The sequence below is a fragment of the Phyllobates terribilis genome, unplaced genomic scaffold (assembly GCF_046119375.1).
Source record: "Phyllobates terribilis strain yellow unplaced genomic scaffold, ASM4611937v1 Scaffold_9__5_contigs__length_417890890, whole genome shotgun sequence".
Lineage (NCBI taxonomy): Eukaryota > Metazoa > Chordata > Amphibia > Anura > Dendrobatidae > Phyllobates > Phyllobates terribilis.
In genome coordinates this window covers 399226884-399298972 of record NW_027362769.1, presented here as the reverse complement: position 1 = coordinate 399298972, position 72089 = coordinate 399226884, and the positions used below count along the sequence as shown (strand labels likewise).

Below are 72089 nucleotides of genomic sequence, written 5' to 3'. Positions count from 1 at the left end.
AGGGCTGACAGGGAGCTGTGGCTCAGTCCGGGCCCAGCTCCAGAGCCAGGCCTGAAGTGGAGGCCTGAAGCAGAGAGAGAGAGAGAAGTAAGAGGAAGAAGGAACATAAACACCAGGAAAGGCCCAGAGACGCAAGAAAAGAGGGAACCCTAAGATCCCACGGAATAACGGGTGAAGGGTTGGCAGAACAGGGTACCGGATCCCAAACTGGTGGAGGCCAATTATCCTTAGCCAGGAACCGGAGGTCGTGGTCAAGTCTTGGCGCGACCCCTCACCATATCCACCAGGAAGGCATACCGTATAGGGTCAGGGAAACCGGGAAAGGCTTCGCCACCAGAAGGCCCGAGGGAGCCGGACAAAGGTGGGTCCCTGGTGGGGACGGCCAGTAGGAAGGAAGAGAGGGGAGCCCTGGACCACGCTCTGGAATTGCCTGGGAGTTGGCCGAGTCCCTGACCTGGTGGACGCAGCATGACTCGGGCGATCTTGACTGCGCACAAGGGACCTGATAAAGAACTGTGAGTAAAGCATTGAAAACTGCAGCTGTACGTCTCACTGATTCCTTGTCGCATTAGCACTATTAGGACGGGGACTACTATAACATCACTACCATCATCCCCTCTTCGCCTGCTGCCCTGGGGCCATACCCCTCCCGTTGGGGGTTATACTATCCACGCTGCACACCCGTACCACCGGCCTCAGCGGTCTGCCCTGCAGCGGCGGCTTCATAGCCGCAATCAACGGGTGGCGTAGTCGAACAATATAACATCTTATTCTAAGTTCTGCCACTTGGTTTGACACCCTGGGCACGGACCGGGTCACCGCTACGAGGACTACTACCCCTATCAGATCCGGTTCCGGGTATTCCCCGCATGCGCAACGCTGCACAACATGGCCCAGGGGGTGCGTCAGATCCATGATTGAGGGCTGTATAAATGAGGTGAGCGCCCCCTAGTGATTAATAAAATGACCGCCTCTGCACATACATACCTATGATGTCTTTGCATTAAGCCTTCTTCTCAGACTCTGGTGCACCCACATAAGGAGAATGAGTAGTGCCCCAAAGCAGAGTCAGGAATGGGCCCTTTTCTTTATTTTTGCTTTACATTCATTAAACTGTAGTAAACAGAAACAAAAATGCATTTGCTTGAGCAGCTGCCACACGATGTACAGTACAGACCAAAAGTTTGGACACACCTTCTCATTTAAAGATTTTTCTGTATTTTCATGACTATGAAAATTGTACATTCACACTGAAGGCATCAAAACTATGAATTATCACATGTGGAATTATATACTTAACAAAAAAGTGTGAAACAACTGAAAATATGTCTTATATTCTAGGTTCTTCAAAGTAGCCACCTTTTGCTTTGATGACTGCTTTGCACACTCTTGGCATTCTCTTGATGAGCTTCAAGAGGTAGTCACCGGAAATGGTCTTCACTTCACAGGTGTGCCCTGCCAGGTTTAATAAGTGGGATTTCTTGCCTTATAAATGGGGTTGGGACCATCAGTTGTGTTGTGCAGAAGTCTGGTGGATACACAGCTGATAGTCTTACTGAATAGACTGTTAGAATTTGTATTATGGAAGAAAAAAGCCGCTAAGTAAAGAAAAACGAATGGCCGTCATTACTTTAAGAAATGAAGGTCAGTCAGTGCGAAAAATTGGGAAAACTTTGAAAGTGTCCCAAAGTGCAGTTGCAAAAGCCATCAAGCGCTACAAAGAAACTGACTCACATGAGGACCGCCCCAGGAAAGGAAGACCAAGAGTCACCTCTGCTTCTGAGGATAAGTTTATCCGAGTCACCAGCCTCAGAAATCGCAGGTTAACAGCTGCTCAGATTAGAGACCAGGTCAATCCCACACAGAGTTCTAGCAGCAGACACATCTCTTCAACAACTGTTAAGAGGAGACTTTGTGCAGCAGGCCTTCATGGTAAAATAGATGCTAGGAAACCACTGCTAAGGACAAGCAACAAGCAGAAGAGACTTGTTTGGGCTAAAGAACACAAGGAATGGACATTAGACCAGTGGAAATCTGTGCTTTGGTCTGATGAGTCCAAATTTGAGATCTTTGGTTCCAACCACCGTGTCTTTGTGCGACGCAGAAAAGGTGAACGGATGGACTCTACATGCCTGGTTCCCACCGTGAAGCATGGAGGAGGAGGTGTGATGGTGTGGGGGGGGCTTTGCTGGTGACACTGTTGGGGATGTATTCAAAATTGAAGGCATACTGAACCAGCATGGCTACCACAGCATCTTGCAGCGGCATGCTATTCCATCCGGTTTGCGTTTAGTTGGACCATCTTTTATTTTTCAACAGGACAATGACCCCAAACTCACCTCCAGGCTGTGTAAGGGCTATTTGACCAAGAAGGAGAGTGATGGGGGGCTACGCAAGATGACCTGGCCTCCACAGTCACCAGACCTGAACCCAATCGAGATGGTTTGGGGTGAGCTGGACCGCAGAGTGAAGGCAAAAGGGCCAACAAGTGCTAAGCATCTCTGGGAACTCCTTCAAGATTGTTGGAAGACCATTTCCGGTGACTACCTCTTGAAGATCATCAAGAGAATGCCAAGAGTGTGCAAAGCCGTCATCAAAGCAAAAGGTGGCCACTGTGAAGAACCTAGAATATAAGACATATGTTCAGTTGTTTCACACTTTTTTGTTAAGTATATAATTCCACATGTGTTAATTCATAGTTTTGATGCCTTCAGTGTGAATGTACAATTTTCATAGTCATGAAAATACAGAAAAATCTTTAAATGAGAAGGTGTGTCCAAACTTTTGGTCTGTACTGTAGTTTCATATATCCGAAAGCATAGCAGCAGGACCACCACCTGTTTTTTTTTTTCAACCCAAGTAGCCCAGCTGCTTCTGTTGTTGCTCTGCTCATGTGGATCACACATTCCGAACACATTCTGCTGTAGTCTGAAGTTTTTATAACCACCTAGTCAAATCAGACTGCTCACATTGCACTGGTGAGGGGCAAAGAACCCGAAACATGTGTCTTCAAATTCAGTGTCTGATTTGGCTTCTTATCCTAGGACTCGTTACAGGGTTTATATTGATTTTTAGGATTTTTACATCCAATGGATGGCACTAGAGTTCCAGTCCTCTTACTTTCTAAGGGGGACGTCCAAGAGTCAAGCTTGAGAAAGGCTCACACTTGGAGCCGAAACGTTGCCTTATGGGCTATTAAATAGCATTTTTTTTCCACATAATATGGAGTGTTGCTTCCAATTTTTTTTTTTTGCTATAATCGACCACTGGTATGTACCTGGGAGGTTTTGCACCCAAATCTGCTGGCGCTCCTTTTTTCTTTTGATGTGCAATGGTGCATTCTTGACAGTGACCACTAGAGGTCAGCAAAGGAAGGAACTAATGTCCTTCACAAGGATACAAAAACTTTGTGATAGGTTCTAAAGTTATTCATTTCTAGAATTGAATTACTAAAGTGTCTTAGAAAATTGAACAATTTGTCATTTACTTTCTTACACTTTTTGCAAACAACGTTGAAAACTATTAAGAAAATATATATGCCGTTTTAAAATTGAAACACGCGCCAAATGTATTAATGATGCAGAGAAACAGGTTTTTGGTAGAAAGAATATTGGTGTGAAGTGCAAATGTCATTACAAGATCTAAGAGAGAGGGTCTGCTAAAACAATGCATCTTATGACACCAATGATAAGCCTCCCCTCCTGCAGATCAGCCCAACCACCGCTGCTGCTAATCCAGATGTGCCCCCCCTTCAATCAGTATATTATAACGTACCTCAGCTCATGTCCAACGTCGCAGGAGGAATCCTAATGTCCTGCCGGATGAGGGACCCCCAGGCCTGGATCTTTCTTTGGGGGGGGAGGGGATATTCCTTCAAGATGTGATGATCAACTTGATTGTCTGACTATCGGTGTACAAGATAGAAGGATCTGCCTCCCCCTCCTCAGAGCCGCACATCATCATCATCGTCGTTATCATATTGCTCATCATTCTTGTCGCTTATGGAAATGAACGGCCTGTGGTGATAGCGTGTCCTGTGTCTGAACATGTCAGAAGGGAGGTGAGCTGGTCTGATGTGCTCAGAGGATCAGGAGGCAGAAATAAGAGAAGGAGACGCAATAATAAATCTGTATGTAAGTGAGCTCCCTCTAGTGATGGCTGTATAAATCTGTATGTAGTGAGCTCCCCCTAGTGGTGGCTGTATAAATCTGTATGTAGTGAGCTCCCCCTAGTGGTGGCTGTATAAATCTGTATGTAGTGAGCTCCCTCTAGTGGTGGCTGTATAAATCTGTATGTAGTGAGCTTCCTCTAGTGGTGGCTGTATAAATCTGTATGTAGTGAGCTTCCTCTAGTGGTGGATGTATAAATCTGTATGTAGTGAGCTCCCCCTGGTGGTGGCTGTATAAATCTATGTAGTAAGCTCCCTCTAGTGGTGGCTGTATAAACCTGTATGTAGTGAGCTCCCTCTAGTGGTGGCTGTATACATCTGTATGTAGTGAGCTCCCCCTAGTGATGGCTGTATAAATCTGTATGTAGTGAGCACCCTCTAGTAGTGGCTGTATAAATCTGTATGTAGTGAGCTCCCCCTAGTGATGGCTGTATAAATCTGTATGTAGTGAGCACCCTCTAGTAGTGGCTGTATAAATCTGTATGTTGTGAGCTCCCCCTAGTGGTGGCTGTATAAATCTGTATGTAGTGAGCTCCCTCTAGTGGTGGCTGTATAAATCTGTATGTAGTGAGCTCCCCCTGGTGGTGGCTGTATAAATCTATGTAGTAAGCTCCCTCTAGTGGTGGCTGTATAAACCTGTATGTAGTGAGCTCCCTCTAGTGGTGGCTGTATACATCTGTATGTAGTGAGCTCCCCCTAGTGATGGCTGTATAAATCTGTATGTAGTGAGCACCCTCTAGTAGTGGCTGTATAAATCTGTATGTTGTGAGCTCCCCCTAGTGGTGGCTGTATAAATCTGTATGTAGTGAGCTCCCTCTAGTGGTGGCTGTATAAATCTGTATGTAGTGAGCTCCCCCTAGTGGTGGCTGTATACATCTGTATGTAGTGAACTTCTCCAGTGGTGGCTGTATAAATCTGTATGTAGTGAGCTCCCTGTAGTGGTGGCTGTATAAGTCTGTATGTAGTGAGCTCCCTCTAGTGGTGGATGTATAAATCTGTATGTAGTGAGCTCCCCGCAGAGACCAGGGGAGGCACAGAGAGCAGGGGCCATGCTTGGTGCAGGGGAGGCACAGAGAGCAGGGGAGGCACAGAGAGCAGGGGAGGCACAGAGATCAGAGGAGGCACAGAGAGCAGGGGAGGCACAGGGAGCAGGGAGGGCGCAGAGAGCAGGGGAGGCACAGAGAGCAGGGAAGCACAGAGCAGGGGAGGTACAGAGAGCAGGGGCCATGCTTGGAGCAGGGGAGGCACAGAGAGCAGGGGCCATGCTTGAAGCAGGGGAAGCACAAAGAGCAGGGGCCATGCTTGGAGCAGGGGGGGGCACAGAGAGCAGGGGAGGCATAGAGACCAGGGGAGGAACAGAGACCAGGGGAGGCACAGAGAGCAGGGGTCATGCTTGAAGCAGGGGAGGCACAAAGAGCAGGGGAGGCACAGAGAGCAGGGGAGGCACAGGGAGCAGGGAAGGCACAGGGAGCAGGGGAGGCACAAAGAGCAGGGGAGGTACAGAGAGCAGTGGAGGCACAGAGAGCAGGGGAGGCACAGGGAGCAGGGAAGGCACAGGGAGCAGGGAAGGCACAGAGAGCAGGGAAGGCACAGAGAGCAGGGGAGGCACAGAGAGCAGGGGAGGCACAGAGAGTGGGGAGGCACAGAGAGAAGGGGAGGTACAGAGAGCAGGGGAGACACAGAGAGCGGGGAGGCACAGAGAGCAGGGGAGGCACAGAGAGTAGGGGAGGCACAGAGAGCAGGGGAGGCACAGAGAGCAGGGGAGGTACAGAGAGCAGGGGAGGCACAGCGAGCAGGGGAGGCACAGAGAGCAGGGGAGGTACAGAGAGCAGGGGAGGCACAGAGAGCAGGGGAGGCACAGAAAACGGGGAGGCACAGAGAGCTGGGGAGGCACAGAGAGCAGGGGCCATGCTGGGAGCAGCCGCTCTGCTGGAGCTACAGGCCGGAGCTGGTGGGAGCCTCATCTCCTGCACTTACAGACACTGAGGCATCCTCTGCGCAGCCGGATAGGACACAGTGCAGCCAGAAGAGCAGATGTGGGTCCTGACTCCGGCCCATTGAACCTCTGGAGGTTCTGAACAAGCCTGTTTGTTTTCAATGGTTTCTGCATCCTTAGGATGCAGATACTGTTGAGATTGTGATGCGGGATGGAAGGGCCCCCCTGTCTCACGGAGCCCCATAGCAGCTGCGTGGGCTGCCTCTATGTACGGTACGCCCCTGCTATGGGGAACTTGAGCATTTTTCTGGCGGCACCCCCTGGAGGTCTGCAGGGGGCCTAGAAATTGCCGAAATCAATGGGAACAGTGCTGAAATTACATGGTATCAGCATGGGGAAGACCCCTGAAAGCATCTCTGACTCCCAGGTCACTGCTGTCAACAATGTTGTCAGAGTATTACACCACTTTTACGGACTCACAATAAAACATACAAAAATAAAACCAAAATGGATAAGGAACATCCTTTCCAGGGTAATGACTTGTATACAGTACAGACCAAAAGTTTGGACACACCTTCTCATTTAAAGATTTTTCTGTATTTTCATGACTATGAAAATTGTCCATTCGCACTGAAGGCATCAAAACTATGAATTACCACATGTGGAATTATATACTTAACAAAAAAGTGTGAAACAACTGAAAATATGGGGGGACTTTAGGCAAAAGCTTTGTCTGATGGTGTCTATCTTTTGCTTGAAGAATGAGTCAAAGTCTTCGGCTGAGATGAGAGGAGAGGGAGGAGGAACTAGGGGACGGAGGAGAGAATTGAAGGTTTTGAATAGTTGTTTGGGGTTGTGTGACAGGGAGGAGATGAGAGATGAGAAGTATGTTTGTTTTGCAGCAGTGAGTGTGGACTTGAAAGTAGTGAGGGACTGTTTGAATGCCATGAAGTGCTCATTGGAGTGGGACCTTTTCCATCTACGCTCAGCAACCCTGGAGGCGTGTCACAGTTCTTTGGTATATACACATATATGCACACACACACATTAAACATGGACTTACCCTCTCTGCAGATGATTCCACATGATGCATTTTTCTGGTGCAACCTCCCATCTCCCAGGGCCCGACTGCAGAGTGTTCTTGTAAATTGCAGGGCTGAAGGCAGGAGGGGGAGAGTGGAGCAATAAGATACCTACAAAGCAGGGGAGGCAGGGAGAGCAGGGGAGGCACAGAGAGCAGGGGAGGCACAGAGAGCAGGGGAGGCATAGAGACCAGGGGAGGCACAGGGAGCAAGGGAGGCAGAGAGAGCAGGGGATGAACAGAGAGCAGGGGAGGCACAGGGAGCAGAGGATGCACAGAGAGCAGGCGAGGCACAGAGAGAAGGGGAGGCACAGAGAGCAGGTGAGGCACAGAGAGCAGGGGAGGCAGAAAGTGCAGGGGAGGCACAGAGAGCAGGGGAGGCATAGAGACCAGGGGAGGCACAGAGAGCAAGGGAGGCACAGAGAGCAGGGGAAGCACAGAGAGCAGGGAAGGCACAGAGAGCAGGGGAGGCACAGCGAGCAGGGGAGGCATAGAGACCAGGGGAGGCACAGAGAGCAAGGGAGGCACAGAGAGCTGGGGACGAACAGAGAGCAGGGGAGGCACAGGGAGCAGAGGATGCACAGAGAGCAGGCGAGGCACAGAGAGAAGGGGAGGCACAGAGAGCAGGGGAGGCACAGAGAGCAGGGGAGGCACAGAGAGCAGGGGAGGCACAGAGAGCAGGGGAGGCAGAAAGTGCAGGGGAGGCACAGAGTGCAGGGGAGGCATAGAGACCAGGGGAGGCACAGAGAGCAAGGGAGGCACAGAGAGCAGGGGAGGCACAGAGAGCAGGGGAGGCACAGGGAGCAGGGGAGGTACAGAGAGAAAGAGAGGCACAGAGAGCAGGGGAGGCACATAGAGCAAGAGAGGCACAGAGAGCAGGGGAGGCACATAGAGCAGGGGAGACACAGAGAGCGGGGAGGCACAGAGAGCAGGTGAGGCACAGAGAGCAGGGGAGGCAGAAAGTGCAGGGGAGGCACAGAGTGCAGGGGAGGCACAGAGAGCAGGCGAGGCACAGAGAGGAGGGAAGGAACTGAGAGCAGGGGAGGCACAGAGAGCAGGGGAGGCACAGGGAGCAGGGGAGGTACAGAGAGAAAGAGAGGCACAGAGAGCAGGGGAGGCACAGAGAGCAAGAGAGGCACAGAGAGCAGGGGAGGCACAGAGAGCAGGGGAGACACAGAGAGCGGGGAGGCACAGAGAGCAGAGGAGGCACAGGGAGCAGGGGAGGTACCCAGAGAAAGAGAGGCACAGGGAGCAGGGGAGGCACAGAGAGCAGAGGAGGCATGGATAGCAGGGGAGGCACGGAGAGCAGGGGAGGCACAGAGAGCAGGGGATGAACAGAGAGAAGGGGAGGCACAGGGAGCAGAGGATGCACAGAGAGCAGGCGAGGCACAGAGAGAAGGGGAGGCACAGAGAGCAGGTGAGGCACAAAGTGCAGGGGAGGCACAGAGAGCAGGGGAGGCATAGAGACCAGGGGAGACACAGAGAGCAAGGGAGGCACAGAGAGCAAGGGAGGCACAGAGAGCAAGGGAGGCACAGAGAGCAGGGGACGAACAGAGAGCAGGGGAGGCACAGAGAGCAGGGGAGGCACAGAGAGAAGGGGAGGCACAGAGAGCAGGGGAGGCACAGGGAGCAGGGGAGGTACAGAGAGCAGGTGAGGCACAGAGAGCAGGGGAGGCAGAAAGTGCAGGGGAGGCACAGAGTGCAGGGGAGGCATAGAGACCAGGGGAGGCACAGAGAGCAAGGGAGGCACAGAGAGCAGGGGAGGCACAGGGAGCAGGGGAGGTACGGAGAGAAAGAGAGGCACAGAGAGCAGGGGAGGCACAGAGAGCAAGAGAGGCAGAGAGAGCAGGGGAGGCACATAGAGCAGGGGAGGCACAGAGAGCGGGGAGGCACAGAGAGCAGGGGAGGCACAGAGAGCAGGTGAGGCACAGAGAGCAGGGGAGGCACAGAGTGCAGGGGAGGCACAGAGAGCAGGCGAGGCACAGAGAGGAGGGAAGGAACTGAGAGCAGGGGAGGCACAGAGAGCAGGGGAGGCACAGGGAGCAGGGGAGGTACAGAGAGAAAGAGAGGCACAGGGAGCAGGGGAGGCACAGAGAGCAAGAGAGGCACAGAGAGCAGGGGAGGCACATAGAGCAGGGGAGGCACAGAGAGCGGGGAGGCACAGAGAGCAGAGGAGGCACAGGGAGCAGAGGAGGTACCCAGAGAAAGAGAGGCACAGAGAGCAGGGGAGGCACAGAGAGCAGAGGAGGCATGGATAGCAGGGGAGGCACGGAGAGCAGGGGAGGCACAGAAAGCAGGGGAGGCATGGAGAGCAGAGGCCATGCGGGGAGCAGCTACTCTGCTGGAGCTACAGGCCGAGCTGGTGGGAGCCTCACCTCCTGCACTTACAGACACTGAGGCATCCTCTGCGCAGCCGGACAGGACACAGTGCAGCCTTACAGTACAGACCAAAAGTTTGGACACACCTTCTCATTTAAAGATTTTTCTGTATTTTCATGACTGTGAAAATTGTACATTCACACTGAAGGCATCAAAACTATGAATTAACACATGTGGAATTATATACTTAACAAAAAAAAGTGTGAAACAACTGAAAATATGTCTTATATTCTAGGTTCTTCAAAGTAGCCACCTTATGCTTTGATGACTGCTTTGCACACTCTTGGCATTCTCTTGATGAGCTTCAAGAGGTAGTCACCGGAAATGGTCTTCACTTCACAGGTGTGCCCTGTCAGGTTTAATAAGTGGGATTTCTTGCCTTATAAATGGGGTTGGGACCATCAGTTGTGTTGTGCAGAAGTCTGGTGGATACACAGCTGATAGTCCTACTGAATAGACTATTAGAATTTGTATTATGGCAAGAAAAAAGCAGCTAAGTAAAGAAAAACAAGTGGCCATCATTACTTTAAGAAATGAAGGTCAGTCAGTGCAAGAAATTGGGCAAACTTTGAAAGTGTCCCCAAGTGCAGTTGCAAAAACCATCAAGCGCTACAAAGAAACTGGCTCACATGAGGACCGCCCCTGGAAAGGAAGACCAAGAGTCACCTCTGCTTCTGAGGATAAGTTTATCCGAGTCACCAGCCTTAGAAATCACAGGTTAACAGCAGCTCAGATTAGAGACCAGGTCAATGCCACACAGAGTTCTAGCAGCAGACACATCTCTACAACAACTGTTAAGAGGAGACTTTGTGCAGCAGGCCTTCATGGTAAAATAGCTGCTAGGAAACCACTGCTAAGGACAGGCAACAAGCAGAAGAGACTTGTTTGGGCTAAAGAACACAAGGAATGGACAGTGGAAATCTGTGCTTTGGTCTGATGAGTCCAAATTTGAGATCTTTGGTTCCAACCACCGTGTCTTTGTGCGACGCAGAAAAGGTGAACGGATGGACTCTACATGCCTGGTTCCCACCGTGAAGCATGGAGGAGGAGGTGTGATGGTGTGGGGGGGCTTTGCTGGTGACACTTTTGGGGATTTCTTCAAAATTTTAAGGCATACTCAACCAGTATGGCTACCACAGCATCTTGCAGCGGCATGCTATTCCATCCGGTTTGCGTTTAGTTGGACCATCATTTATTGTTCAACAGGACAATGACCCCAAACACACCTCCAGGCTGTGTAAGGGCTATCTGACCAAGAAGGAGAGTGATGGGGGGCTACGCCAGATGACCTGGCCTCCACAGTCACCAGACCTGAACCCAATCGAGATGGTTTGGGGTGAGCTGGACTGCAGAGTGAAGGCAAAAGGGCCAACAAGTGCTAAGCATCTCTGGGAACTCCTTCAAGATTGTTGGAAGACCATTTCCGGTGACTACCTCTTGAAGCTCATCAAGAGAATGCCAAGAGTGTGCAAAGCAGTCATCAAAGCAAAAGGTGGCTACTGTGAAGAACCTAGAATATAAGACATATTTTCAGTTGTTTCACACTTTTTTGTTAAGTATATAATTCCACATGTGGTAATTCATAGTTTTGATGCCTTCAGTGTGAATGTACAATTTTCAAAGTCACGAAAATACAGAAAAATCTTTAAATGAGAAGGTGTGTCCAAACTTTTGGTCTGTACTGTATATATATGTGTGCATATATGCAGTGATGTACCGCCAATGGCGGCAGGCCATGACACTGCTATGGGACTGGTGAACCGCACCGGGCCCCCGCTTCCGCCCGTTAGCGGAGGGGGGCCCAGTGCGAGCAATGATGATGGAGGAGGGAGCGTCAGAAGACATTTCCATTCCCATCATTCTTACTCGACGTATGATGTCATTACAGGGCGCTCGCTGCTCTGAGTTGTCCAGCGCTTCGCACCACACGGTGAGGGGACTGGAGCATCGGCTGGAACCAGGAGAGGTGAGTACTGTATTTATTTTTTTTTAATCAGTGACCGGTGGCCATAATACAGTATGAAGAGTGCATTATACTGTGTGGAGGACCATGGGGAATGCAGTATACTCTATGGAGGACCACAAGGGTGCATTATACTACATGGAGGACTATGGGGAGTTCATTATACTGCATGTAGGACCATGGGCATGCATTATACTGCATGGAGGACCATGGGGAGTGCCGTATACTGTTTGGAGGACCATGGGGAATACAGTATACTGTATGGAGGACCATGGGGGTGCATTCTACTGTATGGAGGACCACAGGGGTGCATTATACTGCATGGAGGAACACAGGGGTGCATTATACTGTATGGAGGACCACTGGGGTGTATTATACTGTATGGAGAACCATGGGGGTGCAGTATACTGTATGGAGGACTATGGGGAGTGCAGTATACTGTATGGAAGACTATAGGGAGTGCAGTATACTTTATGGAGGACTATGGGAGTGCAGTATATTGTATTGAGGACTGTGGGGAGTACAGTATACTGTATGGAGGACTATGGGGGTGAATTATACTGTATGGAGGACCATGAGGGTGCATTATACTGTATGGAGGACCATGGGGGTGCAGTATACTGTATGGAGGACTATAGGGAGTGCAGTATACTGTATGGGGTACCATGGGGGTGCATTATACTGTATGGAGGACCATGGGGGTGCAGTATACTGTATGGAGGACTATGGGGAGTGCAGTATACTGCATGGAGGACTATGGGGGGTGCAGTATACTGTATGGAGGACCACGGGGGTGTATTATACTGTATGGAGGACCATGGGGGTGCATTATACTGTATGGAGGACCATGGGGGTGCATTATACTGTATGGAGGACCATGGAGGTGCAGTATACTGTATGGAGGACTATGGGGAGTGCAGTATACTGTATGGAGAGCTATGGGGAGTGCATTATATTGTATGGAGGACTATGGGGAGTGCAGCATACTGTATGGAGGACTATGGGGGGTGCAGTATACTGCATGGAGGACCATGGGGTGCATTATACTGTATGGAGGACCATGGGGGTGCATTATACTGTATGGAGGACTATGGGGAGAGCATTATACTGTATGGAGGATAATGGTGGGCACATTATACTGTGTGAAGGACTATGGGGAGTGCATTATACTGTATGGAGGATCATGGTGCGCGCATTATATTGCGGGGAGGACCATGGGGAGTGCATTAGATTCTCTGGAGGACCATGGGGAATGCATTATACTATATGGAGGATTATGGGGGTGCATTATACTATATGGAAGGCTATGTGGAGCCATTATAATATGTGGGGGTCCACTGTACTGTATGCAAGCAATTATACAGTGTAAAGGTTTGTGTGGGGTCCTTCATACCGTATGGGGGCCATTATACTGTTAAAGATGGCCCCCACACAGCCCTCCACTGATTGGAGGAATAGTTAATGGGGGCCATTATACTGTATGTAGGCCCAATATACTGCATGGAGGGCTGTGTGGGGGTCACAGTTGGTGGATCATACTGTGAGTTGAGGTGGGGTACAGTAGGGTCATCATATTGTGCATGTGGAGGAATTCACCATGGGGGTATCATACTGTGTTTGGGGGACACTTGTTGGCATCATACTTTATGGGGCAATGAAAGAGGAATCTAGGACTTCAGCAGGAGGAAAATTACTATGTAAAGGCTGGAAAGTTGTGAGATCTGCTCTTCTGTGACCCCGACAATTATTTAATTTTTTTTGGAGGGTGGGGGGTCCCAATTAGAACTTCTGCTATGGGGCCCCATGATTTCTATGTACACCCTTGCCCCATAGACTTACATTGGGCTCATTGCTCGACTTGAGAAACGAGTACTCGAGCATTTTAATGCTCGCTCATCACTAGTGACTACCCATCGCCTCCATCATCAGTATCTGGTGACTGCCCATTGCCTCCATCTCTTCTTCTCATCACTTGTACACATGTTATGGAGGATCTTGGCAGGAGATTGTTGCAAACATCTTGGAGACCTGACCCCAGATCTTCTGTGTCTGAAGCTTGTGCGGATCCTTCTGTCTCTTCATGTGATCCCAGACAGACGAGGTGATGTGAGATCAGGGCTCCGGGGCTGGATCATCTCCCCCAGGACTCCTCGTTATTAATGACTTTGGCTGGATGATGGCGGTCATTGTCTGGCTGCAGAATAAATTTGGAGCCAATTAGATGCCTCTCTGGTGGTATTACATGATGTATATGTATATACTTATAATTATCAGCACTGAAGACTCCAAAAACGGTCAACTTTGAGGACTGTAGAAGCAATGGTTGTCCAAGGAAACTTGGAAAGTGCAGCAGATGAAATGTACGTCATGCTTACATCCCTTCCAAATCAGATGTACAGCAGTGCCATCAGGTCAGAATGAGCAACAATCAAGGGGTCCAGCTTCACCCATATACTGTTTGGAGAAGTCTGGCCAGAAGTGATCTGTATGGAAGAATTTTTGCTCCCCAAAAAACTGATCTTCTACATAGAAACACGGCAGAGAGACTCAGATAAGCATGAGAAAAAGGAACCGGGGTGCACAAAGCTGGCAGCAGCTGCGCTGGACTGAGGAGTTAAAATATGAAATATGTGAAGATCTGTGGTTGATTCCTCAAGATATTTGGAAAAAACCTCCCTAAGTGCAAGTGCACCTAGATGATTTGATGCAGCTTTGATGGCAGAATGTGGTCACGTCATATACTGATTTGATTTAGATTTTTTATTTTTGCTCATTCATTCTGCATTTTATTGATTGCTAAAAATTAACTATTGCATTCTCAATTTGCAGCAGTTTTTCCCGCTGCTGCCTAAGACTTTTGCACAGACATTGTAGGCATGAGATGCCTTCAGAGATGATGAGACAATTTAACTCTGGTGAGGGGCGACATGCCAGAACTTGCAGAGCAGAGGACTGTTATGTTCTGCAAGTGCAGACATCTCCTGCTGGGTCAGCAGATCCCCGAGACTCCAGATAACTATCAGCAATAAGGGCAGATACTGACTGTGGGAAATAGCTCTCATGCATCCTCATTCCACAGGAACAAAGAAGCCACCAAGATGTAATAAAGCTAAACACGCACCATCTACCAGAGCCTTCTTCTACTCACACAGCAGTTAGTCTGAAACAAATAATGATAAAACCCAATAAACAGAAGTTCTAGCTGTAATCCGGATGGTTTGTCCTAAAACTAAGGAATAACTCATGTTCGCTGTAGATCCAACACTCTGCCCCAATACATTCCATAATATAACTTGAAATTGGTAAGAACTTTGTTTCTCTGTTTCTGAGCTCCAAATTTTATGTCCTCAGCCACCACTAGGGGGAGCTCCATGTATGGATAGAGGCAGCACTGTGACTTAGTGGTTAGTGCTGCTATCCTGGCTTCAAATCTTACCAAGTACAACATCTGTAAGGAGTTTGTATTTTTTACTCATGTTTACGTTGCATACCTATACGCTCACTGGTTTCCTACCACACTCCAAGGACATGATACATGAAAAGATTCTGTCTGCAGCCACCACTAGGGGGAGCTCCCTGTATACAGGGATACATGATAAGATTCTGTCTGCAGTCACCACTAGGGGGAGCTCACTGTATACAGAGATACATGATAAGATCCTGTCTGCAGCCACCACTAGGGGGAGCTCCCTGTATACAGGGATACATGATAAGAACCTGTCTGCAGTCACCACTAGGGGGAGCTCCCTGTATACAGAGATACATGATAAGATCCTGTCTGCAGCCACCACTAGGGGGAGCTCCCTGTATACAGAGATACATGATAAGATTCTGTCTGCAGCCACCACTAGGGGGAGCTCCCTGTATACAGAGATACATGATAAATTTCTGTCTGCAGCCATCACTAGCGGGAGCTCCCTGTATACAGAGATACATGATAAGATTCTGTCTGCAGCCACCACTAGGGGGAGCTCCCTGTATACAGAGATACATGATTAGATTCTGTCTGTGGCCACAACTAGGGGGAGCTCCCTGTATATAGAGATACATGATAAGATTCTGTCTGCAGTCACCACTAGGAGGAGCTCCCTGTATACAGAGATACATGATAAGATTCTGTCTGCAGCCACCACTAGGGGGAGCTCCCTGTATACAGAGATACATGATAAGATCCTGTCTGCATCCACCACTAGGGGGAGCTCCCTGTATACAGAGATACATGATAAGATTCTGTCTGCAGCCACCACTAGGGGGAGCTCCCTGTATACAGAGATACATGATAAGATTCTGTCTGCAGCCACCACTAGGGGGAGCTCCCTGTATACAGAGATACGTGATAAGATTCTGTCTGCAGTCACCACTAAGGGGAGATCCTTGTATACAGAAATAGATAAGATCATGTCTGCAGTCACCACTAGGTGGAGCACCCTGTATACAGAGACACATGATAAGATCCTGTCTGCAGCCACCACTAGGGGGAGCTCCCTGTATACAGAGATACATAATAAGATTCTGTCTGCAGCCACCACTAGGGGGAGCTCTCTGTATACAGAGATACATGATAAGATCCTGTCTGCAGACACCACTAGGGGGAGCTCCCTGTATACAGAGATACATGATAAGATTCGGTCTGCAGTCAACACTAGAGGGAGCTCCCTGTATACAGAGATACATGATAATATTCTGTCTGCAGCCACCACTAGGGGGAGCTCCGTGTATACAGAGATACATGATAAGATCCTGTCTGCAGCCACCACTAGGGGGAGCTCCCTGTATACAGAGATACATGATAAGATTCTTTCTGCAGACACCACTAGGGGGAGCTCCCTGTATGCAGAGATACATGTTAATATTCTGTCTGCAGCCATCACTAGGGGGAGCTCCCTGTATACAGAGATACATGATAAGATTCTGTCTGCAGCCACCACTAGAGGGAGCTCCCTGTATACAGAGATACATGATTAGATTCTGTCTGCGGCCACAACTAGGGGGAGCTCCCTGTATACAGAGATACATGATAAGATTCTGTCTGCAGTCACCACTAGGAGGAGCTCCCTGTATACAGAGATACATGATAAGATTCTGTCTGCAGCCACCACTAGGGGGAGCTCCCTGTATACAGAGATACATGATAAATTTCTGTCTGCAGCCATCACTAGCGGGAGCTCCCTGTATACAGAGATACATGATAAGATTCTGTTTGCAGCCACCACTAGGGGGAGCTCCCTGTATACAGAGATACATGATTAGATTCTGTCTGCGGCCACAACTAGGGGGAGCTCCCTGTATATAGAGATACATGATAAGATTCTGTCTGCAGTCACCACTAGGAGGAGCTCCCTGTATACAGAGATACATGATAAGATTCTGTCTGCAGCCACCACTAGGGGGAGCTCCCTGTATACAGAGATACATGATAAGATCCTGTCTGCATCCACCACTAGGGGGAGCTCCCTGTATACAGAGATACATGATAAGTTTCTGTCTGCAGCCAACACTAGGGGGAGCTCCCTGTATATAGAGATACATGATAAGATTCTGTCTGCAGCCACCACTAGCGGGAGCTCCCTGTATACAGAGATACATGATAAGATTCTGTCTGCAGCCACCACTAGGGGGAGCTCCCTGTATACAGAGATACATGATTAGATTCTGTCTGCAGTCACCACTAAGGGGAGATCCTTGTATACAGAAATAGATAAGATCATGTCTGCAGTCACCACTAGGGGGAGCACCCTGTATACAGAGACACATGATAAGATCCTGTCTGCAGCCACCACTAGGGGGAGCTCCCTGTATACAGAGATACATAATAAGATTCTGTCTGCAGCCACCACTAGGGGGAGCTCTCTGTATACAGAGATACATGATAAGATCCTGTCTGCAGACACCACTAGGGGGAGCTCCCTGTATACAGAGATACATGATAAGATTCTGTCTGCAGCCACCACTAGCGGGAGCTCCCTGTATACAGAGATACATGATAAGATTCTGTCTGCAGCCACCACTAGGGGGAGCTCCCTGTATACAGAGATACATGATTAGATTCTGTCTGCAGTCACCACTAAGGGGAGATCCTTGTATACAGAAATAGATAAGATCATGTCTGCAGTCACCACTAGGGGGAGCACCCTGTATACAGAGATACATGATAAGATTCGGTCTGCAGTCAACACTAGAGGGAGCTCCCTGTATACAGAGATATATGATAATATTCTGTCTGCAGCCACCACTAGGGGGAGCTCCGTGTATACAGAGATACATGATAAGATCCTGTCTGCAGCCACCACTAGGGGGAGCTCCCTGTATACAGAGATACATGATAAGATTCTTTCTGCAGACACCACTAGCGGGAGATCCCTGTATACAGAGATACATGATGAGATTGTCTGCAGCCACTATTATGGGGAGCTCCCTGTATACAGAGATACATGATAATATCCTGTCTGCAGACACCACTAGGGGGAGCTCCCTGTATACAGAGATACATGATAATATTCTGTCTGCAGCCACCACTAGGGGGAGCTCCCTGTATACAGAGATACATGATAAGATCCTGTCTGCAGCCACCACTAGGGGGAGCTCCCTGTATACAGAGATACATGATAAGATTCTTTCTGCAGACACCACTAGCGGGAGCTCCCTGTATACAGAGATACATGATGAGATTGTCTGCAGCCACTACTATGGGGAGCTCCCTGTATACAGAGATACATGATAAGATCCTGTCTGCAGCCAAAACTAGCGGGAGCTCCCTGTATACAGAGATACATGATAAGATCCTGTCTGCAGCCACCACTAGGGGGAGCTCCCTGTATACAGAGATACATGATAAGATACTGTCTGCAGCCAAAACTAGGGGGAGCTCCCTGTATACAGAGATATATGATAAGATTCTGTCTGCAGCCACCACTAGGGGGAGCTCCTAGTATACAGAGATACATGATAAGATTCTGTCTGCAGCCACAACTAGGGGGAGCTTCCTGTATACAGAGATACATGATAAGATTCTTTCTGCAGACACCACTAGCGGGAGCTCCGTGTATACAGAGATACATGATAACATCCTGTCTGCAGCCACCACTAGTGGGAGCTCCCTGTATACAGAGATACATGATAAGATTCTGTCTGCAGCCACGACTAGGGGGAGCTCCCTGTATACAGAGATACATGATAAGATTGTCTGCAGCCACTATTATGGGGAGCTCCCTTTATACAGAGAAACATGATAAGATTCTGTCTGCAGCCAAAACTAGGGGGAGCTCCCTGTATACAGAGATATATGATAACATTCTGTCTGCAGCCACCACTAGGGGCAGCTCCTAGTATACAGAGATACATGATAAGATTCTGTCTGCAGCCACCACTACGGGGAGCTCCCTGTATACAGAGATACATGATAAGATTCTGTCTGCAGCCACCACTAGGGGGAGATCCTTGTATATAGAGATAGATAAGATCATGTCTGCAGCCACCACTAGGGGGAGATCCCTGTCTACAGAGATACATGATAAGATCCTGTCTGCAGCCACCACTAGGGGGAGCTACCTGTATACAGAGATACATAATAAGATTCTGTCTGCAGCCACCACTAGGGGGAGCACCCTGTATACAGAGATACATGATAAGATTCGGTCTGCAGCCACCACTAGCGGGAGCTCTCTGTATACAGAGATACATGATAAGATCCTGTCTGCAGCCACCACTAGGGGGAGCTCCCTGTATATAGAGATACATGATAAGATTCTGTCTGTAGCCACCACTAGGGGGAGCTCCCTGTATACAGAGATACATGATAAGATTCTGTCTGCAGCCACCACTAGCGGGAGCTCCCTGTATACAGGGATACATGATAATATTCTGTCTGCAGCCACCACTAGGGGGAGGTCCCTGTATATAGAGATACATGATAAGATTTTGTCTGCAGCCACCACTAGGGGGAGCTCCCTGTATACAGAGATACATGATAAGATTCTGTCTCCAGCCACCACTAGGGGGAGCTCCCTGTATACAGAGATACATGATAAGATTCTGTCTGCAGCCACCACTAGGGGGAGCTCCCTGTATACAGAGATACATGATAAGATTCTGTCTGCAGCCACCACTAAGGGGAACTCCCTGTATACAGAGATACATGTTAAGATTCTGTCTGCAGCCACAACTAGCGGGAGCTCCCTCTCTACAGAGATACATGATAAGATCCTGTCTGCAGCCACCACTAGGTGGAGCTCCCTGTATACAGAGATACATGATAAGATTCTGTCTGCAGCCACCACTAGGGGGAGCTCCCTGTATACAGAGATACATGATAAGATTCTTTCTGCAGCCACCACTAAGGGGAGCTCCCTGTATACAGAGATACATGATAAGATTCTGTCTGCAGCTACCACTAGGGGGAGCTCCCTGTATACAGAGATACATGATAAGATTCTGTCTGCAGCAACCACTAGGGGGTGCTCCCTGTATACAGAGATACATGGTAAGATTCTGTATGCAGCAACCACTAGGGGGTGCTCCCTGTATACAGAGATACATGGTAAGATTCTGTATGCAGCCACCACTAGGGGGAGCTCCCTATATACAAAGATACATGATAAGATTCTGTCTGCAGCCACCACTAGATGGAGCTCCCTGTAAACAGAAAAACATGATAAGATCCTGTCTGCATTCACCACTAGGGGGAGCTCCCTGTATACAGAGATACATGATAAGATTCTGTCTGCAGCCACCACTAGGGGGGTGCTCCCAGTATACAGAGATACATGATGAGATCCTGTCTGCAGTCACCACTAGGGGAAGCTCCCTGTATACAGAGATACATGATAAGATTCTGTCTGCAATCACCACTAGGGGGAGCTCCCTGTATACAGAGATATATGATAAGATTCTGTCTGCAGCCACAACTAGTGGGAGCTTCCTGTATACAGAGATACATGATAAGATTCTGTCTGCAGCCACCACTAGGGGGAGCTCCATGTATACAGAGATACATGATAAGATCTTGCCTGCAGCCACCACTAGATGGAGCTCCCTGTATACAGAAATTCATGACAAGATCCTGTCTGCATTCACCACTATGGGGATCTCCCTGTATACAGAGATACAGGATAAGATTCTGTCTGCAGCCACCACTAGCGGGAGCTCCCTGTATACAGGGATACATGATAAGATTCTGTCTGCAGCAACCACTAGGGGGAGGTCCCTGTATATAGAGATACAGAATAAGATTTTGTCTGCAGCCACCACTAGGGGGAGCTCCCTGTATACAGAGATACATGATAAGATTCTGTCTGGAGTCACCACTAAGGGGAGATCCTTGTATAAAGAAATAGATAAGATCATGTCTGCAGCCACCACTAGGGGGAGCTCCCTGTATACAGAGATACATGATAAGATCCTGTCTGAAGCCACCACTAGGGGGAGCTCCCTGTATACAGAGATACATGATAAGATTCTGTCTGCAGCCACCACAAGGGGGAACTCCCTGTATACAGAGATACATGATAAGATCCTGCCTGCAGCCACCACTAGCGGGAGCTCCCTGTATACAGAGATACATGATAAGATTCTGTCTGCAGCCACCACTAGGGGGAGCTCCTTGTATACAGAGATACATGATAAGATTCTGTCTGCAGCCAACACTAGGGGGAGGTCCCTGTATACAGAGATACATGATGAGATTCTGTCTGCAGCCACCACTAGGGGGAGCTCCCTGCATACAGAGATACATGATAAGATCATGTCTGCAGCCACCACTAGGGGGAGCTCCCTGTATACAGAGATACATGATAAGATTCTGTCTGCAGCCACCATTAGGGAGAGCTCCCTGTATACAGAGATACATGATAAGATTCTGTCTGCAGCCACCACTAGGGGGAGCTCCCTGTATACAGAGATACATGAAAAGATTCTGTCTGCAGCCACCACTAGGGAGAGTTCCCTGTATACAGAGATACATGATAAGATTCTGTCTGCAGCCACCACTAGGGGGAGCTCCCTGTATACAGAGATACATGATAATATTCTCTCTGCAGCCACAATTAGCGCGAGCTGCCTGTATACAGAGATACATGATAAGATTCTGTCTGCAGCAACTACTAGCGGGAGCTCCCTGTATACAGAGATACATGATAAGATTCTGTCTGCAGCCACCACTAGGGGGAGCTCCCTGTATATAGAGATACATGATAAGATTCTGTTTGCAGCAACCACTAGGGGGAGCTCCCTGTAGACAGAGATACATGATAAGATCCTGTCTGCAGCCACCACTAGGGGGAGCTCCCTGTATACAGAGATACATGATAAGATCCTGTCTGCAGCCACCACTAGGGGTAGCTCCCTGTATATAGAGATACATGATAAGATTCTGTCTGTAGCCACCACTAGGGGGAGCTACCTGTATACAGAGATACAAGATAAGATTCTGTCTGCAGCCACCACTAGCGGGAGCTCCCTGTATACAGGGATACATGATAAGATTCTGTCTGCAGCCACCACTAGGGGGAGCTCCCTGTATATAGAGATACATGATAAGATTTTGTCTGCAGCCACCACTAGGGGGAGCTCCCTGTATACAAAGACACATGATGAGATCCTGTCTGCAGTCACCACTAGGGGAAGCTCCCTGTATACAGAGATACATGATAAGATTCTGTCTGCAATCACCACTAGGGGGAGCTCCCTGTATACAGAGATATATGATAAGATTCTGTCTGCAGCCACAACTAGTGGGAGCTTCCTGTATACAGAGATACATGATAAGATTCTGTCTGCAGCCACCACTAGGGGGAGCTCCATGTATACAGAGATACATGATAAGATCTTGCCTGCAGCCACCACTAGATGGAGCTCCCTGTATACAGAAATTCATGACAAGATCCTGTCTGCATTCACCACTATGGGGATCTCCCTGTATACAGAGATACAGGATAAGATTCTGTCTGCAGCCACCACTAGCGGGAGCTCCCTGTATACAGGGATACATGATAAGATTCTGTCTGCAGCCACCACTAGGGGGAGGTCCCTGTATATAGAGATACATAATAAGATTTTGTCTGCAGCCACCACTAGGTGGAGCTCCCTGTATGCAGAGATACATGATAAGATTCTGTCTGGAGTCACCACTAAGGGGAGATCCTTGTATAAAGAAATAGATAAGATCATGTCTGCAGCCACCACTAGGGGGAGCTCCCTGTATACAGAGATGCATGATAAGATCCTGTCTGAAGCCACCACTAGGGGGAGCTCCCTGTATACAGAGATACATGATAAGATTCTGTCTGCAGCCACCACAAGGGGGAGCTCCCTGTATACAGAGATACATGATAAGATCCTGTCTGCAGCCACCACTAGCGGGAGCTCCCTGTATACAGAGATACATGATAAGATTCTGTCTGCAGCCACCACTAGGGGGAGCTCCTTGTATACAGAGATACATGATAAGATTCTGTCTGCAGCCACCACTAGGGGGAGCTCCCTGTATACAGAGATACATGATGAGATTCTGTCTGCAGCCACCACTAGGGGGAGCTCCCTGTATACAGAGATACATGATAAGATCATGTCTGCAGCCACCACTAGGGGGAGCTCCCTGTATACAGAGATACATGATAAGATTCTGTCTGCAGCCACCATTAGGGAGAGCTCCCTGTATACAGAGATACATGACAAGATTCTGTCTGCAGCCACCACTAGGGGGAGCTCCCTGTATACAGAGATACATGAAAAGATTCTGTCTGCAGCCACCACTAGGGGGAGCTCCCTGTATACAGAGATACATGATAAGATTCTCTCTGCAGCCACAACTAGCGCGAGCTGCCTGTATACAGAGATACATGATAAGATTCTGTTTGCAGCCACCACTAGGGGGAGCTCCCTGTATACAGAGATACATGATAAGATCATGTCTGCAGCCACCCCTAAGGGGAGCTCCCTGTATACAGAGATAGATGATAAGATCCTGTCTGCAGCCACCACTAGGGGGAGCTCTCTGTATACAGAGATACATGATAAGATTCTGTCTGCAGCAACTACTAGCGGGAGCTCCCTGTATACAGAGATACATGATAAGATTCTGTCTGCAGCCACCACTAGGGGGAGCGCCCTGTATACAGAGATACATGATAAGATCCTGTTTGCAGCAACTATTATGGGGAGCTCCCTGTATACAGAGAAACATGATAAGATTCTGTCTGCAACCACCACTAGGGGGAGAACCCTGTATACAGAGATACATGATAAGATTCTGTCTGCAGCCACCACTAGAGGGAGCTCCCTGTATACAGAGATATATGATAAGATTCTGTCTGCAGCCAACACTAGGGGGAGCTCCCTGTATACAGAGATACATGATCAGATCCTGTCTGCAGTCACCACTAGGGGGAGCTCCCTGTATACAGAGATACATGATAAGATCCTGTCTGCAGCCACCACTTGGGTGAGCTCCCTATATACAGAGATACATGATAAGATCCTGTCTGCAGTCACCACTAGGGGAAGCTCCCGGTATTTAGAGATGCATGATAAGATTCTGTCTGCAGTCACCACTAGGGGGAGCTCTCTGTATGCAGAGATATATGATAAGATTCTGTCTGCAGCCACAACTAGGGGGAGCTTCCTGTATACAGAGATACATGATAAGATCTTGTCTGCAGCCACCACTAGATGGAGCTCCCTGTATACAGAAATACATAGAATCATAGAATCATAGAATGGTAGAGTTGGAAGGGACCTCCTGGGTCATTTGGTCCAACCCCCTGCTCAAAGCAGGATTCACTAGATCATCTCAGACAGATGTCTGTCCAGCCTCTGTTTGAAGACGTCCATTGAAGGGGAACTCACCACCTCTCGTGGCAGCCTGTTCCACTCATTAATCACCCTAACTGTCAAAAAGTTTTTTCTAATATCTAATCTGTGTCTCCTCCCATTTAGTTTCATCCCATTGCTTCTAGTCTTTCCTTGTGCAAATGAGAATAAAGATGATCCTTCTACAACGTGACAGCCCTTGACATATTTGTAGACAGCTATTAAGTCTCCTCTCAGTCTTCTTTTTTGCAAGCTAAACATTCCCAAATCCTGCAACCGTTCCTCATAGGACATGGTTTGCAGACCAGTCACCATTCTGGTCGCTCTTCTCTGAACTTGCTCCAGTTTGTCTATGTCTTTTTTAAAATGTGGCGCCCAGAACTGTACACAGTATTCCAGATGAGGTCTGACCAAAGAGGAGTAAAGACCGATAATGACTTCACGTGATCTAGACTGTATGCTTCTGTTAATACATCCCAGAATTGTATTTGCCTTTTTTGCTGCTGCATCACACTGTTGACTCATGTTCAGTCTATGATCTATTAGTATACCTAAGTCTTTTTCACATGTACTGTTGCTTAGCTCTTTTCCTCCCATTCTGTATATGCTTTTTTCATTTTTATTGCCCAGATGTAGTACTTTGCATTTTTCCCTGTTAAAAACCATTCTGTTGGTTGCTGCCCACTGCTCCAGTTTATTTAGGTCTTTTTGAATCCTCTCTCTCTCTTCTCTAGTATTAGCTATCCCTCCTAGCTTTGTGTCATCAGCAAATTTAATCAGTTTACCCTCAATTCCTTCATCTAAATCATTGATAAAGATGTTGAACAATACAGGTCCCAGGACGGAGCCCTGTGGTACCCCACTTGAGACATTCATCCAGCTGGATGTGAAGCCATTTACAACCACCCTTTGAGTCCGATCACTAAGCCAGTTATGAATCCACCTAACAGTTGCCTTGTCCATTGCATACTTGGTCATTTTTTCAATAAGGATGGTGTGAGATACGTTGTCAAATGCTTTGCTGAAGTCAAGATATACTATATCTACAGCATTTCCCTGATCCACCCTGTCAGTGATTCTGTCATAGAAGGAAATTAAGTTAGTCTGACATGACTTGTTAGTTACAAACCCATGCTGACTCTGGTTAATCACTTCATTCTTATCCATGTACTTACATACATGTTGTTTAATAATTTGTTCAAAGATCTTTCCTGGTATAGAAGTCAGACTCACCGGCCTATAGTTCCCTGGGTCCACCTTCTTCCCCTTTTTGAAGATAGGAACAACATTTGCTCTTCTCCAGTCTTCTGGGACTTCTCCTGTTCTCCAAGAATTTTCAAAGATTATGGAGAGTGGTTCTAAAATTTCTTCTACGATCTCCTTCAGTACTCTGGGGTGTAATTCATCTGGACCTGGAGACTTGAACTCATTTATGTTAGCTAAAAATTCCCTCACAATCTTTCTGTTTACAGATAACTTGGATTCCTCTATTCCTTTAAAAGGACAGTGAAGATCAGTTGATGTTACATTTTGTTTCTGAGAGAAAACAGATGCAAAATAGGAATTAAAAAGTTCGGCCTTCTCAACATCCTCTCTTACCATTTCTCCATTTTCATCCTGTAAAAATCCTATAGCATCTTTGACTTTTCTTTTACTTTTGACATACCCCCAAAATCCTTTTTTATTGCTTTTGACATCTCTTGCAAGCCTTAATTCATTGTCAGCTTTAGCTAACCTGATACGTGCCCTGCAGGATCTGCAGACTGCATTATAATCTTCTTTAGATATGCCTCCCTCTTTCCATTTAATAAACATTTCTTTCTTTCTTTTTAGCATGTGTTTAAGTTCTGTGTTCATCCATCCTGGTTTCCTTAAATGCTTCCCATTCTTCCTACTTTTCGGGATTGTTAACGATTGTGCTTTGAGAATCTCATTTTTAAAAATTTCCCATCCTTCCTGGACATTTTTGTCCTTAAGGACATCCAGCCATTGGATCCCTCCTATTCTCTTTCTGAGTCTCTTAAAATCTGCCTTTCTAAAATCTAACCTTGAAGTTTGAGTCTTCACATGTCTTCCTCCTCTAGTTATCCAAAATTCTATAATAGCATGATCGCTGCCTCCTAGGGTCCCAGCCACCTTTACCTCCTCAACCATTTCCTCCCTGTTTATAAGGATTAGATCCAAAGTAGCAGATCCCCTTGTTTTCTCCCCTACCTTTTGGAAGATAAAGTTGTCAGCAAGAGAGGATAAGAATTTGCTTGACCTGTTAGTTTTACTTGAGAGAGATTCCCAACAAATGTCTGGATAGTTGAAATCTCCCATGACCACTACGTCATATTTTTTGGAGAACTTGGTCATTTGATACATAAAGAGTTCATCCATATCTTCAGCTTGCCCAGGTGGCCTGTAGTAAATGCCTACAATGGTGTCCTTTCCGTTGTTCTCTCCTTGTATTCTTACTCAAACAGTTTCCACAGAACTCCCAGTCTCTGAAGCTTCAATCTCTGTGCAGATATACGCTTTTCTAACATACAATGCAACACCTCCTCCTCGTTTATCAAGTCTGTTTCTTGCAAATAAGTTGTATCCTTTTAGCCTTGTATTCCAATCATGTGTATTGTCCCACCAAGTTTCAGTGATTCCAATGACATCATATTCCTTTTCCTGCGTTAGTAGTTCCAATTCTCCTTGTTTGTTGCCCATGCTTTGTGCATTTGTATAAAAACATTTTAGTTTGTGATTGGTTTCTCTTCCTCCCATATTTTTATTATTTAAATTGTTTTGTCTTTGTTCTTCCTTTCCACTTCCAGTAGCAGAGATCTCAATAGTATTTGTCAGTTATATGGCTTTTTCTGACCTTTTGCTTCCCTTCCCACATTGTTCTAGTTTAAAGCTCTTCTGATGAGTGTAGCAAGGCGACTTCCAAATACATGGTAAGATTCTGTCTGCAGCCACCACTAGTTGGAGATCCTTGTTTACAGAGATAGATAATATCCTGTCTGCAGCCACCACTAGGGGGAGTTCCCTGTATACAGGAATACATGAAAAGATCCTGTCTGCAGCCACCACTAGGGGGAGCTCCCTGTATACAGAGATATATGATAAGATTCTGTCTGCAGCTACCACTAGCTGGAGCTCCATGTATACAGAGATACATGATAAGATTCTGTCTGCAGCCACCACTAGGGGGAGCTCCCTGTATACAGAGATACATGATAAGATTCTGTCTGCAGCCACCACTAGTGGGTGGTCCTTGTATACAGAGGTAGATAACATCCTGTCTGCAGCCACCACTAGGGGGAGATCCTTGTATACAGAGATAGATAAGATCCTGTCTGTATACAGAGATACATGATAAGATCCTGTTTGCAGCCACCACTAGATGGAGCTCCCTGTATACAGGAATACATGATAAGATACTGTCTGCAGCCACCACTAGGGGGAGATCCTTGTATACAGAGATAGATAAGATCCTGTCTGCAGCCACCACTAGGGGGGAGCTCCCTGTATAGGGAGACACATGATAAGATCCTGTCTGCAGCCACTACTAGGGGGAGCTCCCTGTATATAGAGATACATGATAAGATTCTGTCTGCAGCCACCACTAGTGGGAGCTCCCTGTATACAGAGATACATGATAAGATTCTGTCTGCAGCCACCATTTGGGGGAGCTCCCTGTATACAGAGATACATGATAAGATTCTGTCTGCAGCCACCACTAGGGGGAGCTACCTGTATACAGAGATACATAAGATTCTGTCTGCAGTCACCACTAGGGGGAGCTCCCTGTATACAGAGATACATAAGGTTCTGTCTGCAGTCACCACTAGGGGGAGATCCTTGTATACAGAGATAGATAAGATCCTGTCTGCAGTCACCACTAGGGAGAGCTCCCTGTATATAGAGTTACATGATAAGATTCTGTCTGCAGTCACCACTAGGGGTCGCTCCCTGTATACAGAGATACATGATAAGATTCTGTCTGCAGCAACCACTAGGGGGAGCTCCCTGTATACAGAGATACATGATAAGATTCTGTCTGCAGCCACCACTAGGGGGAGCTCCCTGTATACAGAGATACATGATAAGATTCTGTCTGCAGCCACCATTTGGGGGAGCTCCCTGTATACAGAGATATATGATAAGATTCTGTCTGCAGCCACCACTATGGGGAGTTCCCAGTATACAGAGATACATGATGAGATCCAGTCTGCAGTCACCACTAGGGGGAACTCCCTGTATACAGAGATACGTGATAAGATTCTGTCTGCAGCCACCACTAGGAGGAGCTCCCTGTATACAGAGATACATGATGAGATCCTGTCTGCAGCCACCACTAGGGGGAGCTCCCTGTATACAGAGATACATGATAAGATCCTGTCTGCAGCCACCACTAGGGGGAGCTCCCTGTATACAGAGATACATGATAAGATTCTGTCTGCAGCCACCACTAGGGGGAGCTCCCTGTATACAGAGATACATGATAAGATCCTGTCTGCAGCCACCACTAGGGGAGCCCCCTGTATACAGAGATACATTAGATCCTGTCTGCAGCCACCACTAGGGGGAGCTTCCTTTATACAGAGATACATGATAAGATTCTGTCTGCAGTCACCACTAGGGGGAGCTTCCTGTATACAGAGATACATGATAATATCCTGTCTGCAGCCACCACTAGGGGGAGCTCCCTGTATTCAGAGATACATGATTAGATTCTGTCTGCAGCCACCACTAGGGGCAGCTCCCTGTATACAGAGATACATGATAAGATTCTGTCTGCAGCCTCCACTATGGGGAGCACCCTGTATACAGAGATACATGATAAGATCCTGTCTGCAGCCACCGCTAGGGGGAGCTCCCTGTATACAGAGATACATGATAAGATTCTGTCTGCAGTCATTACTAGGGGGAGCTCCCTGTATACAGAGATGCATGATAAGATTCTGTCTGCAGCCACCACTAGGGGGCGCTCCCTTTATACAGAGATACATGTTAAGTTTCTGTCTGCAGTCATTACTAGGGGGAGCTCCCTGTATACAGAGATACATGATAAGATTCTGTCTGCAGTCACCACTAGGGGGAGCTCCCTGTATACAGAGATACATGATAAGATACTGTCTGCAGTCATTACAAGGGGGAGCTCCCTGTATACAGAGATACATGATTAGATTCTGTCTGCAGCCACCACTAGGGGGAGCTCCCTGTATATAGAGATCCAAGATAAGATCCTGTCTGCAGTCATCACTAGAGGGAGCTCCCTGTATACAGAGATACATGATACGATCCTGTTTGTACAGAGATACATGATAAGATTCTCTCTGCAGCCACCACTAGGGGGAACTTCCTGTATACAGAGATACATGATAAGATTCTGTCTGCAGCCACCACTAGGGGGAGCTCCCTATATACAGAGATACATGATGAGATCCTGTCTGCAGTCACCACTAGGGGGAACTCCCTGTATACAGAGATACATGATAAGATTCTGTCTGCAGCCACCACTAAGAGGAGCTCCCTCTATACAGAGATACATGATAAGATCCTGTCTGCAGTCACCACTAGGAGGAGCTTCCTGTATACAGAGATACATGATGAGATCCTGTCTGCAGCCACCACTAGGGGGAGCTCCATGTATACAGAGATACATAATAAGATCCTGTCTGTAGCCACCACTAGGGGGAGCTCCCTGTATACAGAGATACATGACAAGATTCTGTCTGCAGCCACCACTAGGGTGAGCTCCCTGTATTCAGAGATTCATGATAAGATTCTGTCTTCAGCCACCACTAGGGGGAGCTCCCTGTATACAGAGATACATGATAAGATTCTGTCTGCAGCCACCACTAGGGGGAGCTCCCTGTATACAGAGATACATAAGATCCTGTCTGCAGCCACCACTAGGGGGAGCTTCCTGTATACAGAGATACATGATAAGATCCTGTCTGCAGCCACCACTAGGGGGAGCTCCCTTTATACAGAGATACATAAGATCCTGCCTGCAGCCACCACTAGGGGGAACTTCCTGTATACAGAGATACATGATAAGATTCTGTCTGCAGTCACCACTAGGGGGAGCTTCCTGTATACAGAGATACATGATAAGATTCTGTCTGCAGCCACCACTAGGGGGAGCTCCCTGTATACAGAGATACATGATAAGATCCTGTCTGCAGCCACCACTAGGGGGAGCTCCCAGTATACAGAGATACAAGATAAGATTCTGTCTGCAGCCACCACTAGGGGGAGCTCCCTATATACAGAGATACATGATGAGATCCAGTCTGCAGTCACCACTAGGGGGAACTCCCTGTATACAGATATACGTGATAAGATTCTGTCTGCAGCCACCACTAGGAGGAGCTCCCTGTATACAGAGATACATGATGAGATCCTGTCTGCAGCCACCACTAGGGGGAGCTCCCTGTATACAGAGATACAAGATAAGATCCTGTCTGCAGTCATCACTAGAGGGAGCTCCCTGTATACAGAGATACATGATACGATCCTGTTTGTACAGAGATACATGATAAGATTCTCTCTGCAGCCACCACTAGGGGGAGCTCCCTGTATACAGAGATACATGATAAGATCCTGTCTGTAGCCACCACTAGGAGGAGCTCCCTGTTTACAGAGATAGATGATAAGATCCTGTCTGCAGCCACCACTAGAGGGAGCTCCCTGTATACAGAGATACATGATAAGATCCTGTCTGCAGCCACCACTAGGGGGAGCTCCCTGTATACAGAGATACATGATAAGATTCTGTCTGCAGCCACCACTAGGGGGAGCTCCCTGTATACAGAGATGCATGATAAGATTCTGTCTGGAGCCACCACTAGGGGGAGCTCCCTGTATATAGAGATACATAATAAGATCCTGTCTGTAGCCACCACTAGGGGGAGCTCCCTGTATACAGAGATACATGATAAGATTCTGTCTGCAGCCACGACTAGGGGGAGCTCCCTGTATACAGTGATACATGATAAGATTCTGTCTGCAGCCATCACTAGGGGGAGCTCCCTGTATACAGAGATACATGATAAGATTCTGTCTGCAGTCACCACTAGGGGGAGCTCCCTGTATACTGAGATACATGATAAGATCCTGTCTGCACCATTACTAGGGGGAGCTCCCTGTATACAGAGATACATGATAAGATTCTGTCTGCAGCCACCACTAGGGGGAGCTTCCTGTATACAGAGATACATGTTAAGATCCTGTCTGCAGCCACTACTAGGGGGAGCTCCCTGTATACAGAGATACATGATAAGATCCTGTCTGCAGCTACCACTAGGGGGAGCTCCCTGTATACAGAGATACATGATAAGATTCTGTCTGCAGCCACCACTAGGGGGAGCTCTCTGTATACAGAGATACATGATAAGATTCTGTCTGCAGCCACCACTAGGGAGAGCTCCCTGTATACAGAGATACATAATAAGATCCTATCTGCACCACCACTAGGGGGAGCTCCCTGTATACAGAGATACATAATAAGATCCTGTCTGTAGCCACCACTAGGGGGAGCTCCCTGTATACAGAGATACATGATAAGATCCTGTCTGCAGCTACCACTAGGGGGAGCTCCCTGTATACAGAGACACATGATGAGATTCTGTCTGCAGCCACCACTAGGGGGAGCTCCCTGTATACAGAGATACATGATAAGATTCTGTCTGCAGCCACCACTAGGGAGAGCTCCCTGTATACAGAGATACATAATAAGATCCTATCTGCACCACCACTAGGGGGAACTCCCTGTATACAGAGATACATAATAAGATCCTGTCTGCAGCCTCCATTAGGCGAAGCTCCCTTTATACAGAGATACATGATAAGATCCTGTCTGCACCACCACTAGGGGGAACTCCCTGTATACAGAGATACATGATAAGATTCTGTCTGCAGCCTCCAGTATGGGGCGCTCCCTGTATACAGAGATACATGATAGGATTCTGACTGCAGCCACCACTAGGGGGAGCTCCCTTTATACAGAGATACATGATAAGATCCTGTCTGCAGCCACCACTAGGGGGAGCTTCCTGTATACAGAGATACATGATAAGATTCTGTCTGCAGCCGCCACTAGGGGGAGCTCCCTGTATACAGAGATACATGATAAGATCCTGTCTGCAGTCACTACTAGGGGGAGCTCCCTGTATACAGAGATACATGATAAGATCCTGTCTGCAGCTACCACTAGGGGGAGCTCCCTGTATACAGAGATACATGATAAGATTCTGTCTGCAGCCACCACTAGGGGGAGCTCCCTGTATACAGAGATACATGATGAGATTCTGTCTGCAGCCACTACTAGGGGGAGCTCCCTGTATACAGAGATACATGATACGATCCTGTCTGCAGCCACCACTAGGGGGAGCTCCCTGTATTCAGAGATACATGATTAGATCCTGTCTGCAGCCACCACTAGGGCGAGCTTCCTGTATACAGAGATACATGATAAGATCCTGTCTGCAGCCACCACTAGGGGGAGCTCCCTGTATACAGAGATACATGATAAGATTGTGTCTGCTACCTCCACTAGGGGGAGCTCCCTGTATATAGAGATACATGATAAGATCCTGTCTGCAGCCACCACTAGGGGGAGCTCCCTGTACACAGAGATACATGATAAGATCCTGTCTGCAGCCACCACTAGGGGGATCTCCCTGTATACAGAGATACATGATAAGATCCTGTCTGTAGCCACCACTAGGGGAGCTCCCTGTATACAGAGATACATGATTAGATTCTGTCTGCAGCCACCACTAGGGGGAGCTCCTTGTATACAGAGATACATGATAAGATTCTGTCTGCAGCCACCACTAGGGGGAGCTCCCTGTATACAGAGATACATGATAAGATTCTGACTGCAGCCACCACTAGGGGGAGCTCCCTGTATATAGAGATACATGATAAGATTCTGTCTGCAGCCACCACTAGGGGGAGCTCCCTGTATATGGAGATACATGATAAGATTCTGTCTGCAGTCACCACTAGGGGGAGCTCCCTGTATACAGAGATACATGATAAGATTCTGTCTGCAGCCACCACTAGGGAGAGCTCCCTGTATACAGAGATACATGATAAGATTCTGTCTGCAGCCACCACTAGGGGGAGCTCCCTGTATATAGAGATACATGATAAGATTCTGTCTGCAGCCACCACTAGGGGGAGCTCCCTGTATATAGAGATACATGATAAGATTCTGTCTGCAGTCACCACTAGGGGGAGCTCCCTGTATACAGAGATACATGATAAGATTCTGTCTGCAGCCACCACTAGGGGGAGCTCCCTGTATATAGAGATACATGATAAGATTCTGTCTGCAGCCACCACTAGGGGGAGCTCCCTGTATATAGAGATAAATGATAAGATTCTGTCTGCAGTCACCACTAGGGGGAGCTCCCTGTATACAGAGATACATGATAAGATCCTTTCTGCAGCCACTACTAGGGGGAGGTCCCTGTATACAGAGATGCATGATAAGATTCTCTCTGTAGCCACCACTAGGGGGAGCTTCCTGTATACAGAGATACATGATAAGATCCTGTCTGCAGCCACCACTAGGGGAGCTCCCTGTATACAGAGATACATGATAAGATCCTTTCTGCAGCCACTACTAGGGGGAGCTCTCTGTATACAGAGATACATGATAAGATTCTGTCTGCAGCCACCACTAGGGGGAGCTCTCTGTATACAGAGATACATGATAAGATTCTGTCTGCAGCCACCACTAGGGAGAGCTCCCTGTATACAGAGATACATAATAAGATCCTATCTGCACCACCACTAGGGGGAGCTCCCTGTATACAGAGATACATAATAAGATCCTGTCTGTAGCCACCACTAGGGGGAGCTCCCTGTATACAGAAATACATGATAAGATCCTGTCTGCAGCTACCACTAGGGGGAGCTCCCTGTATACAGAGATACATGATGAGATTCTGTCTGCAGCCACCACTAGGGGGAGCTCCCTGTATACAGAGATACATGATAAGATTCTGTCTGCAGCCACCACTAGGGAGAGCTCCCTGTATACAGAGATACATAATAAGATCCTATCTGCACCACCACTAGGGGGAGCTCCCTGTATACAGAGATACATGATAAGATTCTGTCTGCAGCCTCCATTAGGCGAAGCTCCCTGTATACAGAGATACATGATAAGATCCTGTCTGCACCACCACTAGGGGGAGCTCCCTGTATACAGAGATACATGATAGGATTCTGACTGCAGCCACCACTAGGGGGAGCTCCCTTTATACAGAGATACATGATAAGATTCTGTCTGCAGCCACTACTAGGGGAGCTCCCTGTATACAGAGATACATGATAAGATTCTGTCTGCAGCCTCCATTAGGCGAAGCTCCCTGTATACAGAGATACATGATAAGATCCTGTCTGCACCACCACTAGGGGGAGCTCCCTGTATACAGAGATACATGATAGGATTCTGACTGCAGCCACCACTAGGGGGAGCTCCCTTTATACAGAGATACATGATAAGATTCTGTCTGCAGCCACTACTAGGGGAGCTCCCTGTATACAGAGATACATGATAAGATTCTGTCTGCAGCCACCACTAGGGGGAGCTCCCTGTATACAAAGATACATGATAAGATCCTGTCTGCAGTCACTACTAGGGGAGCTCCCTGTATACAGCGATACATGATAAGATCCTGTCTGCAGCTACCACTAGGGGGAGCTCCCTGTATACATAGATACATGATAAGATTCTGTCTGCAGCCACCACTAGGGGGAGCTCCCTGTATACAGAGATACATGATGAGATTCTGTCTGCAGCCACTACTAGGGGGAGCTCCCTGTATACAGAGATACATGATACGATCCTGTCTGCAGCCACCACTAGGGGGAGCTCCCTGTATTCAGAGATACATGATTAGATCCTGTCTGCAGCCACCACTAGGGCGAGCTTCCTGTATACAGAGATACATGATAAGATCCTGTCTGCAGCCACCACTAGGGGGAGCTCCCTGTATACAGAGATACATGATAAGATTGTGTCTGCTACCTCCACTAGGGGGAGCACCCTGTATATAGAGATACATGATAAGATCCTGTCTGCAGCCACCACTAGGGGGAGCTCCCTGTCTACAGAGATACATGATAAGATTCTTTCTACAGTCATCACTAGGGGGAGCTCCCTGTATACAGAGATACATGATAACATTCTGTCTGCAGCCACCACTAGGGGGAGCTCCCTGTATACAGAGATACATGATAAGATCCTGTCTGCAGTGACCACTAGGGGGAGCTCCCTGTATACAGAGATACATGATAAGATTCTGTCTGCAGCCACCACTAGGGGGAGCTCCCTGTATACAGAGATACATGATAAGATTCTGTCTGCAGCCACCACTAGGGGGAGCTCCCTGTATACAGAGATACATGATAAGATCCTGTCTGCAGCCACCACTAGGGGGAGCTCCCTAGATGGAAACAGGAAGCAGAGACATTCCTTAAGGGAGAGGGGAGAGATCTGGCGGTGAGTATTGTGTCTTTTATTCTTTGGGGTCTTTGTGAGTCTTTTTCAAAAATAAATGTTTAAGTTGACAATGTATTATTAATTAGTGCAGAACATGAGACTTATACAGTGGCGGACCCTCACTTTCGCTTTTGACAAGTCACGGAGTGTATTCCTTCACGCCTAAAGTTACATTTCAGTTTCCCACAATTTCTTTATACAAAATAAAATCAGGATTTACATTTTAAGCATCACCGTTTATTAGCGCAAAAATATTTAGAAGTATCAGATTATAAAAGATATCAAGCTGTGTGTAAGATATAACGCAGAGACAACAGCGAAGGAATCACAAAGAGAGAAAAGTTTCCAAACTGGAGCAGATGATAGAGAGGTCACCAATCACAGCCACTAAGGTTATTTCTTTCATTTTTTATAAAGTTTCCAAAAATATAAAGTGACATTTGATTGGCTGACATAAGTAACTGCCCCCAATACAAGTTTATACCAATTTTTATAAATCTTCCCCAAATCGGAAAGTTGCAGAAGTTTTCGTTCTGTAATAATAAAACTTTATTGATGCAATATTGGACACCGATCCTTTAAAAACCTTTAGGGTTCTTGTCATCCAGTTCAGTGGCAGAAGGTATAGAGGTATGGAGTAAGCGATAAGAGCTTAAATGGCAGAGGTCAGCACAGCCGATCATCCAGACCACCACCCGGACACCGAATGTTATTCTGAGCTATTTAAGGTGGGAGGGAGATTGTTGATTAGGGGTAAACGAAGATCCATCCAAATAAAATAATGGATGGCTGCAGTCTGTGACTTGTTCATATTTTTGGGGGGGGAGTGTTCAATAAAGCCATCCATTATTATATTTTGATAATGGGATCTGGATGTTTCTTCATTTACCTCTCATTACACACAGACTGTGTCATCCCAGTTCTCTGGACTTTACTATTGATTAGGGGTAGGATGAAAATAAAAGAGAGGTTAAAGAAAAGGGACATCGACCTCAGCTGTTCTTATATCCTCAGCCTTTACTCTGCATTTTCTTTCCCCTAAACCTTCTCTTACTCCTTCCAGTTTCCAGACATCTTGCCCTTTTGTCCCTTTCCCCAATTCCTTTTCCATTCCTCCTTTCCCTTATCTACAATTCCTCTCCATATTTCTTCCTGACACCCTTTTCCAACCCATCCGCCTCTATGCATTACTATTAAACTAATTGTTTCCTGTCCCTTAGCCACAATCTCTCCACTTCTTCATTACCCCTACACCCTAGCCCACAGACTCATGTCCCAATTCTTGTCTTCATCTAGCCTCATATTTCTATCAGTGATGTATGCCTTACCCCTAAGTCCTCCTGTGCTTTATTCCTTCCCTTACTGGAGACAGCACCTCATCACCATCCCTTTCTTCCATTCTTGAGGTTCTTATCTTAACCCCTCCTATTCTATTGTTAACCCCTTCTTCCTGTATTCTGTCCCTTATCCCTAACCACTTACCAGTTCTTTCTGCTCCTCCACCTCTCATACACACTACAGCTAAACGCTATGACGGCCCTACTTTCCATTATCATCAGCCTTCCTGCTCTTGTCCTATGTCCCTTTTCCTTAACCCCTGCTATTTACATCCCACTTTTTAGTCCTAATCTGTCTACCACTTTGCTCTTTTCCCTAACCATCCTCCACTGATCTCCTGTCACTTCTGCCCATCTCCTTTTTATTCCTGTCCAAAACCCTTCCCATACCAGTAAACGGTTGCCCATTTTCTACCTACTCCCTAGATACAAAGCTCCAGATCAGCCCCCAATATGTTCCATGATGTAGAAAATATTCCTGACTTTTGAGTATAACAGTTGAATTATTTTTTTATAAGCTGGAATTGTACACTTTTGTCAGTGAATCCTGAGCTTCTTTCTTAGTTATTTTTTTCCATTCGCTGGGAAGGACGGCAGGGAGTGCGTTGTACTCATCAGCAAACTGGTCATTAAACTGACAGAAGACATATTTCCAGTAGATCGGGGGGCTGATGGAGGGATCTGGCTGAATTGACCAGTTCGGATAATGTTTTCGATAATCTTTGTATGGATGAAATTTTCCTTTTGTTTCGAGACTCATAAAAGATTGATCTGTTGTGACATCAGTGGAACATATTGAATGCGCGAGAATTCTTGTTAGAAAATCTCTATAACTGCCCAATCCTTGAGGTAAGTGAATGGCTGTAAAGTGCTCTTCATGAGCGTTGCCTCCAGCATCACATGGAGCTTTGCAGAATGGACATTGTTTTCCACATCCAAAAACATCCCTGAAAAATTCATCCTGTGGTTTCATAGAGATCCTCTCTAGGACTTTACTGATTTTAATTTTTTCCATTTCCTTTAAAATTTTATCTTCTGTTTCCTGGATGAATTTTTCAATTTCAGAGGAAAACTGAGCGATTCTGACTTGGCTTTGAAATGCGATCACTCCTATGTATTTATCGGAAACATATAAGTCTTTGCTCAACTTCTCACAAAATGCTTTCAAAAATTCCAAAACATTACACTTTTTCAGAACCTTGTCATCCTCAATGGTTGCTTTAATCTTCTTTACGATCGTAGACAGGATATCCTTGATCAGCTTTTTCAGTTCAGAGCCATCGCTGTATTTGTTCAAAATAAATTTCTTGATCCATTTCTTGACAAATTCCTCATAGTTCTGGATGTAATCCAAATAACGTTCAAAGGAGTTTTCCTCCAGCAATTCTCTCAGTAACTTGCACTGGAAGAACATTCTAGTTTTGAAGTAGGCAGAATCTTTACTGTCTTTTATGTCGCTCACAATTCCAGGTCCCAGGTGACTGTAGATGTGTTCGGTCAACGCCTGGTAAAGACAGAGGTCACAGAATTCTTTGGCTCTCTGTCTGCAGTCATCTTGTTCCAGGTAGATCATTTCAAACCTCATGAAATATTTTTCTTTAAGTTTTTCTAAACATAACCAGGGATCATTTTCTTGCACAAAGTCGTCGTGCATTTTCTGGAAGAGTGGGGCGGCTTTTCCCAACACATGAAGCTTCAGGTCCAACTCAAAGAATTGTGTTGTGTGCAGATTCTTAGTGTCAGGCTTGGAGAGTCTCTCGTTAACCATGTTTATCAGCTCACGACAGTAAATCTCATCATAGTTCTCCTTTGTATTGATCTTATCGTTGACATACTTGTTGCATTTTTCCAATACCGTATTTGCCAGGTCTGTCATTTTTTTCTCAGGGTTGTAGTTTGATCCCTCCAGAGTTACATTCATCTGCCTCCATGCCAAATCAAGATAATGACTTTTCATAGTGAAAGCCATCTGCTCATACTGGGACAGGTCTAGGATACTCTCCATCATCTCAATAATCGAGCTCCCTCTGCTGCTCATATCTTTGTTGAGGTGTTGTAAAGTTTCCTTTCTCACATCATATATCTTCAGGGGACTTCTGTGAAGATTCTGCAATGCCTCTTCCCACATTGAGTTAAAATCATGTTTACGTCTTTCGTCATCCATCTTCTCTGAGTTTTGTCTCCATTTCTCGAGAAGGTTGGTGACTCTTCTCTCGATAGCTTTCTCGTAACTTTCCTGAATAAGTTGTATATACTTCCTGCCTTTTTGGATATGAATTGTCTCTATGCATTTTTCGGTTAGATATATATCTAATTCTCTTTGAAGGCTTTTCACACTATTAAAGAATTCTTTTCTGTATTTTTCCACAAGATGCACGTTGTTCGTCCCATCTTTGAAATATTTCTCTAAAGACTCCGTCATTATATTCTCCTCTTGGACCAGTTCCTTGCTGATTTCTTCTCGAGGTGGCTCCATGGTGGACTCTTTATTTGCCTTAAAGTAGTTCTTTATGGAGTTTTCCTGACACAACATCCATTCATAGATCGATTTACGGAAGTCCCATTCTAACTCTGAGTGTCTCAGGCACAACTGGTTGTAGGCTTCAACTATCAGACAATTTTGGAAACTGAAGATGAATCTTTCGTGTTTCACAGCATTCCATAAACTAGTAACCCACACAATAAAATCACTGATACTCTGAGACTTTTTAGCATTTTTCTTCATGAGTTCAGATAAATGTCTCTTTAGTTCGCGCACAGAGTCGCTGTATTCAGAGTTTATTTGGCTCATGCTGGAGACTCCATGCCACAATCCAGGAATGTACCACCTGTTTTTATTTGGGTTATAGTCTATGATATCACTGAAGGTTTTAATGCTGCTTCTATTCTCCATCTCTGCTGCAAGTCTTGTCATTTCATTCAGTTTCTCCATCAGCTTTTCTTGGTCACTCTTATTTTTTTTATGAGCGGACACGTCACTCACGTTCTGATGGACAAAATGACAATTAGGTTTTTTTCCAGTTTCTTTCATCCTAATAAATGCGTGGATCACAATCTGTAGAATGTCATTCATATCTGATGGATTTTCCATAGCGATGTTAATTATTGTGATATCGCTCAATCCAACCACAAGTGTGGCCAGCTCGTTGTCGTGTTCAAAACTGTCTTCTAAAGAATCCAACTCAGGAGCTTTCAAACCTTCAGGGTCTATAACTAGAAGAAAATGACAACCCAACTCCTCCTGGAAATTCTCCTTCACTTTAACCAGAGTCATGAAGGCTCCTTGTGTGCATCGACCACTGGCCACAGGAAGTTGTAGACCAAACATGGTGTTCAGGAGGGTGGACTTCCCCGTACTCTGCACTCCCAACACAGTTATCACTTTCATTCTACACTGTCCTCCTGTCTTCTTATTCAAATTGTTAAAGATATCGGATATCCATTGTTGGGGAATGTTTACGACTTCTCCATCAATTAATTCCAGGGCGAAACCATCCAATAAAAAATTGACTGCTATCTCTGGCAGGTCATGGTACCTTCTTTGTCGCTGATTGACTTTTTCGCTTTTGATCATGGAAGATTCAGCTGTATGGAATTGCCCCAGCTCTCGTATGAAGTGGTGAGTTCCCAGTGTACTAGAAGAACTTTTGTCTTTTTTTAAATGTTCCTGACTGCAAATGTCATCCAGATTAAACTTCAACCATCTTAAGAAGAATCGTCTTTCCACTGAGCTTTCGCACATTACAGCATTCACGAATTTGACCATGTCCTTGGAGAGACCCATCTCATATTGTTGTTTCTGCAGCTGGAAATGTTCTTGCATTAATTTACATTTATAATCTTCTCCGTTCATTTCACCAACTTTCTTCATTCTGCACATCTCTCGTTCAATTTTGGATATTCCGTTCCACAATTCCCCTTGTAATGTCAATGACGTCTTCTTGTACGTTGCGATGTCGGTTATGGGATCAGTTATTTCTGAGGCACGTTCTCGAGCTCTTTGACATTGTGTCAAGTTTTCATCAATGTTGATATTGAGTTCTTGAGCCAAGTATTTCAAGACCTGAAGCCTAGTCGATTTACATAGTAGTTTCTTGATAATTTTCTGAATAGAGAGAGTTATTTTATTGGATCTCTTCAGACCTGTGTGCAGAATGTGCTTGGATGGTCCTGATTTTATCAAGCGTTTCAGATATTTTTCTGTTTCTTTATCGATGTCTTTGCTATTTGAATCACAAATAATAAAATAGAACTCTGGACCTGGATCCTGGACGTAGGATGATAGTAACGTGTATTCCTTTTCACTGATGTTTTCAGTAAATATAAAGACCGCTGAAGAAATCTCCGTCAAGAATTTGAACTGCGTTTCGTAGGAATCGAGGTCTCCTCGTAGATTTGTTACAGCAATGGGTTCTGGAAAAATATCAGAGTCTTTTCCACCCGGGAAGGAGAAAGCTATTTCTACTAATCCATCTGAGATCTCATGAGGAAGATAGCCCGATTCCATTGTTTGATGGACAAAAAGATCAAGTTTTTGTTGAGATGGACTCAGGAGGTCATTGAGTGTTTCCGACTTGGAGAGATTACAATGACCCAATCTCAAAAAAGAAAAAAATGGCATTGAAATGTTTACAAGGCTTTCTTCCTCAAACCCTTTACTATCGGCCATGGAGAGAGGTCTCCACTTCTTCACAATGTCTCTCATTGCCCATAACATGAATGTACAGCTGGTGCCATCACCTGCAGGAATCAGCAGAGGGACGGCAAACTGGCACGTGAACATTTTTGATGTAATATCTTGTTGTATAAAAGGATCTGAACAATGAAGAAGACAGAGAACGTCCAGAGGATGAATAGACTCATTTGTATCAAAGTCATAGTCATCTTCCTCTTCTTCCTCTTCTATTGTTATACTTGTGTTCCTCGCTGTTGCATTTAAGGCCATGAGTTTCCGGAGAAAGTGCCATGGGACTTCTTGTATGCTCTCAATCTTAACTTTCTTCAGGGAATCTTCACAAATATTCAAGATCTCGTCCAAACTAAGTTTACATTCGTAGTAGTCTGACAAGTGCAGATCGATGAGCATCTTCATAAACGTTTTTCTCCTTTCTGAAATATTAAAAATGCAGAATTATTACAACGATATTCTCATGAAATCATTGATAGATACTCACGGCATTCCCGATGAATTATTAGAAAGAGTGTATACGATATTCAATACATTCACAGATCATACACATAAAATCACTATTTATTGGTGTCCATTAAAAATACAAAAAATACAAAAAAAACCCCTCAATTAAATGTGACCACATCCAAAGTGATAACAAAAATAAAAAATAAGGTAGTTGGAAATGAAGGTGCCCTACCTATCAGTGGAGGATGGCACCCTCTTGAAACGCAAATGGCGCCCCCCGCTTTCCGACAACTCTCCCTGAAGGTCCCTATAAGACCATATTTAGATGACAAACCAGGGGAAGTGGAGAAAAATGATAAAACTAATGAAAAAAATCTCCACTCAGCCTGCAACTGATGATGCATAAATATACTGTTGTACGAGGATGCTCTCAATGGGTGAAAACCGCTGCAAAAACGCTGAAAGAAGTGACTGCTCCATTCTGCAAAAACACAGCTCTTTGACTAAACAGTCAGAAAAAAAAAACAAACAAGCTGTGTGCATGAGATTTCTGAAATCTCATAGACTTTGCTGGTACTGTAAAACGTAGCTGAAAATTAGCATTAAAAAAAAACCGTTGCAAAAACGCAACGTGTGAACATAGCCAATAGTCACTCACCTGCACTCGGAGAGGTGAGACGCTCCTCTGGGGATGAAGATGCCATTTCTGGCTCAGTTCTGGTGGTCGCTTCTTGTGTGTCTTGTTACGACTTTTGTTTATCTGACAGGCGACGATGGTCAGAAACTACAAGGTGACATGGGAGATCCTCATTAACAGAGACACAACTAAGCCTGAAATAGCAGCCAACGCTATACAAGTATGAGGCTATTACACCTGTTATTTGCAGGAACAGCAAACGTAAAGGGAAGGTATTGTAAGCAGGTGGTCGGGATGCAACAGCGGAGACACAAGGCGGGAACAATTTACTTTATTCACTTAGAATTATATGGGGAAAAGGTTATTGTTAAAGGCAAATCGCACAGGAACAATTTTCACAAAAAACAATTATACAGATTGAGATATGTTGGTTAGTATACAATAAAGAATCTTGGGTTTAGCTCACGGTCTATAGTCCAACCTAGTTCTAATAGGGTGAGGGGCAAACACAGTATCTGGCAAAAACTCTGCCACTTGACAAGAGCTGTTACTTGGTCTCACTAGTCATAACCCAGTCTACCAGCCTTCTCTGGGAAGCTTTAGCGTTGGCCGCGCCCGGTTCTGTAAGTACGTGCTGATAGTGACGGCCCATCTCACACATCTCCCTTGATCAATGGCTTAGTCTCGAGTCTCTGGCCGGCTATTCCCAGGGCCTCTTCGGTACTTGACAGCCGATGAGTATCTCCTTGGTCCATAATGATGATAGCTAGTCCTTGACCGGCGTTGTCTGGGTAGGGAACCTTGACCGGTGGCGTTTGGGTTTTCAGGGCTTGAAGGTTGACAGGTGTAGTCCGGATCTTGTCTGGCATTGCTCTGGTCTTCGGTGCTTGATCGTCATCGCCTGGGTATGGGCTTGTCTGATACACACAGCTGAGTCCTACCGTCTCAGCTGATGTAGCTGCATCAGGAGAAACTGTCAATTCCATTTTGTGAAATCTACTCCTCTTTTAGCACGCTGGCCTTTTATATCAAAGGCTGACTTTGTGATCGCCACCTGACCCGGAGCACTGCTTAATTCTGTCCTTCCTGTAACCCTTTTCCTTCCACTCAGTTCCGCAGGGTTTTGGAAGCCGCATGACATTGTAGTGTTTTATTTCCTGTGCTCCTTTCTTCTACAATATCATCCTATGGTGAGTGATAGGGATGGTGCCAGCACTGCCCCTCACTCATTAACCCTCCAGATACTCCAATCGAGAGCGACTGCGGCACTTAGAAAGTTGTGAGAGGAAGTGGGCTTCCTCTCTCACCCCCAACGGCACCCCCACAACAAAATCATCAAGACCGATGGTTGTCATGACACCCAGAGATCAAATAATGAACTCCTGGTGTGCCAGGTACAGTGATCTGTTAGACCCAGCCAGGTATGTGGTCATTTCCTGACGAAGAAGTGCTAGACACTTTGAAGCGTTGAATAAAAGCCACATGTTTGAATTAATCCCTGAGAATTGACATCTTCCATTCACAGCAGAGCAGGAGGTATCCATAAATTCTTCCCATCTTCAGATTCAGCCATTGGCAGGATCTAACGGGCAGTCGGCCTGTGTAATATGACAGGTCTCATGCATTGCAGTGCTGGTGTATTGCAATGCATGATGCCATTGATCAGAATAATAAAAGTTAATGTCCCCTCGAAGGACCAAGTAAAAAAGTAAAAAAAAATTAATAAGATTGAAAAAATGATTAAAAAAAAACAAAAAAAACTCTACAAAATAAAAAACAAAAATATTACACCAATAAATACATATATTTATGTAAAAACAAAACAAAAAAAAAAGTACACATTTGGTATTGCCGAGTCTGGAATGATCAAAACTATCAAACTTTCACACTAACCCCTTCAGTGAAAGTGTAAAAAAAGAAATAAAAAACGTGGCAAAAAACTATGGTTTTTCCTCATAGCGCCGAACAGAAAGTTGAAGAAAAAGTGATCAAAAGGACAAATGGAAATAAAAATTATATTTCTGAAAACATCATCTTGTCCCGCAAAAGAGAAGCACCACGCAACTCCATCAGCCAAAAACAAAAAAACAGTTATAGCTCTCAGGATACAGTGATACAAAAATAATATTTTTTTTATGAAATTGTTTTTATTGTGTAGAAGCAAAAACACACAAAAAAATTATATAAATGTGCTATCACAGTAAGGCTATGTGCCCACGATGCAGAAATGCTGCCGATTTTTCCTGAGCGTTTCTGCATCTCCCTGGAAACTTGGTCACACTATATAAATCCATGCAACCGACATGGATTCGTGTTGTGTGACCAAGTTACGATGCTGCAAATGCACCATCAATAGTAAAAAAAAGAGTAAAAATGTTGAAAAATAAAAAAAAAACATTATACTCACCTTCTCATGGCCCCCGGTCTCCTTCTCCGGTGCGTCCGGTGTCTTCCGTGGCTTGCGGGGGTGTAAAAGGACCTTCCATGACATCATTAAGTCATGTGACAGGTCACGCGACCACCGACGTCAGCGGTCTCATGACCTGTCCCATGATTAAATGACGTCATGGAAGGTCCTTTTACACCACCGCGAGCAGCCGAAGAGCCAGCAGCGCCACCGGGAGAAGACAGGGGGCCATCAGAAGGTAAGTATATATATATTTTTTATTTTATTCTTTTTTAACTACAGGTACTATGGTACCCGGGTCTGGAGGAGAGTCTCCTCTTTTCCAGACCCGGGTACCAACCACACATTGAATCGCATAACATCCGCATGCATATTTGTATGCATGCAGATGTTATGTGGTTCAATGCAAATCAATGGCGGCGATTTCACGCGATTCCGCAAAGTTAGTGGTAATGCTACGGATTTTTCCGCAATGATAATCCGCAGCGGAAATTTCCGCAGCATGTGCACGCCACATGCGGATTATCATTGGGAAACATGGCAGACAACTTAACATTCGTTTTTAATGCGTTTTCACAGCGGAAATGCAGCCGCGGAAACGCATTAAATCCGCATCGTGGGCACTCAGCCTAAACGTACTGACCCGAAGAATAAAGCCGCCTTATCAATTTTACCACACGCAGAATGACATTAAAAAAAAAAAATAAAAAAATCCTGAATTGCTGGTTTTTGTTCATTCTGCCTCCCAAAAATCGGAATAGAAAGCGATCAAAAAATGTCATGTGACCAAATATAGTACCAATATAAATGTCAACTACTCCCACAGAAAACAAACAGTCACATGACTCTGTCGGCCGATATATGGAAAAATTATAGCTCTCAAAAGATGGTGATGCAAAAATTTGATTTTGCAAAATAAAGCGTCTTTTAGTGTGTGACAGCAACCAAACATAAAAACCCCATATAAATCTGGGATCGCTGTAATTGCACCGACCTGAAGAATAAAGTCGTCTAATCACTTATACCGCACGAGGAACGGCGTAAAAAATAAATAAAACCGATTCTTCAGCTGCTGCCGATTTGTTCATTCTGCCTTCCAAAGATCGCAGTAAGGCTCGGCTCACATTTATCCTGCGCTCTACGCTGAGCGCTTACTCCGGGGTTTCCATGTAAATCTCTGAAATACTTGATTCAGATGGAACCCCCGGCGGAAGATTCCTTGTAATGAGGCAGATGGAGGCACTGTGGACGCTGTCTGACGCGTGATCCGGCGGCGTCCGTCTTTTTAAACGAGCATAAAAGTGCTGTCCGCTACAGTTTTGTGCACTTCTGAAAAGAAGAACACCGCTAAACAGAGGCCAGACGGAATCCAGAGTAACTCTGCTGCCTCATTATAGTGAATGAATCCATCGGAGATTTCATCTGAATCACATCACTCGGAGATTTTGATGGAAACCCTGATATAAGTGCTCAGCATAGAGAGCAGGATAAATGTGATCCAAAATGTAATGTTAAATGTTCCCAATAAAACCTTCAACCAAATTCACAAAAAAAAAACAAGTCCTGCTGTTCTGGCACCTCAGGGGCATTGTCAATGTGACATGGCATCTTCGAACCATTCCAGCAAAATCTGAACTCCCATATGGCGCTTCTTCCCTTCTGAGCTTTGCACTGTGCCTAAAAAGTAGTTTTTGACCACATATGGGGCACTGCCGTACTCAGGAGACATTGGGGAACACATTTTGCGGTCTATTTTCTCCTATGATCCCTTTTAAAAATTAAAAACTTGGGGCTAAAACAACATTTTAGTGGAAAAAATTTTACTTTTCATTTTCACAGCCCAATGTTATACAACTCTGTGAAATATCTGTGGGTTTAAAATGCTCACTACATCTCTAAATGATTCTTCAAGAGGTGTAGTTTCTAAAATAGGTTCACTTATGGGAAGTTTCTGCTGTTTTGGAACCTTGGCGACCCTCCAAATGCAACATGGCATCTGCAATACAGAATATTTTGCACTCCAAAAATCAAATAGTGCTCTTTCCCTTTTGAGCCCTGCTGTGTACCCAAACAAGAGTTTCTGACTAAACATCGGGTATCCCTGTATTCAGGAGATATTGCACAACAAATTATATGGTCCATTTTCTCCTGTTGCCTTTATGAAAATGAAAAATTTGGGGCTAAAACAACATTTTTTGGGGGAAAAATTTCATTTTTAATTTTTGCAGTTCAATGTTTTAAAATTCAGTGAAGCGCCTGTGGGTTAAAGGTGCTCGCTACAGACCTAGATAAGTTTCTGAAGGGGTCTAGTTTCCAACATGGGGTCACTTATGGGAAGTTTCCACTGTTTAGGCACATCAGGGGCTTTCAAAATGCGACATGGCGTTTTATATCTATTGTATAAATGTACAATTGGGGAAGAAGGTTGAACTTGATGGACCTAGGTCTTTATTTAACCTATGTAACTATGTATACAATTTTGCACTCCAAAAGTCAAAAGTCACTCTTTCCCTTCCAAGCCCTGTCGTGTGCCCAAATAGTAGTTTTCCACCACATATGGGGTATCGGTGTACTCAGGAGAACTTGTGCAAAAAATTGTATGGTCCATTTTCTCTTTTTAGCCTTGTGAAAATGAAAATTTTGTTGCTAAAGTATCATTTTTATGGGAAAAATGCATTTTTCCATTTTCACGGCTCTACGTCATAAACTTCTATGAAGAACCTTGGGGTACAAAGGTGCTCACCACACATATAAATAAGTTCCTTGAGGGGTGCAGTTTCCAAAAATGGGGTCACTTATAGTGGATTTCCACTATTTAGGCACATCAGGGGCTCTCCAGATATGACATGGCGCCCATTATCTATTCCAGCAAATTTTGCACTCCAAAAGTCAAATGGTGCTCTTCCCTGTCCGTGCGCCTAAAACGGTAGTTTTCCTCCACATATGGGTATCAGCATACTCAAAAGAATTGCACAAAAAAATGGGGTCCATTTTCTCATGTTACCCTAGTGAAAATGAAAAATTTGGGGTTAATGCAACTTTTTTTGGAAAAAGAAAAATTTACATTTTTCCTTCCACATTGCTTTAGTTCCTGTGTAGTACTTGAGGGGTGCATTTTTTAGAATGTTGTCATTGTTGGAAATAGGCCCCTCAAAGTGACTTCCAATGTGATGTGGTTTTGTAAATTTTGTTGGAAAAGTGAAAAAAGTGAAAAATTGCTGATCAACTCTTAACGTTTCTAACAACAAAAAAATATATATATGTTCCAAAAATGATGCAGATGTAAAGTAGACATGTGGGAAATGTTATTTATTAACTATTTCATGTGGAATACCTCTCTGATTTAAGGGCATATAAATTAAAATTTTGAAAATTGGCAAATTTTTAAAGTTTTAGTCAAATTTTTGATGTTTTCCTAAATAAACACAAATCACATCGACCAAAATGAATCACTAATAGGAAGTAGAAAAAGCAAACTCAGACCCACTAGGATCAGTTATTAGAGTTATTACCACATAAAGTGACACTGGTCAAATTTGAAAAATGAGGCTCGGTCATTAATATACAAAGTGGCTCGGTCCTTAAGGGGTTAAATACAAAGTGGTTAGGATTGATAGAAATCTCCTGCCCACTGTGCATTTTTGTAAGCTGCGGGGACTTACCTCTGGTGAACTTGTTAAATCTGTAACATGTTGATTTCCCTGGCAGGAAATATGCATTTTATATAGACTTGAATGAGATGAGAAAAATAGAAACAAAAAGTTGAAATGCACTAAAAAAAACATGTAATCTGCACATGATGACCTTATCCATAACATTTTATTAATGCTAAGAAGTAGGAAGTATCCAAAACAAAACAGCTTTATTTAAAACATGAAAATCCAAAAGAAGACAAAATAAAAGCTTATGCAGAGGTCTGTGGATCTCGGTCTGATCTCAGCCCGCTCATGCATGGATGGGCTGCGGCTCTCCTGACTGGAGCGTGACACGTTCATAAAAATACATGAAGCCGCCATGCTCCGGTGGGGAGACCCTCGACCAGTCCATGCCTTAGCGGTCTGAGATCGGACCGATGTGCACGGACGTCTGAAGGAGCCTAATTCTAACTGTTTAAGGAATCAAACAATAAACAATAGAATTCAGATAATTATCTGCTCATGGCTCCATCTGTAAAGAGGAGCGGCCGTCATTGTAAATGTGCATTCACCTCTATAGTCATGTCACACTGGATCCATCTTCATCGTACTGGGTGTAAAGTCTCTTTACATCTTAGAAAGGATTCCACCATTGTACCCTGTGTGATGTAGCAGAACCTTGTACATTCTGTGTGTTGTGACATCTATTCAAGGAGTTATATACAGATATTCCTAGAATAAGATGGTGATCTGCAACCTGCCGAGCTTCAGCTGATGAATCTACAGATCCCTGTCTGTTTCGTCAAGGCTCTTATCAATCTGAACAAATACTTAGGATGTGTGTCAGGGATTCCCACAGGGACAACACCAGGGAGATCACGCAATATCTCACCGTGCCGTCATACTGTCAGTATTTCGTCCGGAATCGCGAGCACACGATCCAGACTACTCACTCCTTGGGCATCGGCGAGCATGAAGAAAGCGTATGACGTCACACCTCTGAATTCCAGCTCCAGGAATATGTGTGTACGCCCCATACGGTTGCTGCCGGCTGTACGATAGCCCGATTATTAATATTATTCTCTGACACCACCGTCCAGATTTGAAATATAATACAGGCCTGGCCAGACGCCTGCGTTTTGGTAGCGTATATGGCTTCGGGGGAGGGAACAATTACAGGACAAAAGAAACAGAACTATTCAGTTTTATATGTAATCCAAAAGGGAGGCAGTGTTTAGGAAAAATATATACACAAGGATGTTACAAAGGAGACATTAAAATACATAAGCAGTTATATAAAATAAACAGGATTAAAGAAGACAACTTACACTATACGATAGCGGAGACGATTCAATATAGGTGGAGGAGGGGCTCCCCAGTTGATTTGAGCGTTATCGAATGCGACCCATTGCTTATAATCCTTATACCCTCCTGACAATGAGTGTTCCTGTCTTCTCCCTGGATTCTCTTATACCTAAGGGGAGGTCTGTCCACACGCCCCTGTGGTGACATCATGAGGGCTGGTCTCCAGCCTGCACATTTTTATTAAAAACGCTAACTACTGCGATAACCCATTGCTCGTTGATCTCAGAAGCTTGCAACCGACGCCATTTTTTCCATTATGATTTTACCTTCATTTAGAGACCACACATCACATAGTTGCAGTCTGCTATTCTGGGGTTTTTGCGCTCCAGCTCTCCAGAGGGTCCTACGTCTATGAAAAACTGAGCATCTTGTTTCTTAGGTGTCCCTGCCACCAAAAATATGGGTCCCGTTATTGTCAGAATTATGGGACATCAGTTATTCCATATTTCATATCGGAGTTGACATGGCTGGAGATCTCCTTTTTAAGCTTGGGAAAGCAAACGTTCCCAGTTAAAGACAAATTATTGCAATCCTGCCACTAATTACCCCCTGCGTGTGCCAGGGACAAGAGGCTTGCATTCTAAGTAGCTCAGTGGCACCTCTTGGCTGCCATTTGTTTGTGTAAGCTATTTCTCAACTGTGTGTTATTTGGAGCTTTTGTGCTGAGCAAAAAGGGAAATGAGGGAGGGGGGTGAATAGAAGTTTGGGAGGAATGGTCAATATCCGTGACAGACTTTCAATATTCCTCAATATTTCCCTGACATTAATATTTCCCTTGTGCACTAGGGTTATTATCATTTTCCAAATTTAACCCCTTAAAATTATGAAAATTTCAAATCTAAATTGATTTATCTGCTATTGAGAATCTGGTATTGAGAAATAAAAATGTCAGAAATTCTATTTTGCCTGAATAATCGAGTAATTAAAAAGTTATGTGAAACCCAAAAAGCACCAAGAAAATCTACAGCTCACAAAAAAGTCCTAACACAGCCCCAATGACAAAAAAGTAAAAAAAATATATATATTATGTCAGAACAAACCAAATAAAAAAAAAAATATATTTTTTATAATCCATAAAACAAAAAATATATATATTAATTTAATATTGTAATCACAGTGTCCTATAGAATCACGTTCCCGGGTCACTTTGATTTTTGAGGGATTTTTTTTTTTTGATCAAAAGCACAAATCCATTAAAGAAAGAAAACAAAACTACTGGTATACAATGTCAATTATACTAGATGGTGAACACTAACAAATAAAAAATAGAAGATCGTTCCCAATTGCTTTTTTTTTTGTTAATGCTAAGAATGAACAAAAAATCTTCAGTCCCGCAAAAATGAAAAACTACGGGTCACCCTAAAAAACAAGCTCTCAAGCAACATCAACAAAACATAAACTTTAAAAGAAATGCTATTTAAAATGAATAAATCAAGTAGCACATAAACATATAATAGTTATATAATACAAATATATTTCAGAAATGAGGTTGTAGTGTAAATTGTAAAGTTGACTTCTTGATTACACGACGTGGTGACTTGTAATAAAAGGTGATCAAAAAGTCATCGATACCAATTAAAGCTATTATTGGAAACTTCAGGATGAAAAATAATCCCAAAGACGTCTCTGTGAATGGAAGAATTAGAAACCTGCGGGTGTCAACATTGGGGACAGGAAATGAAGGTGTTTTATTGCACATAATAACTAATAAAACTACGGTATATTAAAAAGTATAGAAATTTGACATCACCACAAGACACCATTCCGTAACGTAAAGTAAATCCTTCATATAAACAGTGCAATAAATAGCAGAAAATTGAAGACATTTACCCTCCCCCCCCCCAAAAAAAAAATAAGAATAAGTTAATAAAAGTTAACCAGTAAATACAAACTTGTCCAGCACAGAACAAGCCCCGTACGGATCCGCCGGCCGAGCAATAAAATGGTTCTAAAGTCAGGAATGTGATGATAAATAATTATATGAAAACTATAAATAAATCATAAAAATCTAAAAAATTATACACACACATATATACCACATACACTTATATATATATACCACATACATATACACATACACTCTAATACACATACTGTATACACATACACACATGCGCTTCTGATCACTCACAGTATATATAATCCCTGCCTCTTCCCTGCGCTCACCTGCTCAGACAATGAAGAGTTTCTGTTTTGTTCGGTTGATTAAATGAACATTGTGCTGAGATCAGCAGCCAGAATAACGAGGATGTGGTTTATCATGTGATTTTAATAAATAATTCTTCCTTTTTCACAGATGCACAAGTAAAGTAAGAAACTAGAGCGTAAGTGTCATGGAGATACTGCGACAGAGAGGGGTCAGAAGATTGTGGCGTCCGGTCACACAAACTCTTCCACTGGTTAAAACCGTATCACCATCCCAGTAAACAGTGCCGGTTTCCTTGCTCTGTCATGACAAGGGTTAATCAGTTCAGTTGATCTCCTGGAGCTCTCCATCCTGAATTGTCTCAGCTGTTCAGTGTTGGCCACTCCCCTCTGGTATACATACTCTTCACTGGCACTTGGAAGTTGCCAGTTATAGTTCTACTTCCTGGTTTGGAGTTGAAGGAGAACGTTCAGTGATTGGAGTTGGTGGTTGGAGAGTTTTTCTGGAGATTGCTGCATGGAGTTGGTTTCCATGTTTATCCTTATCCTCTCCCATTTGGTTTCCCCTTCCTATTCCTCCCCCTGTTTCCCACCCTGTTGTTTTGTGAGTGTATTTGTATGATTGTAATTTTCTTTTATCCCTGTCTGTTAACCCATGACTGTCTAGTTAGTGTTTTCCAATACAGTTGGGTCTCACACCTCCCTGGTTGGTGGAGGTAATAGATAAGGGTTAAAATAGGAGCATAGCAAGGTACGAGACCCCGGCATCTCTACCATCAGGGATAATTCGGGGGACAGGAATAGCCTAGAGTGCCCCTAGTTCGAGGGATCGGGTAGGTGACCACAGTCCCTTGTCACTATGTGACAGTAGGTTTCTTCACATCATACTCGTTTTATACACACTTCCCATAGAAAAATTGAATGCAATGGGTGCAGGAGATTAGATGTGAGATTCTACTTCTTTTCCATAAACAGCGCCACTATTGTCCATGGTTGTGTCAGATATTGCAGCCCAGCCCTATTCAAGTGATTCAGGAGAGAATATGTTTCTCAGGAAAAAGCAGATTATTTCTCCTTATCTTTAAGAGTGTACATATGTTCTTTAGGAGTTATGCGATGCCACAATTAATATTTTTTTTAAATTCTGACATTTTTTTGCTATTTTTTCCAATGCTTTGGGTAGGAAAAAAAATTCTATCAAGTAGAATGTAGGATTAATGAAGGAAGGGGAAAAAACGTGAAAAACGTCAAAAATTGCTTTGTATAGAGTTAATGGTGGTACATTTCAGTATGATAGAACACTCCAAAAAAGTGTTGAAACATTTTTCTGGATTCAATTACTCACCCATAGAGTATAACATGCTCTGGGGTACATTTCTGTGGCATATAACACTCCAAAAAAGTGTTCAAAAATGTATCTGGATTCAATGTCTCATCCATAGAGTATTATGCGCTTTCTCTTACATTTCAGTGGTACATAACACTCCAAAAAACGAGTTAAAAAATTAATATGGATTCATAGAATATTACGTGCTTTTTGTTACATTTCGGTGGCATATAACACTCCAAAAAAGGATTCAAAAATTTTTTTGGGATCCATTTAGTCATCTATACGGTTTACAGCGCTTTGTGTAAAATTACAATATTGCTTGGTGCAGTACACAAAATATTTTTTGTCCCAAAAATTGACTATTGTCATATGTACTCTAGAACTTGGTTTGAAATAAAACCAAAAATTGTCCTGCTACAGGTGTACAAACTTGGTCCCTCGGTACTCTGTCCCCAGCTATCACCATTTCTCCAGATGTGGTGTCGCCACCTTGACCATGAACATCCCCCGTGCCCTTATCAACGCAGTTACTGGGATTTTCCACTTGACGGACACATGGACAAGCGCTTGTGACCAGGGATGCTACCTTTCCCTGACGGCACACGGGGTGAAAGGCTTTTTGAGTGTAGAAGTACCACAAATACACTTTCTTACATATTTTATGAGGCACTCCAGTTGGTGCCTTCAAGAGTGTAGGAGTACTGTGGCACCCCAGGGGTCTGGTTTCCACAGTAACAGCAATGTTATGTCTGAGAGCAGGTGGGAGGTCTCTTGGTCAGGAATCCTATGCATGCCGCACCTCCTGCCCAGTCCTGGGAGGGGAAGAACTTCCCCTATATAAACCTGGGGCTGAGGCAGGGTTAGTGAGTAGAGAAGAAGTAGAGACAGAGAAGCAGATATAGGAGAAGAACATCAGGAGCTCTGTGGGAGCAGTGCTACAAGGAGTCAGGGGCTGGCAGCTGCAGAGCTCGCCCTGACTGAGAAGTTATCACCGGACCCGGAGTCCGAGGCTGTGGGGACTAACTCCTATCCAGCAGCAGAAACCGACCGGCAGGGGATTGCAGGTCCTCTGGCCCAGAAACCCGAAGGCACGGTCACACGCGTGGGACCAGCACCGCCGTCATGGAGCGGAAGCTACTAGAAGGCCCCGAATCACCGGCCATACGGGTGAGCACCACACGGTACACTCAGGGAAGTGGGCTACTTATACCCGCCTCTAGCAAGGTAGCCAGAAGAGTATCGTTAGTTTGGGAGGCCTACAACTCCGCCTGGCCAGGGGAGATCCCATCTGCTCAAGGACTGACCAGGCCCCAATCGCTAGCCAGTACTCCGGGAGGGTCTATCTTTGTCACCAGTAAAGACCCTGAACTACACCGTACCGTCTCCGAGTGGTTCCTGTTACCCCCATCATCCACGTCGGCTGCCCTGAGGCCATACCCCTCACGTTGGGGGTTATACTATCACGCTGCACAATCCTACCACCGGCCTCAGCGGTCTGCCCTGCAGCAGCAGCTCCTTAGCTGTACTCAACGGGTGGCGTAGTCGTCCAACATCTACCGCTGATACAGCGCCACTTAGTCTGACTCCCTGGGCACGGACCGGATCACCGCCACGAGACTACAACCCTCAACAGATCCGGCTCCGGGTAAGCTCCCGCGTGCGCAACGCTGCGCGACACAGGCCCAGGGGCGCGTCAGTACCACAACTATACTTTGCTCACAATATATCATTAAGGCACTACAGTTGGTGCCTTCAAGGGTGTATGGATGACCCTGCTTGTAATTATTGGCAGGATTAGCCTTTATGAGTTTAGGAGTACCATTACATGACAATTTGAACAGAATGTGTATGAGGTCCTCTTTTATGTCTAATACAGGGCGTATTTGAGTTCCTCTGAGTCCCTAATTTTGGCACTCCTTGCTTCCTTCATAAATTACACTGAAATTTCCAATTTTGTAATTAAAAATTAAGTTTGGTTTACTTAAAAAATAATTATTTTAAATCCCTTTCAGATTTTGCTTTATATACAAGTGATTATACAGGAAAAAATGTTTCTTAAGTTAAATTTTTTTTCCTCTAAACTCCAATTTCTTGTCGATTTTGAATGTTTTATTATCAGTCCTTAAAGTGGTGTAAAAGTGTGACACCATTGTTCTCAGCAGAGATCTGGGTGTCAGAGATGCTTCCAGGGGTCTTCCCCATGATGTTCTGCTTCATTTCAGCACTTTTCCCATCCATTTCACTGCCCTCCATAGCTTCTTATATGGTCTGCAGGAAAAATGCTCAGATTTCCCATTGACTCCCATTGTACTCGTTACTCGAAATGAGCATCCGAGCAGTTAAGTGCTCACTCATCTCTAATCTTAACGTTTGTGGCTTTAATTAAACAATAGAATTTGGATAATTATCTGCTCATGGCTCCATCTATAGAGAGGAGCGTCCGTCACTGTGAATGTGCATTCAGCTCTATAGTCATTCTGGATCCATCTTTGTTGTATCGAGTATAAAGTCTCTTTACATCTTATAAAAGATTCCACTATCGTACCCTGTGTGATGTAGCAGAACCTTTTAAATTCTGCATCTTGTTAGAAAATATTTGTGGAATTTCACATAAATTTGTACCATAGATAACAATCTAAAACTCACTGAACTCACTGACCATACATCTCTACCCTAATCTCCTGATACCTCCCATACATAATCCCCAGTATATAATCTGTCCTCTGCATACATCTCTGCCCTAATCTCCTGATACCTCCCACACATAATCCCCAGTATATAACCTGTTCTCTCCATACATCTCTGCCCTAATCTCCTGATACCTCCCACACATAATCTCCAGTATATAACCTGTCCTCTCCATACATCTCTGCCCTAATCTCCTGATACCTCCCACACATAATCCCCAGTATATAACCTGTTCTCTCCATACATCTCTGCCCTAATCTCCTGATACCTCCCACACATAATCTCCAGTATATAACCTGTCCTCTCCATACATCTCTGCCCTAATCTCCTGATACCTCCCACACATAATCTCCAGTATATAACCTGTTCTCTCCATACATCTCTGCCCTAATCTCCTGATACCTCCCACACATAATCTCCAGTATATAACCTGTCCTCTCCATACATCTCTGCCCTAATCTCCTGATACCTCCCACACATAATCCCCAGTATATAACCTGTTCTCTCCATACATCTCTACCCTAATCTCCTGATACCTCCCACACATAATCCCCAGTATATAACCTGTCCTCTCCATACATCTCTGCCCTAATCTCCTGATACCTCCCACACATAATCCCCAGTATATAATCTGTCCTCTGCATACATCTCTACCCTAATCTCCTGATACCTCCCACACATAATCCCCAGTATATAACCTGTCCTCTCCATACATCTCTGCCCTAATCTCCTGATACCTCCCACACATAATCTCCAGTATATAACCTGTCCTCTCCATACATCTCTACCCTAATCTCCTGATACCTCCCACACATAATCCCCAGTATATAACCTGTCCTCTCCATACATCTCTGCCCTAATCTCCTGATACCTCCCACACATAATCTCCAGTATATAACCTGTCCTCTGCATACATCTCTACCCTAATCTCCTGATACCTCCCACACATAATCTCCAGTATATAACCTGTCCTCTCCATACATCTCTGCCCTAATCTCCTGATACCTCCCACACATAATCCCCAGTATATAACCTGTTCTCTCCATACATCTCTACCCTAATCTCCTGATACCTCCCACACATAATCCCCAGTATATAACCTGTCCACTCCATACATCTCTGCCCTAATCTCCTGATACCTCCCACACATAATCCCCAGTATATAATCTGTCCTCTGCATACATCTCTACCCTAATCTCCTGATACCTCCCACACATAATCCCCAGTATATAATCTGTCCTCTGCATACATCTCTACCCTAATCTCCTGATACCTCCCACACATAATCCCCAGTATATAACCTGTCCTCTCCATACATCTCTGCCCTAATCTCCTGATACCTCCCACACATAATCCCCAGTATATAACCTGTTCTCTCCATACATCTCTACCCTAATCTCCTGATACCTCCCACACATAATCCCCAGTATATAACCTGTCCACTCCATACATCTCTGCCCTAATCTCCTGATATCTCCCACACATAATCCCCAGTATATAACCTGTTCTCTCCATACATCTCTGCCCTAATCTCCTGATATCTCCCACACATAATCCCCAGTATATAACCTGTCCTCTGCATACATCTCTGCCCTAACCTCCTGATACCTCCCACACATAATCCCCAGTATATAACCTGTTCTCTCCATACATCTCAGCCCTAATCTCCTGATATCTCCCACACATAATCCCCAGTATATAACCTGTTCTCTCCATACATCTCTGCCCTAATCTCCTGATATCTCCCACACATAATCCCCAGTATATAACGTGTCCCCTCCATACATCTCTGCCCTAATCTCCTGATATCTCCCCACACATAATCTCCAGTATATAACCTGTCCTCTCCATACATCTCTGCCCTAATCTCCTGATACCTCCCACACATAATCCCCAGTATATAATCTGTCCTCTGCATACATCTCTACCCTAATCTCCTGATACCTCCCACACATAATCCCCAGTATATAACCTGTCCTCTCCATACATCTCTGCCCTAATCTCCTGATACCTCCCACACATAATCTCCAGTATATAACCTGTCCTCTCCATACATCTCTACCCTAATCTCCTGATACCTCCCACACATAATCCCCAGTATATAACCTGTCCTCTCCATACATCTCTGCCCTAATCTCCTGATACCTCCCACACATAATCTCCAGTATATAACCTGTCCTCTGCATACATCTCTACCCTAATCTCCTGATACCTCCCACACATAATCTCCAGTATATAACCTGTCCTCTCCATACATCTCTGCCCTAATCTCCTGATACCTCCCACACATAATCCCCAGTATATAACCTGTTCTCTCCATACATCTCTACCCTAATCTCCTGATACCTCCCACACATAATCCCCAGTATATAACCTGTCCACTCCATACATCTCTGCCCTAATCTCCTGATACCTCCCACACATAATCCCCAGTATATAATCTGTCCTCTGCATACATCTCTACCCTAATCTCCTGATACCTCCCACACATAATCCCCAGTATATAATCTGTCCTCTGCATACATCTCTACCCTAATCTCCTGATACCTCCCACACATAATCCCCAGTATATAACCTGTCCTCTCCATACATCTCTGCCCTAATCTCCTGATACCTCCCACACATAATCCCCAGTATATAACCTGTTCTCTCCATACATCTCTACCCTAATCTCCTGATACCTCCCACACATAATCCCCAGTATATAACCTGTCCACTCCATACATCTCTGCCCTAATCTCCTGATATCTCCCACACATAATCCCCAGTATATAACCTGTTCTCTCCATACATCTCTGCCCTAATCTCCTGATATCTCCCACACATAATCCCCAGTATATAACCTGTCCTCTGCATACATCTCTGCCCTAACCTCCTGATACCTCCCACACATAATCCCCAGTATATAACCTGTTCTCTCCATACATCTCAGCCCTAATCTCCTGATATCTCCCACACATAATCCCCAGTATATAACCTGTTCTCTCCATACATCTCTGCCCTAATCTCCTGATATCTCCCACACATAATCCCCAGTATATAACGTGTCCCCTCCATACATCTCTGCCCTAATCTCCTGATATCTCCCCACACATAATCTCCAGTATATAACCTGTCCTCTCCATACATCTCTGCCCTAATCTCCTGATACCTCCCACACATAATCCCCAGTATATAACCTGTTCTCTCCATACATCTCAGCCCTAATCTCCTGATATCTCCCACACATAATCCCCAGTATATAACCTGTCCTCTCCATACATCTCTGCCCTAATCTCCTGATACCTCCCACACATAATCTCCAGAATATAACCTGTTCTCTCCATACATCTCAGCCCTAATCTCCTGATATCTCCCACACATAATCCCCAGTATATAACCTGTCCTCTCCATACATCTCTGCCCTAATCTCCTGATACCTCCCACACATAATCTCCAGAATATAACCTGTCCTCTGCATACATCTCTGCCCTAATCTCCTGATACCTCCCACACATAATCTCCAGAATATAACCTGTTCTCTCCATACATCTCTGCCCTAATCTCCTGATACCTCCCACACATAATCCCCAGTATATAACCTGTTCTCTCCAAACATCTCTGCCCTAATCTCCTGATACCTCCCACACATAATCCCCAGTATAACCTGTTCTCTCCGTACATCTCTACCCTAATCTCCTGATACCTCCCACACATAATCCCCAGTATATAACCTGTTCTCTCCATACATCTCAGCCCTAATCTCCTGATATCTCCCACACATAATCCCCAGTATATAACCTGTCCTCTGCATACATCTCTGCCCTAATCTCCTGATACCTCCCACACATAATCCCCAGTATATAACCTGTTCTCTCCATACATCTCAGCCCTAATCTCCTGATATCTCCCACACATAATCCCCAGTATATAACCTGTTCTCTCCATACATCTCTGCCCTAATCTCCTGATATCTCCCACACATAATCCCCAGTATATAACGTGTCCCCTCCATACATCTCTGCCCTAATCTCCTGATACCTCCCACACATAATCTCCAGAATATAACCTGTTCTCTCCATACATCTCAGCCCTAATCTCCTGATATCTCCCACACATAATCCCCAGTATATAACCTGTCCTCTCCATACATCTCTGCCCTAATCTCCTGATACCTCCCACACATAATCTCCAGAATATAACCTGTCCTCTGCATACATCTCTGCCCTAATCTCCTGATACCTCCCACACATAATCTCCTGTATATAACCTGTCCTCTCCATACATCTCTACCCTAATCTCCTGATACCTCCCACACATAATCTCCAGAATATAACCTGTTCTCTCCATACATCTCAGCCCTAATCTCCTGATATCTCCCACACATAATCCCCAGTATATAACCTGTCCTCTCCATACATCTCTGCCCTAATCTCCTGATACCTCCCACACATAATCTCCAGAATATAACCTGTCCTCTGCATACATCTCTGCCCTAATCTCCTGATACCTCCCACACATAATCTCCAGAATATAACCTGTCCTCTCCATACATCTCTGCCCTAATCTCCTGATACCTCCCCACACATAATCTCCAGTATATAACCTGTTCTCTCTATACATCTCTGTCCTAATCTCCTGATACCTCCCACACATAATCCCCAGTATATAACCTGTCCTCTCCCTACATCTCTGCCCTAATCTCCTGATACCTCCCACACATAATCCCCAGTATATAACGTGTCCCCTCCATACATCTCTGCCCTAATCTCCTGATACCTCCCGCACATAATCACCAGTATATAACCTGTCCTCTCCATACATCTCTGCCCTAATTTCCTGATACCTCCCACACATAATGCCCAGTATATAACGTGTCCCCTCCATACATCTCTGCCCTAATCTCCTGATACCTCCCACACATAATCCCCAGTATATAACCTGTCCCCTCCATACATCTCTGCCCTAATCTCCTGATACCTCCCCACACATAATCCCCAGTATATAACCTGTCCTCTCCATACATCTCTGCCCTAATCTCCTGATACCTCCTCACACATAATTTCCAGTATATAATCTGTCCTCTCCATACATCTCTGCCCTAATCTCCTGATACCTCCTCACATAATCTCTAGTATATAACCTGTCGTCTCCATACATCTCTGCCCTAATCTCCTGATACCTCCTCACAAATAATATTCAGTATGTAACCTGTCCTCTCCATACATCACTGTCCTAATCTCCTGATAGCTCCCACACAAACTCCAGTATACAACCTGTTCTCTCCATACATCTCTGCCCTAATCTCCTGATACCTCACTACACATAATCTCAGGTATATAATCTGTCCTCTCCATACATCTCTGCCCTAATCTCCTGATACCTCCCACACATAATCTCCAGTATATAATCTGTCCTCTCCATACATTTCTGCCCTAATCTCCTGATACCTCCTCACACAATCTCCAGTATATAACCTGTCCTCTCCCTACATCTCTGCCCTAATCTCCTGATACCTCCCACACATAATCCCCAGTATATAACGTGTCCCCTCCATACATCTCTGCCCTAATCTCCTGATACCTCCCGCACATAATCACCAGTATATAACCTGTCCTCTCCATACATCTCTGCCCTAATCTCCTGATACCTCCCACACATAATGCCCAGTATATAACGTGTCCCCTCCATACATCTCTGCCCTAATCTCCTGATACCTCCCACACATAATCCCCAGTATATAACCTGTTCTCTCTATACATCTCTGTCCTAATCTCCTAATACCTCCCCACACATAATCTCCAGTATATAACCTGTTCTCTCCATACATCTCTACCCTAATCTCCTGATACCTCCCACACATAATCTCCAGTATATAACGTGTCCCCTTCATACATCTCTGCCCTAATCTCCTAGTACCTCCCACACATAATCCCCAGTATATAACGTGTCCCCTCCATACATCTCTGCCCTAATCTCCTGATACCTCCCCACACATAATCCCCAGTATATAATCTGTCCTCTCCATACATCTCTGCCCTAATCTCCTGATACCTCCTCACATAATCTCTGGTATATAACCTGTCGTCTCCATACATCTCTGCCCTAATCTCCTGATACCTCCTCACAAATAATATTCAGTATGTAACCTGTCCTCTCCATACATCACTGTCCTAATCTCCTGATACCTCCCACACAAACTCCAGTATATAACCTGTCCTCTCCATACATCTCTGCCCTAATCTCCTGATACCTCACTACACATAATCTCAGGTATATAATCTGTCCTCTCCATACATCTCTGCCCTAATCTCCTGATACCTCCTCACACAATCTCCAGTATATAACCTGTCCTCTCCATACATCTCTGCCCTAATCTCCTGATACCTCCCCACATAATCTCCAGTATATAATCGGTCCTCTCCATACATCTCTGCCCTAATCTCCTGATACCTCAACACACATAATCTCCAGTATATAATCTGTTCTCTCCATACATCTCTGCCCTAATCTCCTGATATCTCCCACACATAATCCCCAGTATATAACCTGTCCTCTCCATGCATCTCTGCCCTAATCTCCTGATACCTCCCCACACATAATCTCAACTATACAATCTGTCCTCTCCCTACATCTCTGCCCTAATCTCCTGATACCTCCCACACATAATCTCCAGTATATAACCTGTCCTCTCCATACATCTCTGTCTTAATCTCCTGATACCGCCTCACACATAATCTCCAGAATATAACCTGTCCTCTGCATACATCTCTGCTCTAATCTCCTGATACCTCCTCACACATAATCTCCAGTATATAACCTTTCCTCTCCATACATCTCTGCCCTAATCTCCTGATACCGCCTGTAAAGATTTGAGGTTGTGGGTTGTAAGTAATCACCTAGGCAGGTTAACGATGCAACAATATTTTATTGATCACAGCCATGGTAATAAAGCAATTCCAGGTAAATGGCCAAAATAGAGTTCTCTCAGTCCTCAAGTTCCCAATCTGGGTTCAGTAGTTCCATTGGGTTTTGTGTATGGCCATACTCACTGTCTCCCAACTTTTGGTTGGCCCACAGATTTCATATCTCCAGCCAGTATAGTCTGTAGCCACAGTCCATGATCCTCTAGACAGCAGATAAAACGATGAAAGCACAGGTATCCAGTAGCAGCAGTCCTTTTAAGAAAGTTTAAATCCAAACAACATAATCCATAATGGTAACATGTTTATCCATCCATCCTTCCAAGTCCACGGTCTCCATCATCTTCCTTCAATCATTCCACACAACTGACTAAAACATGTCTGTCCTTTCTTTCGCTGGGATCAGTCCCCTACCAGGTAAGAAGTGATCACCCTCCCTGTCAGGCAAAATGTATTTTTGCCCTAGTTTTAAAAATGAGAGATGTCTTAAATCTCCACCCCCTGCTCATTTGGAAGAGACCGACATAGAACTCACTCTTTCTCCCCCAAACAAGGAATTTTTATAACCGCCATAAAACCTCAGCCAAGAGCAAGCATTCTGGTATAAACTGGAAATTCCCTCCAATCCTATTGTTTAACTGAACAAACTTTTAATGTCGAGTTTAATAATGCACATGACTGTCACAAATAGAGGGACCACATGTTTGGAATGCTCATCTCTTGCATAACTGAGAAACCACCGGAAACCCGGGAAATGGGTTCTGAGCTTCTGAGCGTCATAGAGATATCATATTTGATATCCATCTTCAGAAATATTGGTGACGGCAAACATGATGTCTCCATCTTGGATGTGGGACCCCCCATACCTAGATATGAAATCTGAAGGATTTTTATGTCTTGTGCAGCTTGGTGGGTTCACAAAACCGAGCCCCCGTGTGAGGTAAACAACATGGGTGTCTCCTAGTGTTTTGGCCCTTTACTAAAAACCAGAACGGACATTTTAATTCATTCTTACCCCGGGACATCAGACGCATGCACTCCTCGCTGCGTGGAGGAATCCCATCTAATTTCCGGGGAACCGTCCCCCCCACAGAATCTGAGACCATCACCTCGTGGCGCAGGTTTTGCTATTATTTAACCCTTTTATTTTAATAACTGTTTTATATATATATGTAAATTGTCTCTTTTATAATATCTTGTATATCTTTTGTAAACACTGCCCACTTTCGGGAGTAAATCATTATTATTTACCAGCTTCGTTCTTCTTGTCCTATGTCGAGAAAATACGTTCCTCCCCTGCTAATTCACGTTACCTACCGGGTACCCGATCCACCTGTTAAGCGATCGGTGGTGGCAGTATACCAGTATTTGTGTGATATTGTGGTTTGAGGGTGGCTGGACGGAGGTATATATACGTTCCTTCCAGGAACTGGTGGTATATATACGTCCTGTCACATCACGTGCCACAATAGTCGACATAAATTAGAGCAGCTGGGCCCGTGCTTATCCTCAGTCAATACTGTGTTTGACCAGCAGGATAAGGGGGCGCCAGAGGGCTGCAAGGTCTGACCAAGTGTGTTTTCGTGACAATTGGTGGCAAGCGGTGGGATCATAGGACATTAGTGATCTGGTTTGAGCAATCATTCCTCTCACTAAAAACTTGCACGGTTCTTACCTGCACAAAAGTTTTGAAGATCGAACTCAGTGTTTATTAGATCTGAGACAATACTGTATGTGTAGTAGATACCCCTACCCTTCTTCGTTTTTTTCTTTTCTATCTGTATTTTGGTGATCATGGTCATCGTTGGGGAGCTCTGGTACAGTCATAGGCGGATTATAATGAGGGCAATCCGGGCTACCGCCCGGGGCCCCGAGCCTGCAGGGGGCCCGCGGCTCCGGGCGGGGTGTCAAATGCCGGATTGCCCTCATTATATGTGCGGGCCGCCGCGGCACATATCGGTAGCAGTGGCGGGAGGAGGGGCCCCGAACCACTCCCCCAGCAGCGGCGGCCGCTGCTTCTTCATTGGCTGGGCCAGCACTGCAGCAGTTAACTTCCCTGTACTGGCCAGGCCGCGTCACTGCTAGGAGACACGGCCCTGTGCGCGGCCGTGTCTTCTAGCTGTGACGTCACGCAGTGTGCGCCCGGCCTGCACTGCAGCAATGGAGAAGTCGGAGAAGTCAGAGCAGGCAGGAGGAATGAAGCCGGGGGATGGTGAGTCTGTGTGTGTATGTGTATGTATGTGTGTGTGTGTGTGTGTATGTGTGTGCAGGCAGATATCATTGTGTGATGTCTGTTTATATGTATTTTTGTGTTTCAAATGTATTTATGCGTGTATGTATATGTCTGCATAGGTTTGTGTGTGTGCGTGACTGCATGCGTGACTGCGTGCGGCCCTCTGCTGTGTATAGATGGTGTCGTGCGGCCCCCTGCTGTGTATAGATGGCGCCGTGTGGCCCCCTGCTGTGTATAGATGGCGCCGTGTGGCCCCCTGCTGTGTATAGATGGCGCCGTGCGCCCCCCTGCTGTGTATAGATGGCGTCGTGCCGCCCTCTGCTTTGTATAGATGGCGTCGTGCGGCCCCCTGCTGTGTATAGATGGCGCCGTGCGGCCCCCTGCTGTGTATAGATGGCACCGTGCAGCCCCCTGCTGTGTATAGATGGCGCCGTGCGGCCCCCTGCTGTGTATAGATGGCGCCGTGCGGCCCCCTGCTGTGTATAGATGGCACCGTGCGGCCCCCTGCTGTGTATAGATGGCGCCGTGCGGCCTCCTGCTGTGTATAGATGGCGCCGTGCGGCCTCCTGCTGTGTATAGATGGCGCCGTGCGGCCTCCTGCTGTGTATAGATGGCGCCGTGCGGCCCCCTGCTGTGTATAGATGGCGCCGTGCGGCCCCCTGCTGTGTATAGATGGCGCCGTGCGGCCTCCTGCTGTGTATAGATGGCGCCGTGCTGCCTCCCGCTGTGTATAGATGGCGCCGTGCAGCCTCCCGCTGTGTACAGATGGCTACGTGTGCTCAATATTGAGTCATACAATTAATGCAAGGCTATGTGCCCACGATACAGATTTTTTTTGAGTGTTTCTGCATCTCCCTGGCAGAAAAAACGCATGCGGATTGTACATGCAGATTTTACATGCGGATTGTACATGCGTTTTCCTGCCAGGGACAAGCGGATGTGAAGCGTTCTTCACATACATTTTTGTCATGCGGGATGACAAGCGCTTTCCAAGCGATTTTAGCATCACTTGGAAAGTGCTTGACACCTTGGTTACACTATATAAATCCATGCAACCAGCAACCAGCATGGATTTATAGTAGTGTGACCGTAAAGAATGGTAAAAAATAAAAAATATATAATTACCTTCTGATGGCCTGCCGATGTCAGCGGTCGCGTGACCCGTCACATGACTAAATGACATCATGGCAAGTCCTTTTCAGACCATCGCGAGCTGCTGGCAAGCCAGGACGCATCGCTATGGAGACCGGGGGCCATCAGAAGGTAAGTATAATATTTATTTTTTATTTTATTCTTTTTTTACAGGTTCTATGGTACCCGGGTCCGGAGGAGAGTCTCCTGTCCTCCACACCCGGGTACCATCCGCACATTGCAACGCATGGATTCCACATGTACAGATCCAGTGATGCGGATTCTAATGCAAGTCAATGGCGGCAAAAACGCTGCGCTTCCGCAAAATAATTGGTAATGCTGCGGATTTTTCCGCAATGATAATCTGCAGCGGAAATTTCCGCAGCATGTGCACAGCACATGCGGATTATCATTGGGGAACATGGCGGACCTTCTATCAAGCGTTTTTTAAGCGTTTCTGCAGCGGAATTGCCGCTGCGGAAACGGTTAAAAAACGCATAGTGGGCACACAGCCTAAAAAAAATTATTATAATATTGTGCCAAATTAATTTCACGTGAACTATCACATGATCTATCACAGGGGATCATGTGACATGTCACGTGATAAATCAGGTGTGTGTGTGTGTCTGGGGGGGGGGGGGCCACGCCTTCTAAACTGCCCGGGGCCCTTGCTACTCTTAATCCACCCCTGGGTACAGCCAGCAGAAAAAGGACACTCTTATTGGAATATGTATAACCAAAGGCATTGACCCCCTCGGCATAAACAAAGAACAAATGGTTCCTGCACTGGCGCAACTGGAGGCAGAGCAAGCCCTTATCCAGACCCCAGCAGGGCCAGGTGTCAGCCGAGACATGGACAGTACTGCTGCAGGGGTCCCACCTGTAGACGCACACCGTGTCAGCGACCAGGGCAGCGTGGACCCCTATTTGCAGATGGCTCTACGGCAACTTCCTGCAGAGGATCATGAAGGACGGCTGAAAGTATTTCAGCAGCACCAGGAGGCTGCGGAGCAGAGATCCGAGCGAGAGGCCGAGCGAGCCGAGCGAGAGGCCCAACTCAGAGGGCCCATGAACTGCAGATGGCCCAACTCGGGATCCCAGCATCCACCTCACGGAACATTGAGACCAACAATGCGACCCTGTTTAAACCCCGTCCAGAGCATTTTCCTGTGATGGAAAAGGACGGTGACCTCGCCCCCTTTCTGAGGGGTTTTGAAAAGACTTGCAGACAATACCAGCTGCCTGAGGAACAGTGGGCACGATATTTAACAGCAGGGCTGCGAGGCAAAGCTCTGGATGTGTTTATGGCTCTTCCTCTGAGCCTCGATGGGAACTATGATGCCATTAAGCAGGCCATAATCCAGAGGTTCCAACTGACTCCTGAGGTTTACTGTAAAAAGTTCCGGAACCTCCAACATGGACCGCACGACAGTTACAGCGATGTGGTGCATGGGCTCCGAACCAACTTTGAGCAGTGGATCCAAGGACTGTCAGCGACCACCTTTGAGCAGCTAAAGGACCTGATGGTGAAAGACCAGTTCCTGCATCTGTGTCCGACTGAGGTACGGCAGTTCGTGATGGATCGGGAGCCACCAGATGCCAATAAAGCAGCGCAGATCGCAGACACCTACGAGGCCAACCGGAGACTGGAGTTGCGGAAGCCGGTTGTCGCCAGCTGGAAAGGGGGTAAGCCATCAACCACCATCCCTGCCCCTGCCAGCCGACCTTCTGGAGGCCTTTTCCCCGTTACCAATGCCCGGCCTGCATCTGATGCCCGCAGGTGTTATTTCTGCAACCAGACTGGTCATCTCAGCGCCACTTGCCCAGAGAAGCAGAGAAGGAACCCACCATCCAAGGCCCCAGGGCCTAATGCATCAGTTCTTTTGGTGGGTGGGCCGGTTGGGAGGGCCTGTGAAAACTTGCAGTCTGTCATGGTGGGGAACACTGTCACTGTAGGCCTCAAGGACACTGGGGCCGAACGAACCCTCATCCGACCCGAACTGGTGTCCACTGAAGAGCTTATTCCAGGAAAGACCCTGACTGTCACCGGGATTGGGGGTGTCCGATGCCCCTTGCCCATGGCCCGGGTTTTTATTGATTGGGGTGCGGGGAGTGGGGTGAATGAAGTGGGAGTATCCGAAAACCTACCTGCAAATGTTTTGTTGGGAACTGATTTGGGGAGGATGTTTGCTGATTATGTCCCTGACCCCCCTCCCCGATCGGATACGGTTGGTAAGGTTAATGCTGATACTGTGAATGTCAATGCTTTACCTGATGATGATGATGATGATGTACTGGAAGGTACAGGAGAACTCAGCCATGTCACGCTGCGGGGTGATATTGCTGAGGATCCCCTAGCAGGAGCAAATGGCAGTGCTAAGGGTAATGGGGAGAGGCACGGGGACCATGAAGCAGGTGGTGCTGTGCCAGCGACCAGTGTCACAACAGATGGTGACCTGGCTGATGGTAGCTGCCCCATACGTAGCACTGTGTCTGAGGTAATGGGGGAGGATGGAGAAGTAGTACTCATAGCCGCGCAGGCTGATGGGACGGTGTTTTTCACCGGGGAGACGGCCTATATAGCCGCTGTTGCCCGCAGTCAGAGTGCCCAGAACGCAAGTAACGCCCTGCCTTCTGGACCCTCCTCGGACAGAGGAATAACAGAATCAGGTATGGACCCAGAGCCGGTCCCAGAGGGTCCCAGTGAGGACGTGGCCTTAACCTCACTTCTGGCTTCCACCAGCCAGGAGTTTCAGGCAGCTCTGCACTCAGATGCTAGCCTAGAGACGTTAAGGAGCCTCACTGAGAAACCCACCTCCGAGTCGGATAAGGAGAGGGTATTCTGGGACCAAGGGAGGTTGTACCGGGAGACAGTTCCCTGTACACCCCAACAGGAGTGGCTGAGGGAAAGACAGCTGGTCGTCCCCTACCAATTCAGGGATGAGTTGTTGCGGATCGCCCATGAGATTCCACTCGCTGGACACTTGGGGCTCAGCAAAACCAAGGCCCGACTGTCTCACCACTTTTATTGGCCCAAAATGAGGACGGATGTGGTGAACTACTGTCGCTCCTGTACCACGTGTCAAAGAGTGGGAAAGTCAGGGCCAGCTCCCAAAGCCCCCCTGATCTCTTTGCCAGTGATAGAGGAGCCTTTTCAGTGGATTGCTGTGGACATTGTGGGACCACTGGCCATACCCAGCAGCTCTGGAAAACGTTTCATCCTTACCGTGGTAGACTATGCTACCCGGTATCCGGAGGCAGTAGCCCTGTCCTCAATTAGGGCGGATAAGGTGGCGGACGCCCTCTTGGCCATCTTTTCACGAGTAGGCTTCCCCAGGGAGATGGTTACCGACCAGGGGACCCAGTTCATGTCTCGCTTAATGGAGGCCCTATGTAAGAAAATGCAGGTGCAGCACATGGTATCGAGCGCGTATCATCCATGTGAGCGATTCAACGGTACCCTCAAACAGATGTTAAAAATGCTGCTTGAGACCCAGGGACGCGACTGGGAGCATTACCTCCCACACCTGCTATTTGCTTACAGAGAGGTTCCGCAGGCCTCGACGGGGTTCTCCCCCTTTGAGCTCCTGTATGGCAGGCGTGTCCGAGGACCCCTTGGGTTGATAAGGGAATTCTGGGAAGAAGAACCGAGCTCCCCAGGAGTGTCCATCGTGGAGTATGTCATGCGCTTCCATGATAAGATGCAGACCTTGACGCAGTGGGTGCATGACAACATGGCGCAAGCCCAGGCTGACCAGAAGCATTGGTACGACCAGAACGCCCGGGAGCGGACCTACCAGGTGGGTCAGAAGGTGTGGGTGCTGGTGCCCGTACCAAAGGACAAGCTTCAGGCAGCCTGGGAAGGCCCGTACGTCATTCACCAACAGCTCAACCCGGTCACCTACGTGATCACTCTTGACCACGAGTGGGGTAGGCGGAAGGCTTTTCACGTTAATATGATGAAGGCTCATCAAGAACGTGGAGCCTGCGTCCTACCGGTCTGCAGCCTGCCCGAGGATGGGGAGGACGACCCCCTCTTGGACATGCTGGCCCAAGCGAAGGCCAGCGGGTCCCTAGAGGATGTAGAGATAAGCGCCTTGCTTTCCGCAGACCAGAGGTCTCAGATGCGAGCAGTGCTGAAACCCTTCCAAGCAGTGTTCACCAACCTGCCTGGCAGGACTGAAGTGGCAATCCATGAAGTGGACACCGGGAATCATGCCCCACTCCGGCGGACAGCCTATCAAATCTCTGACGAGGTGCAGCATGTCATGTGCCAGGAGGTCGAGGAGATGCTGAAGTTAGGGTTGATTAAGCGGTCCAAGAGCGCGTGGGCCTCCCCTGTAGTCCTGGTGCCAAAGAAGGACCGGACCACCCGGTTCTGTGTGGACTACAAGGGGCTCAACGCTATCACAGCCTCTGATGCACAACCAATGCCACGCATTGAGGAGCTGCTGGAGCGGTTAGCCAGCGCGAGCTATCTCTCCATTATGGATCTGAGTCGGGGATATTGGCAGATTCCCTTGAGCCCTGGGGCCCAGGAGAAGTCCACCTTTATCACCCCCTTCGGATTGTATGAATCCACGGTCATGCCTTTTGGCATGAAAAATGCCCCTGCCACTTTCCAGCGAATGGTCAATCACCTGCTCCAGGGACTGGAGAGGTACGCAGTGGCGTACCTGGATGACATTGCCGTCTTCAGTCCCACCTGGGAGGATCACCTCGAGCATCTGCAGCAAGTGCTCGGGCGCATTCACCAGGCCGGCTTGACCATCAAGCCAGGAAAGTGCCAGATGGGCATGAACGAGGTCCACTACCTGGGGCACCGGGTAGGTGGGGGTACTCTGAAGCCAGAGCCTGGAAAGGTGGACGCTATCATGTTCTGGCCCACCCCCAGGACCAAGAAGCAGGTGTAGTCCTTCTTGGGCACCGCAGGGTACTATAGACGCTTTGTACAAGACTATAGTAGCCTTGCAAAGCCCTTGACAGACCTCACCAGGAGGAGCCTACCGCATTCAGTCAAATGAACAGATGAATGCGAGGTGGCCTTTCGGGCTTTGAAGACTGCCCTGAGCAGCTCTCCTGTACTAAAGGCGGTCGACGGCACACGGCCACTCTTTGTACAGACCGACGCCAGTGAGTTTGGCCTCGGTGCTGTACTCAGCCAGGTCGACTCGGGGAACCAAGAACACCCCGTGTTGTACCTAAGTCGGAAACTGCTGCCGAGGGAAGTGGCCTATTCCACCATAGAGAAGGAGTGCCTGGCCATTGTATGGGACCTGCACCGCTTACAGCCTTACTTGTA

The 72089-nt window shown here is 46.0% G+C and overlaps 1 protein-coding gene across 2 annotated transcripts; it reads right to left on the bottom strand.

Annotated features, from left to right (window-relative positions):
* Window positions 1-36061: 36061 nt before the first annotated feature.
* On the bottom strand, window positions 36062-52540 carry LOC141162610 (up-regulator of cell proliferation-like). Of its 2 annotated transcripts, none has more exons than XM_073648882.1 (3): window positions 52490-52540; window positions 42973-43098; window positions 36062-42286 (listed from the first exon to the last, which is right to left on the bottom strand). In XM_073648882.1, the coding sequence occupies exons 2-3, from the start codon at window positions 43016-43018 to the stop codon at window positions 37689-37691; spliced, it is 4644 nt and encodes a 1547-aa protein (XP_073504983.1). In that variant the 5' UTR covers window positions 43019-43098; window positions 52490-52540; the 3' UTR covers window positions 36062-37688. The 2 variants fall into 2 exon arrangements, with proteins under 2 accessions (XP_073504983.1, XP_073504982.1); XM_073648881.1 differs by lacking the exon at window positions 52490-52540 and adding an exon at window positions 50322-50445.
* Window positions 52541-72089: the final 19549 nt, after the last annotated feature.

What these genes read in the sequence shown, in the direction of transcription:
- LOC141162610 (XM_073648882.1), bottom strand. Translation starts at nt 43,018, where the DNA reads ATGGCATCTTCATCCCCAGAGGAGCGTCTCACCTCTCCGAGTGCAG. An exon ending in TCTCACCTCTCCGAGTGCAG is followed by an intron (nt 42,287 to 42,972) that starts GTGAGTGACTAT and finishes TTAATATTTCAG; the next exon opens with AAAGGAGAAAAACGTTTATG.